A 72,089-nucleotide genomic window follows, 5' to 3' on the forward strand; every position below is an offset into this window, starting at 1 on the left:
CGAAGTGACTGGCCCCGATTAAGGAAGAAGCACTATGGTGCCACGTGGCCGCTGCAGCAGTGATTATGAAGCCGCCAGCACCTTCGCACTCATATATGTACAGCATACAGGGTGTCCCATTTATCTTGACCACTCTAAACAACAGTTTGTCCAGATGCAAATTACAAAGTATTTCAAGCAAATGTTCTTTAGCCGTCACGGAGTCATCCATCAGCATGACTGCCTTCGTAGTAGCTCTGTTTTTTGCAAAGATATAAACAATGGTAGAACTTTTTTAAATCGCACCCCGTATTTTTTATTCAGTAGTTCAAATCCTCTCCTAAAGATCTATTCAAAAATGCACCGCAGTGTACCATTCACTGAAACACAACGTTATTAATTGCATAACTCAATGTTGCCTTTGATCCCGGGATCACAAACTCGTCCACTTGTTGGAGTTGTCAGAAAAGAAATGAAAACCAGGTAAAAATGACTTTCACTCTCCAGTACTATTGCCTAGGAGTAGAACATACAAAGTTGGTCAGAGTGGTGGCCCTGGACACCGATACACTGGTGCACTCGTTGAATGAAAGAATTATTTACTGCTTCCAGTGTTGCCTGCTGAAGAGAATTACAAGCATGCACGATACGTTCCTTCATGTCCTCTGGAGCTGACAGAATATCGCGATAGACAACGTCCGCAGTGCATCCTCACAGAAGAAAGTCCAGAGGATCTAAATCAGGAGACCTAGCAGGCCAAGTAACTGTTCCCCCTCCATCAATCCAACTGGCAGGATACCTTGACGTCAGAAAAGGACGTCCACACAAGGTATTATGTGCTGGACATACATCGGTTGATACTACATCAGAATTCTTGTTCTTAGGGGCCCTTCATCCACAAGAGTTCGTCTGAGGAAGTTGGCATACGCTGTGCCGTTTAGACTACCTTGATTAAGTAAGGGCCAATAATTGTAGTACCAAGCATCCACACCAGACATTAACTCTCCATTGACGCTGATGTATCCACCCGTCTAAGCCATGGGGGGTTGTCGCTGGACCAATAATGCATGTTCCTTGGCCGGCCGGAGTGGCCTGGAACCACGTGACCGCTACGGTCGCAGGTTCGAATCCTGACTCGGACATTGATGTGCGTGATGTCCTGAGGTTGGTTAGGTTTAAGTAGTTCTGAGTTCTAGGGGACTGATGACCACATCAGTTAAGTCCCATAGTGCTCAGAGCCGTTTGAACCATGTTCCTTGTATTTACCTGTAGTGTGTTTGAAAAGGAGCATTCATCGGTAAACAGGACGTTGGAGAATAAGTTCGCGCTGGCAAGGATTTGCTTCTGTGCCCACAGCAGAACTGTACACGATTCTGGAAATGATTCCCATGCAATTCTTAATCTAGGTGTACATAGTAAAAATGACACTGGTGATGTGTAAAAATACGATGTACATTTTTTTAGGAATGCCAATCTCGTGTTCAAGCTGTAGTGTGCTCACATGTGGATTCATAGCAACGGAAGCGAGAAGAGTAACTTCGGCTGATTCGTCTGTTTGAGTGTTTTGTCTTGTGTTGAAACTTCCCGTTTACTGAGGCGTCGCAACATGACTAGAAAAAATTAGTCGCGAAGGTGGGTTCCTGCCAGGATATCGTTCTCTGTACAATTCCACTGCCTGCATAGCATTTCGCCTACCTTCAACAACAACAATAAAAGAAACTTTATCTCGATGCAGTTTGTATGAAGGACAGCCTTTACTTTATGCCTCCTCTGCACAACAGTATTTAAAAGGGCTAAAGTACTGTACCAAATGTACCCGTACATAAGAAAAGAGTATTGCAAATACTGTTCTGCTAACTTACATTCCCCATAGATGAGTACCTGTTCTTCGTTGTTGTACATTCTACTCACGGAACTCTTCAACTGACGATGGTTGACGGAATGACGGGTGTGATTCTACTTATGTTTATATTTGTCTTCTGTCAACGTCACCACTTGGATGTGTTCCATTACCCCGAGTACCTGCACTAAGCACTGGGAGCGTCAATGTCAGTGATGTGTTACGTAATTAATAACGTTGTAGGCCATACGGAGTGGCCGTGCGGTTCTAGGCGCTACAGTCTGGAGCCGCGTGACCGCTACGGTCGCAGGTTCGAATCCTGCCTTGGGCATGGATGTGTGTGATGTCCTTAGGTTAGTCAGGTTTAAGTAGTTCTAAGTTCTAGGGGACTGACGACCACAGCAGTTAAGTCCCATAGTGCTCAGAGCCATTTGAACCAGTCAATAACGTTGTATTTCAGTGAATGGTACACTGTGATAAATTTTTGAATAGGTCTTTAGGAGAGGAAATGAATTACCGAATAAAAAATACAGGGCGCTAATTAAAAAAGTCATAGCGCTGTTCATATATTTGTAAAAAACAAAGCTACAACGAAGGCAATCATGCTGATTCATGTCCCCCTGACGGCTAAAGAACGTTTGCTTGAAAAATGTTGTAATTTGCATCTGGAGAAACAGTTATTTAGGGTGGTTAAGTGGGACACCCTGTATATAAACCTACACTCAGTATTTATAATGGGCCACTGTTGTCTTATAGGCGTGTTACCACTATTACTAACAATCTAAATTTTGTCTGCTATTTATTATAACCAGTATTCCACTGCACGTCCACATGTATCTAATAAGGGAACTGTCCAATCCGACATGTGGAACCCTACTCTGAAATCTTTTGTACCGAAAGAACACATCGAAAAAAAAACCACTGTCATAAATTTAGCTGCTATGGTGCCTGCACGTATTTGAAAAAAAAAAAAAAAAAAAAAAAAACAAGTTTACATTCGCCAAACTGGTAGATCACCAGAGTGCTGGAGAAATGTGTAAACATGTAGAGGAGATGCCATAAATTGGTAATACTACAGAAAAATTCGTAACTGATATGAAGTAGCATCTTCCTGTTTTCCCCTAAAATTCTATTTTTAAAGCCAACCAATCAGGTTTTGTCTGTCCGCACTTTATCATTTCGACTGAAAAAATATACAGTCGCGTGTACAGCCGATGAGTACTGTGACACTTCCGTCAGTTAGTTACAAGTATCAATGAATTGTGCTTTCTGCAGCTTTATTCTGTCTGGATGAACATCAAGGCTAGTTAACACTAAAAACATCAACAACAACAAAATAAAGAATTGTTTACTTGTAAAAGTCTTGTAATAGCTGTAGCTAAATTTTTAAAAAATAGGAGAGGATGATCTTCAGTGTTACATTCAAAGCATCTTCCTACCATCTGCAGAAAATAATTCGTTGCTTTTGCTGGGCACTCTGCCTGGAGGTAATGATACCTATAACTTTAGAAGGACGACGAAAATACTGTTATTATAAATCAGATTCCACCAGTAGATAATAGTGTGATTAAGCTTTTCGATAAAAAACTATTGACAGTGTAAATCACTTTTTCGGGAGACTGTCAGACAATAGAATTTCCAATAGCTCTTTGTCGTTTCGGATTTATCACCCGAACAGTATTCAGTCATTTCTGCATTGTCCATTTGCTTCACCACAGTTTGTGAATATCACCAAGCCTGCATACTAACAGCCACGTTCGTTTCTTAATCCATTCCGGTCCAGTCTAAAAAAGAATTAGTGCTTCAAATTCGCGTGCGTGCGCTTTGGACTTTATTATTTATTTATTCGCCGATTCGCTTGCCAGGCGAAAGGGCTCTACAGGCCAACGTTATAAGCGGTTCTTCGTGCCGCAAAAATGAGTAGCTTGAACCTTTTTTGTTAAATTCTTGCACTGAACCGTAGAAGTTAAATCCTAACAGTTTATGTCTTTCTGGATATTCTACCTGTATGAAACATTTCAGGATAGGTTTCGACATGTCGGACTGAGGCATTCCCTTTTAAGGTCGATCTGGGCCACTCTCTTCCTATGTTTCCTTCTGACCATGGCTGACAAGATTTTGCATCACTCGAAAAGGATCACGTACTCCAAATGGCCGGCACGGTAGCTCAGCGTGTTCGGTCAGAGGGCTGCGTGCGCTCTGTAATAAAAAAAAAACTGAGTCAAGGAACCAACGATGACTTTGAACGGATGTCTTGTGACGTCTGCCCCGACCAAACGAAACGAACTAGACCGAACAAAATGAGTTAAAAAAAGCGGTTCTAGGCGCTTCAGTCTGGAACCGCGCGACCGCTACGGTCGCAGGTTCGAATCCTGCCTCGGGCATGGATGTGTGTGATGTCCTTAGGTTGGTTAGGTTTAAGTAGTTCTAATTTCTAGGGGACTGATGACCATACACGTTAAGTCCCATAGTGATCAGAGCCATTTGAACCATTTTTTTTAACTCCAAAACACAAATATCTTTAACGAGCCACTCAAAAAATAAGTGTTTTTCGTTAAGTTTGCAACACAGATATTAAATCTTTTGTTCCACATTCTCCTAATACACAATCTTCATATTTTCAGTTATAAAACAAAAAGATAAGTATTGCAATTTAATTATTTTGTGAAGTAGAATGACTATTAATTGCACTTGTAACGGTACAATACAGAGCACCAGTACTCTCCCAATACCTCTTTTGTGTATGGGACCAGTCAGGTGTGGAAAATTCCAGACAGAAATCTGTATTTTAAATTCGGTACGGTACTCTCTCTACTACTATAGTAACAAATATTATTGGTCTTCCTGTCCCTGTACAGGGTGTCCCAGGAGGAAATTTAAATATATATGGATATCAAAAGGAAGATCATTCGAAACAAAGAAGTCTATTAAACATGACCTTTAAAATGCATACGTTAATAGCTGGGAGCACTTCTTCTACTTCGATACTGTGAAACACGCTTTTCCTACTGCAAGCTCTTTGATTTCTGTGTTTTGGGAGGAGGGAGTAAAGACCAAGTCATAAAAAGTCCGCTAAACATAGGCAGTAAAAAGCCCACCTGAAGAGGTGTGACTACTTGTTCAGTAGAAGAGATATGTTTCACAGTAGTGAAGATGAAGAGGTGATCATATCTTTTAAGGTATGCCTTTTAGAGGCTATGTTCACTAGACGTTGTTTCTTCCAATGATCGTTCCTGCCATACTGAAATGTCACCATTTGGGAAAACGGATGATTCCGAAGAAAGAGATCCCTCCTCGTCATTCAGAGAGGTGGATAACGTGGAAGGCTCTCAACAAACTACGCTCTGGTACCACGTGATGCATGACGAACCAGCAGAAGTGAGGCCTTCCTGCGATGTCAGCTTTTTACAGGTGTGTTGTTGCGCAGACTGAGAACCATTGCTCTTCATCTCCAGCCATATGCACCATAAAAGACCTCGTCAAGCAATGTGCGATAGAAACTGATGTCAATGTTCGATTGACTTTCGTTGCTTATACATGGTGTTACAAAAAGGTACGGCGAAACTTTCAGGAAACATTCCTCACACACAAATAAAGAAAAGTTGTTATGTGGACATGTGTCCGGAAACGCTTAATTTCCACCTTAGAGCTCATTTTAGTTTCATCAACCGCCAGTTTGCCCAGTTGAAGGAAGGTAATGTTGACTTCGGTGCTTGTGTTGACATGCGACTCATTGCACTACAGTACTATCATCAAGCACATCAGTACGTAGCATCAACAGGTTAGTGTTCATCACGAACGTGGTTTTGCAGTCAGTGCAATGTTTAGAAATGCGTAGTTGGCAGATGCCCATGTGATGTATGGATTAGCACGGGGCAATAGGCGTGGCGCGGTACGTTTGTATCGAGACAGATTTCCAGAACGAAGGTGTCCCGGCAGGAAGACGTTCGAAGCTATTGATCGGCGTCTTAGGGAGCACGGAACATTCCAGCCTATGACTCGCGACTGGGAAAGACCTAGAACGACGAGGACACCTGCAATAGACGAGGCAATTCTTCGAGCAGTTGACGATAACCCTAATGTCAGCGTCAGAGACGTTGCTGCTGTACAAGGTAACGTTGACCACGTCACTGTTTGGATAGTGCTATGGGAGAACCAGTTGCTTCCGTACCATGTACAGCGTGTGCAGGCACTATCAGCAGTCGATTGGCCTCCACGGGTACACTTCTGCGAATGGTTCATCCAACAATGTGTCAATCCTCATTTCAGTGTAAATGTTCTCTTTACGGATGAGGCTTCATTCCAACGTGATCAAATTGTAAATTTTCACAATCAACATGTGTAGGCTGACGAGAATCCGCACGCAATTGTGCCATCACGTCATCAACACAGATTTTCTGTGAACGTTTGGGCAGGCATTGTTGGTGATGTCTTGATTGGGCCCCATGTTCCTCCACCTACGCTCAATGGAGCACGTTATTATGATTTCATAGGGGATACTCTACCTGTGATGCTAGAACATGTGCCTTTACAGGTACGACGCAACATGTGGTTTATGCACGATGGAGCACCTGCACATTTCAGTTGAAGTATTTGTAAGCTTCTATACAACAGATTCGGTGACCGATGGATTGGTAGAGGCGGACCAATTCCATGGCCTCCACGCTCTACTGACCTCAACCATCTTGACTTTCATTTATTAGGGTATTTGAAATCTCTTGTCTACGAAACCCCGATACCAAATATAGAGACTCTTCGTGCTCGTATTATGGACGGCTGTGATACAATACGCCATTCTCCAGGGCTGCATCAGCGCATCAGGGATTCCATGCGACGGAGGGTGGATGCATGTATCCTCGCTAACGTAGGACATTTTGAACATTGTTACAGGAAATGTTCAAAATGTCCTCCTTTAGCGAGGATACATGCTTGAAGTCACGCTGGTACGTTCTGTTGCTGTGTGTTTCCATTCCATGATTAATATGATTTGAATAGAAATAGTAAAATGAGCTCTAACATGGAAAGTAAGCGTTTCCGGACACATGTCCACATAACGTATTTTCTTTCTTTGTGTGTGGGGAATGTTTCCTGAAAGTTTGACCGTACCTTTTTGCAACACTCTGTACACTTTGTACTTCTGATACAGTAATAAACAAGAAAATCCCCGAATATTGAGCAAATCCTCCAGCGACGCCCTATAAGGTACGTAAATTGAATGAAACATTTATCAGAAATTTTATTTTGACGTCATATTTAACTTATAAGGCGTTTTAGTTTTTCATGTCTTTGCACTGGCATAGTCGTGATTTGCCCTCACAGGTTCGACCACATTTTTTTGCAGTATTTATCACACCAGGCCTCCGCTTTACTTCGCAGTGTCTCAGTGACCGGGCCTGAACTAAGCGTTCCGCAGCACTCGCGGGGGCAATTCCTGGCGCAGCACACATTTAGTCACCAGTGGTAGCCAACAGAGCGGCGACCCGGCGAAGCAGCACGCACCCGACCAAAATCTAATTATCCATCAGCAGATCTGTAACTAATTTAGCGTGCAGTGTCACTGCGAATTAGTGGGTTCATCAGCGTAACGCAAGTAAATGTTTAACAAGGTAGTGCCGAACGAGGCTTTGGAAATCACGTAATTTGGGACACGGCGGGTGGCACTATACGGCATGCGCGGATTAAAAAACACGGGCCGTGGAATATGCAGGGCGCCGGAGAACGCAGCGTGCATAGAGAGGGCCGTCATTAGCGGGGGAGCTCGGGATCAGCTGGCAGGCGCCTGCACGCGGAAGTCATAACTGCGGCTTACTGCGCGACGTGATAGCTGCTGAATACGTAACACGGACCGATGGATGCCTACCCTGACATCTGATACTGATATCTTGATATCTAAAGAGAAGCCGATATGGTCGAAGCGCAAGACAAATCTCTACAAGCTTTTATATACTGAAACGTCCCCTTAGAAAACTTCACGAATTATTGTGCCGTTTAACCTCTCACATTATTTGATTTTCAAACAGCTGAGCAGAACTGAACGTACTCAGACATTTGGCTCTTTACCTATTCTGATCAACACTAAACTGACAGCCAATATTTTAAGCGCAACGCAATCTGACTTTCAATAATCCCTACAAGAGAATGGCCCTGACTGACATTAACCTATTTGTTTCACACATCACTTACTTCACAACAATCTTCGTTACTCGAACTACTGCAATACAGCGAGCAACACTACTGCCAGCTAAATAAAAGAGTCAAACTACTGAAGGCACTAACTACTGATAGGCATAGTTAGCAAATGAAAGATTTTGATAGAGAACAAGCAATGCATTTATCTTAATGGTGTTCAAAAGTCATCACAAATCACTTACCTCACAAAAATCTTCCTTACTCGAACTACTGCAATACAGCGGCCGCCACTACTACCAGGTAAATAAAAAATTCTAGCTACTGAAGGCACTAACTACTGATAGAGAAAAAGCAATGTAATTACCTTAATATATATATATATATATATATATATATATATATATATATATATATATATATATATATATATTCATGACATCCAGTCTTATAAATTTACTGTCTCTGTCCAGATCATCCGCTCTCAAAACTCCGCCATCTCACTCCCCACATCCACCACTGCTGGCGGCTCACCTACAACTACGCAACGCTACTTACAATACTCGTACTTGGAGAAAGATAATATTTTGGGAAAAAAACTCTTGGATGAATTGGTAAGAATTTTTTGTCCCATTCTCTCATCATGAGATGCAGGAAATGCTACAGACATAAACGAATGTTTGTAAAATAGTATCGGGATTAGAAATATCACGTGGATCATTATTTTTTGTTATAAAAGATAAGGACAGATCAAGATAAGATAGATAGTTTTTATGATGAACTCAGTGATGTAGTTGTTAGAGTAAAGGACAAGGACAGTGTTCAGCTCATGGGTGATTTTAATGCCAGGGTTGGAAAACGAACAGAAGGTAATGAAAACGTTATGGGTAAATTTGGAGAGGATATGGAGGCCAACAGGAACGGGAAACGACTTTTGAATTTCTGTGCCAGTATGGGCTTAGTAATCACAAACTCCTTTTTTAAACATAAGAACATTCACCGGTATACTTGGGAAGGCAGAGGAACCAGATCTGTAACTGACTATATAATAACAGATCAGGAATTCAGGAAGGCTGTGAGGGACACACGTGTATTCAGGGGATTCTTTGATGACACTGATCATTATTTAATCTGCAGCGAAATTGGTATTGTGAGGCCGAAAGTGCAGGAGGTCAGGTCCATATGTAGGAGGATAAGAGTGGAGAAACTTCAGGATACGGAAATCAGGCACAAGTGCATAACAATGATCTCAGAAAGGTACCAGTTAGTCGAATGCAGTCAATTACAGTTATTGGAAAAGGACTGGACAAGGTACAGGGACACAATACTAGAAGAGGCTAAAGAATGTCTTGGAACAATAGTGTGTAAAGGTAGGATCAAGCAAACAGCTTGATGGAATGACACAGTCAAGGCAGCCTGTAAAAGGAAAAAGAAGACATATCAAAAATGGCTACATACGAGAACTCAGATAGACATAGAAAGTTATGTTGAAGAAACAAAGCCAAACATATAATTATAGCATCCACGAAGAAATCTTGGGAAGAATTTTGAAACAGGTTGAAGACTTAGGCCCAAGCTGCTGGAAAACCATTTTGGAGTGTTATTAGCAGTCTTCGAAAGGGAGGTAAGAGGGAAATGACAAGTATTTTGGACAGGTCAGGAAAAGTGCTTGTGAATCCTGTGGATTCCTAGGGCAGATGGAGGGAATATTTTGAATATTTGCTCAATGTAGGTGAAAATACGATCAGTAATGTTTCAGATTTCGATGTACAATGGGATAGGAATGAGGATGGAAATAGGATCACATCTAAGGAAGTGGTGAAAATGGTCAATAGATTGCAGTGCAATAAAGCAGCTGGGATTGATGAAATTAAGTCGGAACTCATAAAATACAGTGGAATGTCAGGTCTTAAATGGCTACACAGGAGTCGGGACAGGTTCCATCAGACTGGACAAAAGCAGTAATCACACCAATCTTTAAACATGGAAACGGAAAAGATTGTAACAACTACAGAGGTATCTCTTTAATCAACGTTGTGGGTAAAATCTTCTCAGGTATTGTTGAAAGGAAAGTGCGAGTATTAGTTGAGGACCAATTGGGTGAAAATCAGTGTGGGTTTAGGCCTCTTAGAGGTTGTCAGGATCAGATCTTTAGCTTACGGCAAATAATGGAGAAGTGTTATGAATGGAACAGTGAATTGTATCTATGCTTTATAGATCTAGAAAAGGCATATGACCGGGTTCCTAGGAGGAAGTTATTGTCTGTTCTACGAGATTATGGAATAGGAGGCAAACTTTTGCAAGCAATTAAAGGTCTTTACATGGATAGTCAGGCAGCAGTTAGAGTTGACAGTAAATTGAGTTCATGATTCAGAGTAGTTTCAGGGGTAAGACGAGCTGCAACCTGTCTGTTATTCATATTATATGTGTGTCATATGTAGAAAACAATAGACTCGGTGGGTGAGGTTAAGATAGGTGAACACAAAATAAGCAGTCTTGCATATGCGGATGACTTAGTTGTGATGGCAGATTCGATTGAAAGTTTGCAAAGTAATATTTCAGAGCTAGATTAGAAATGTAAGGGTTATGGTATGAAGATTAGCATCTCCAAAACGAAATTAATGTCAGTGGGAAAGAGATATAAAGGGACTGAGTGTCAAATAGGAAGAACAAAGTTAGAACAGGTGGACAGTTTCAAGTACTTAGGATGCATATTCTCACAGGATGGAAACATAGTTAAAGAACTGGAAACGAGGTGTAGCAAAGCTAATGCAGTGAGTACTCAGCTACGATCTACTCTCTTCTGCAAGAAGGAAGTCAGTACCAAGACAAAGCTATCTGTGCACCGTTCAATCTTTCGACCAACTTTGTTGTATGGGAGCGAAACCTGGGTGGATTCAGGGTACCTTATCAATAAGGTTGACGTTACCGATATGAAAGTAACTAGGATGATTGCAGGTACTAGTAAACGGGAACAATGGCAGGAGGGTGTCCACAATGAGGAAATCGAAGAAAAACTGGGAATGAACTCTATAGATGTAGCAGTCAGGGCGAATAGGCTTAGATGGTGGGGTCATGTTACACGCATGGGAGAAGCACGATTACCCAAGACACTCATGGGTTCCGCAGTAGAGGGTAGGAGGAGTCGGGGCAGACCAAGGAGAAGGTACCTGGATTCGGTTAAGAATGATTTTGAAGTAATAGGTTTAACATCAGAAGAGGCACCAATGTTAGCACGGAATAGGGGATCATGGAGGAATTTTATAAGGGGGACTATGCTCCAGACTGAACGAGAAAAGGCATAATCAATCTTAAATGATGATGATGATGATGATGATGATGATGATAAAAGATAAGCCTGAATAGCAGATCATATTCAGAAATATGTGAAAGAGAGAATGAAGTAGGACACTATAAAAATACTTAGTGCTAGTACTATAAATAATACTGATAAAAATGCTGCAGATAACAAAAAGCATTAGTAAGAAATATATACTGTTGAGCCAGAATATTATGATCATCTACCTAACAGGCGCCATGTCCGCTTCTGGCACGGATGACAGAGGCGACGCGTCGTGGCCAGGATGCAATGAGGCCTTCGTGGGTCGTTGGAGGGAGCTGGAACCACATCTGCACACACAAGTCACCTAATTCCCGTAAATTCCGGGAAGGGCGGCAATGTCGGTTGGTCAGTCACTGTGCTCCCTGCCGCCGTTGGATAAGCAGCTGCAGCAGCAAGTCGTATAACCCTAGCTTACTTGTTTGTTAGATAGCTTAATTAATTTCTTTGCGTGTTTTTGGGTACTTGCATTGTTTAATTCATATATTTCGGGCGTATTATAGTATTTGACAGTTGTAGCATCGCGCTTTAGTGTTTACTTCGTAGATTCTTATTTAAATTGCGTGTGAGTTTCGTATAGGAGGTGCAATTTCGAGTTTTAGTTACTGTAATCGTAAATTCAGCAGATTGTAGCGCAGTCGTTAGGCATTTGTACAGGTTAGTTGATACATTCTTTGCGTGTTTCGCTTGCGTTATCTAGGCACGGACTCGTGTTTCGGTAACTGTTGTTCAACATCGATTAGAATGGACAGGGACTGCGATTGCTGTGTTCGGATGAGGGCTGACTTGGCATCCCTTCGCTCACAGCTGCAATCGGCGCTGACGTCGGTCGCGCAGCTTGAGGCTGTTGCCATTGGGCACCACTGTGGGGAGCTGGACTTGGGTATCACGGGGATGTCAACCTCGTCCCGTCTGTCCCCAGATCAGTCTGCCGCTGTGGTTGCCCCGGTTGCTGCCTGCAGTGGGGCTAAGCCCTCGCCTGTGGTTGATTGGGAGGTCGTTCCAAGGCGTGGCAGGCAAGAAAGGCGTCCCCGGAGGCTGATCAGAAAGCCTGCCCGGTGCGTCTGATAAAACCGGTTTCAGGCACTGTCTCTGGCTGAGCCAGATGCAGCTGCCTGCCCTGTTTCAGAGGATCATTCTCAGCCTTCAAGGTCCGGGCAATCGCAGAGAGTCGGCTTAATGGTAGTTGGGAGCTCCAATGTTAGGCGCGTAATGGGGCCCCTTAGGGATACGGCGGCTAAGGAGGGGAAGAAATCCAGTGTGCACTCCGTGTGCATTCCGGGAGGAGTCATTCCTGATGTGGAAAGGGTCCTTCCGGATGCCATGAAGAGCACAGGGTGCAGCCAGCTGCAGGTGGTGGCACATGTCGGCACTAATGACGTGTGTCGCTTTGGATCTGAGGAAATTCTCTCTGGATTCCAGCGGCTATCTGATTTGGTGAAGGCTGCCGGTCTTGCTTACGAGATGAAGGCAGAGCTCACCATCTGCAGCATCGTTGACAGAACCGACTGCGGACCTTTGGTGCAGAACCGGGTGGAGGGTCTGAATCAGAGGCTCAGACGGTTTTGTGATCGTATGGGCTGCAGATTCCTTGACTTGCGCCATAGGGTGGTGGGGTTTCGGGTTCCGCTGAATAGGTCAGGAGTTCACTACACTCAGCTGGCGGCTACACGGGTAGCGGAGGCTGTGTGGCGTGGACTGGGCGGTTTTTTAGGTTAGAAGGCCTCGGGAAAGTGCGGGATGGGCTGCAATGTCAAAGGGTGCTTGGCAATTACAGGACGTGCTTGGATCAAGGAACAGTCGGAATTATAGTTGTAAATTGTTGTAGTTGCGCTGGAAAAGTCCCTGAGCTTCAAGCGCTAATAGAAAGCGCAGAAGCTGATATCGTTATAGGTACAGAAAGCTGGGTAAAGCCTGAAATAAGTTCTGCAGAAATTTTTACGAAGTCTCAGACGGTGTTCAGGAAAGATAGATTAGGCAGAATTGGTGGTGGAGTGTTTGTGTCTGTCAGTAGTGGTTTATCTTGTAGTGAAGTCGAAGTAGATACTCCGTGCGAATTGCTATGGGTGGAGGTTATACTTAACAGCCGAATTAAGATAATAATTGGCTCCTTCTACCGACCCCCAGACTCCGATGATACAGTTGCGGAACAGTTCAGAGAAAGTTTGAGTCTCGTAACAAATAAATACCCCACTCATACGGTTATAGTTGTTGGGGACTTCAACCTACCCTCGGTATGTTGGCAAAAATACTTGTTCAAAACCGGTGGTAGGCAGAAAACGTCTTCCGAGATTGTTCTAAATGCTTTCTCCGAAAATTATTTCGAGCAGTTAGTCCACGAACCCACGCGAATTGTAAATGGTTGCGAAAACACACTTGACCTCTTAGCCACAAACAGTCCAGAGCTGATAGAGAGCATCATGACTGATACAGGGATTAGTGATCACAAGGTCATTGTAGCTAGGCTCAATACCATTTCTTCCAAATCCATCAGAAACAAACGCAAAATAATTTTATTTAAAAAAGTGGATAAAGTGCCACTAGAAGCCTTCCTAAAAGACAACTTCCATTCCTTCCGAACTGACTATGCGAATGTAGACGAGATGTGGCTCAAATTCAAAGATATAGTAGCAACAGCAATTGAGATATTCATACCTCATAAACTGGTAAGAGATGGAACGGATCCCCCGTGGTACACAAAAAAGGTCCGAACGCTGTTGCAGAGGCAACGGAAAAAGCATGCGAAGTTCAGAAGAATGCGAAATCCCGAAGATGGGCTAAAATTTACAGACGCGCGAAATTTATCACGTACTTCGATGCGAGATGCCTTTAATAGGTTCCAAAACGAAACATTGTCTCGAAATTTGGTAGAAAATCCGAAGAAATTCTGGTCGTATGTAAAGTACACAAGCGGCAAGACGCAGTCAATACCTTCGCTGCGCAGTGCCGATGGTACTGTTATCGACGACTGTGCCGCTAAAGCGGAGTTATTGAACACAGTTTTCCGAAATTCGTTCACCGGGGAAGACGAATGGAATATTCCAGAATTTGAAACACGAACATCTGCTAGCATGAGTCTCTTAGAAGTAGATACCTTAGGGGTTGCGAAGCAACTCAAATTGCTTGATACGGGCAAGTTTTCAGGTCCAGATTGTATACCGATTAGGTTCCTTTCAGATTACGCTGATACTATGGCTCCCTACTTAGCACTCATATACAACCGCTCGCTCACCGATAAATCTGTACCTACAGATTGGAAAATTGCGCAGGTCGCACCAGTGTTCATGAAGGGTAGTAGGAGTAATCCATTTAACTACAGACCTATATCATTTACGTCGGTTTGCAGTAGGGTTTTGGAGCATATACTGTATTCAAACATTATGAATCACCTCGAAGGGAACGATCTATTGACACGTAATCAGCATGGCTTCAGAAAACATCGCTCTTGTGCAACGCAGCTAGCTCTTTATTCGCACGAAGTAATGGCCGCTATCGACACGGGATCTCAAGTTGATTCCGTATTTCTAGATTTCCGGAAAGCTTTTGACACCGTTCCTCACAAGCGACTTCTAATCAAGCTGCGGAGCTATGGGGTATCGTCTCAGTTGTGCGACTGGATTCGTGATTTCCTGTCAGGAAGGTCGCAGTTCGTAGTAATAGACGGCAAATCATCGAGTAAAACTGAAGTTATATCAGGTGTTCCCCAGGGAAGCGTCCTGGGACCTCTACTGTTCCTGATCTATATAAATGACCTGGGTGACAATCTGAGCAGTTCTCTTAGACTGTTCGCAGATGATGCTGTAATTTACCGTCTAGTAAGGTCATCCGAAGACCAGTATCAGTTGCAAAGCGATTTAGAAAAGTTTGCTGTATGGTGTATCAGGTGGCAGTTGACGCTAAATAACGAAAAGTGTGAGATGATCCACATGAGTTCCAAAAGAAATCCGTTGGAATTCGATTACTCGATAAATAGTACAATTCTCAAGGCTGTCAATTCAACTAAGTACCTGGGTGTTAAAATTGCGAACAACTTCAGTTGGAAGGACCACATAGATAATATTGTCGGGAAGGCGAGCCGAAGGTTGCGTTTCATTGGCAGGACACTTAGAAGATGCAACAAGTCCACTAAAGAGACAGCTTACACTACACTCGTTCATCCTCTGTTAGAATATTGCTGCGCGGTGTGGGATCCTTACCAGGTGGGATTGACGGAGGACATCGAAAGGGTGCAAAAAAGGGCAGCTCGTTTTGTATTATCACGTTATAGGGGAGAGAGTGTGGCAGATATGATACACGAGTCGGGATGGAAGTCATTACAGCATAGACGTTTTTTGTCGCGGCGAGACCTTTTTACGAAATTTCAGTCACCAACTTTCCCTTCCGAATGCGAAAATATTTTGTTGAGCCCAACCTACATAGGTAGGAATGATCATCAAAATAAAATAAGAGAAATCAGAGCTCGAACAGAAAGGTTTAGGTGTTCGTTTTTCCCGCTCGCTGTTCGGGAGTGGAATAGTAGAGAGATAGTATGATTGTGGTTCGATGAACCCTCTGCCAAGCACTTAAATGTGAATTGCAGAGCAGTCATGTAGATGCAGATGTAGAATGAGCTCTAAAGCCACGTTTAATCACGTCCCAGATGTGTTCAATCGGGTTCAGATCCGGCAAGTTGAGGGAAGCACATGAATTGGAATTCGTCGCTGTCTTCCCCAACCACTCCATCACACTCCTGGTCTTTTATTTGGGCCGGGTTTTTCTTAGAGGTGGGGGGGGGGGGCTAGAAAACATCTGCGATCGGTAAGCGCACACTCCTGGCCTTTTGATATAGCGTATTATTTTGTTGACAAATGCCACTGTCGCCGGTAAATGTCATTGTCGTTAAGGTACCTACGTTGTCTGCAATAAGTGTACATAGTCCATAGCCGGCCTTGCACGAGGTGCAGTGGACGCATCGATGCCCACGTGAAAGTTCATCAGAGCATAATACAAGGTCCGGCAATAAAACCTACCTCATTTTAATAGGTTGTCATAGAAAAATAAATATTACAGAGAAAAATTACTTCTATTTATGAAAAATACATACTTCGCCATTTTGGATTATTTGATTCTAAAAGTTATATCTCCTAAATGACATCCTCCATTGTTGACACATTGACGAAGGTATCCCGAAAGTTGTCCATACATCTTCTTGTCATTTCTCTTCAGTGGCTGCCACTTATTGGGTAAAGGCCTCTTTAAGAGCTTGCAGTGTTGTGGAACGATCGTTGTACATTAGAACCTTTCAGTGTCCCCAAAGAATAAAATCACAAGGTGATAAGTCAGGCTGACTTGAAGGCCACGCGATGTCTCCTCGCAAAGAGACGAGATGACCAGGAAACAACTCGCGCAACATTTCCATTGAACGCCTATAGGTGTGGGATGTTGCCTCATCTTGCTGGAACCAGGCTTTTTCATCTTTGTGCAAGAAACTGGTTTAACCTAGGTTGGAGGAAGTTCTCTAACAGGGGACAATAACGGCATGAATTAACCGTTGCCGTGTACTCACCTTCTTCGAAGAAATACGGTCCCCACACAAAATATTCATCAGCGGCGCACCAGACTGTCACATGAGGGCTGTTTAGTGATTGCTGATGAATTTCAAAAGGATTTTCTGCAGCTCAGTAGCGGGAATTGAGTTTGTTTACAGTTCTCGATAAGTGCGAAAGAGGCCTTATTCGGAGAGATAAACAAAGCGCCCGCCAGGTGGAATGTTTTGAAGAATTTCCTGCACGCAGCTCTGCCAATTTCAAAACCTCTTTCACTCAGTTCCTGGGTAACCATAATTTTGAAGGGGTTTATATGAAGTTCTCTATGAAGAATTCTTCTTACACTCCTATCAGATAATCAGTGCTGAACGCACTGGTAATTGTTGCATAGACACTCTCACACGCGTCGCATTTTCGGGCATTGTTGCAGTCCGAGAACAGCCAGTAAGTTTTCTTTTCAGTGTTGACCCTGTCTTTCAAAAGTTTGACACCTAAAGTTGAATAGTTTTTCTATCCGGGACGCGATCATGACGGCAAAGTTCGAATCGTCTCGGAAGCGCTCGCTCAGTACTAATCACAGAACCGCTGTTACGAATAAATTTCTCCACACCAAACGCACGATGGTCACCTAGCCACGCCATGGCGCACACTGAAAATGGCATGTACGCCGCTTTCAAACAGAACAGACTCCAGAACAGTATCCTCACTACGACTCGCACGCTGGCTTCGTCAAATGCTTCAGGTTTTATTGCCTGACCACGTAGAACTGCCGCTAACTTGTTTGCTTCCCGCAGTAAAGACGTCAAGGGGCTGTTCTTCTGGAAGATGACGGATTCACAACCTTCCATTCGCACGATGAAGAAGGTATCGGAAAGCATTGCCATTGCGCCAACGCCGACTGCAGGTAGTCACGTTCGCGCTTCAGTCGTACTTGCCGATGTTAACGTTGGCATAAGCGTGGGATCGTTAGGAGTGTTCGGTGCACTGTATGTTGAGACACACTGGTACACTACTCCTGGGCAAAGTCTGATGTCAGTTCTGCCACAGTTCTCCGCATGTCCTGTTTTACCGGTCTGCCCAGGCTGTGACGTCCGACATCTGTAATGAGGGATGGGCACCCAACCACACGACGTCTGCACGTGGTTTCACCTTCGTTTCGCCACGTGTCGAAGACACTCACCACAGAACTCCTGGATCACCCGACAAGTCGTGCAGTTCCCGAATTGCACATGACAACCCTCTGGACCATCGCAATGTGACCTCGATCAAACACAGGTAGATCGCGGGCATTTTCCATTCTACACACAGAAATCACGCTCACTGCTACTACATGCACCGTGCGTGTGTCTAGCAGTCATTCCGCTCCAGATAACACTGCTATCGCCTGGACGGATTGATATCGATAGTTGGTCGTTGGTTACAATGTTCTGGCTGATCAGTGTATTTAGGAGTTATTGATGTAACTGAAGTTCAATTAAAATTTGAGTTTTGGATTCTAGTATATTATTATTTACACATTATTAGTATATTATTTAAAGCGCGGTGATAGAACTACTTAATTACGTAATCTGAATTCATCTCACGATATACTAAGATTGCTTCGTGCAGGTCTCCGAAAAATACTGTGTTTTGCTCGGTGCTGACGCGGCAAGTGAACTTTATAGCAGGAAGCTAAAATGAAATATTATTCGATCTCCATAGACCGAAAAGGCAAGGGCCTTGCCGCCATGGCTGCACCGTTTCCCGTGAGATCACCGAAGTTAAGCGCTGTCGGGCGTGGTCGGTACTTGGATGGGTGAGCTTCCAGGCCGCCATGCGCAGTTGCCATTTTTCGGGATGCACTCAGCCTCGCGATGCCAATTGAGGAGCTACTCGACCGAATAGCAGCGACTTTGGTCAACAATACCATCATACCGACCGGTAGAGCGGTGCGCTGACCCCGCGCCCCTCCCATCCACATCCTCCCCTGAGGATGGCACGGTGGTCGGATGGTCCCAGTAGGCCACTCGTGGGCTGAAGACGGAGTGCTTTAATAGAGCGAATGGAACTTGCGAGTGTGGAGGTACAGAATATTTTAGAAAATGTGGATGATATAGGTCCGTTTACGAAGCAGCTAAACCATCAGAGAATTTGATAATATATTTTGAAAGAAGTGATGACTGTGGGTGCATATTCTCACTATAGCAGCACCAACAATGGATCTGGATGTGTCGTAGTAGTTTGTTGTATGAGAATTTGTGATTTTGCCAAATAAAACGAAAACGTACCATTCAAATTGTTCAAGGTACCCCAGAAAATATCATTACACGTTGTCATGTGTAAAGAAATTCGCTGTAGTTGACATAATCGTCTTCAGATATTCAGCAACTGTTTAGATAATTAAGATAATTCTCAATTTTTGTCCGCCTCAGGTGCACATTTTTAATTAGATTTCATGTTACGATCACTATGGATCACCTTCAGATCTAAGTAGTTTTGCCACCGAAATAGCTTGTGTTCTCAGAACCACATATCACAATAGAGTACTATGATTTGTGGTTCTGAGCTGACAAGACGAGTTGCTGAATCAAGTGCTTAGGCTTGAAGACGATCCAGTGATCGGAACATATAATCAAGTTTAAAATGTGCATCTCAGAGTGGCCACAATGAGAAATATCTTAACTGTGTCCGCCTCTGGTAGCAGAGTGGTCAGCGTGGCGGAATGTTATTCCAGGCTGGGTCGGAGTTTTTTTCCGCTCAGTAGCTGGGTGTTATCATCATCGTTTCATCCCCATTGACGCGCAAGTCGCCGAAGTGGTGTCAAATCGAAAGACGTGCACCCGGCGAGCGGTCTACCCGACGGGAGGCCCTAAGCCACAAGGCACTTCCGTCTTAATTATGAAGAAATTGTTGTTACAATATCTTCCTTGTGGACGCCAGTCATTTGAATTGAATTTAATTGAAGAATCAGTAATGACGACTGCCAACAATGCTTTATCACACAAAAGAGACTGATCTTGATACATGTAGATACTATTACCAGCTCTCAGAGAAAAGTGAGGTCACATTGCATTAATATATGTAGTACCTGTATGAATGTGTGGTGTCTGTTCTTCCCGACATGTACGAAAGAACAATCATGCATTCATATAACTGTAATCTCTAAATATAGTGAATTTCTACGAATGCTAACAGCATCTTACCTGATATAAATTCGTATATGTTGATGTACGAGTCCTGGTTATTTCGTAACAAAGTTTATGAAATATTTTGACACTAACAAATACATTAGTCTTGTATGCGTGTGGTGTAGTGTAACAAAACTATTCATTTTGGTTAAAGGAAAGTATTGCCACCTGGAATAACAGTAGCGTTAAATTGGATAAACGATGTGCAACTACACTCCTGGAAATTGAAATAAGAACACCGTGAATTCATTGTCCCAGGAAGGGGAAACTTTATTGACACATTCCTGGGGTCAGATACATCACATCATCACACTGACAGAACCACAGGCACATAGACACAGGCAACAGAGCATGCACAATGTCGGTACTAGTACAGTGTATATCCACCTTTCGCAGCAATGCAGGCTGCTATTCTCCCATGGAGACGATCGTAGAGATGCTGGATGTAGTCCTGTGGAACGGCTTGCCATGCCATTTCCACCTGGCAACTCAGTTGGACCAGCGTTCGTGCTGGACGTGCAGACCGCGTGAGACGACGCTTCATCCAGTCCCAAACATGCTCAATGGGGGACAGATCCGGAGATCTTGCTGGCCAGGGTAGTTGACTTACACCTTCTAGAGCACGTTGAGTGGCACGGGTTACATGCGGACGTGCATTGTCCTGTTGGAACAGCAAGTTCCCTTGCCGGTCTAGGAATGGTAGAACGATGGATTCGATGACGGTTTGGATGTACCGTGCACTATTCAGTGTCCCCTCGACGATCACCAGAGGTGTACGGCCACTGTAGGAGATCGCTCCCCACACCATGATGCCGGGTGTTGGCCCTGTGTGCCTCGGTCGTATGCAGTCCTGATTGTGGCGCTCACCTGCACGGCGCCAAACACGCATACGACCATCATTGGCACCAAGGCAGAAGCGACTCTCATCGCTGAAGACGACACGTCTCCATTCGTCCCTCCATTCACGCCTGTCGCGACACCACTGGAGACGGGCTGCACGATGTTGGGGCGTGAGCGGAAGACGGCCTAACGGTGTGCGGGACGGTAGCCCAGCTTCATTGAGACGGTTGCGAATGGTCCTCGCCGATACGCCAGGAGCAACAGTGTCCCTAATTTGCTGGGAAGTGGTGGTGCGGTCCCATACGGCACTGCGTAGGATCCTACGGTCTTGGCGTGCATCCGTGCGTCGCTGCGGTCCGGTCCCAGGTCGACTGGCACGTGCACCTTCCGCCGACCACTGGCGACAACATCGATGTACTGTGGAGACCTCACGCCCCACGTGTTGAGCAATTCGGCGGTACGTCCACCCGTCCTCCCGCATGCCCACTATACGCCCTCGTTCAAAGTCCGTCAACTGCACATACGGTTCACGTCCACGCTGTCGCGGCATGCTACCAGTGTTAAAGACTAAGATGGAGCTCCGTATGCCACGGCGAACTGGCTGACTCTGACGGCGGCGGTGCACAAATGCTGTGCAGCTAGCGCCATTCGACGGCCAACGCCGCGGTTCCTGGTGTGTCCGCTGTGCCGTGCGTGTGATCATTGCTTGTATAGCCCTGTCGCAGTGTCCGGAGCAAGTATGGTGGGTCTGACACACCGGTGTCAATGTGTTCTTTTTTCCATTTCCAGGAGTGTAGTAAAGAGACTATTATGCAACATCACTGAAAATTAACTAAAAGTCATTCCTCTTATTTAGTTCAGATTATTTATCATACATTTTGCTTGTTTGCTGGTTATATATGAATAATTTTGTGCTTGAACTTAGTGCCATCTACACTGCTTGACAGATAACATTGCTACACGTTCCCAGGTGGACATTTCTTTAAGAAAATAACGATATTTAGCCAAAAAAGCAGCGATTAAATAAAACCTCATGTCACATTAATAATAAGTAACTAGTTTTATTGTAATCTTGCTGATAAGTACAAACGCAATCAAACCACAATAGGGTACCCCACATTGGCGCCCAATGTTGGGCCATAATGCAAAATATTTATTGTACTATTGTATTTATTGTAATTGTTTACAGGTGTAGTATACCATAATAAAATTTTAATACATGCTTTATTCTCTTTTAATCTATGAATCTGACACGAGAAAAAATACTGTATTCATAGATATAACATCCAGCATGTTCCAAGCGGTAGCTGGGAAGAATTGAGCTGTACTATCCGCCGTCAAAGCAGCTTGAAATATCAGTGCTTCAGTATTCAGGCTGCGAGTGTAACGTTTTCAAATATAATTTTTCAGGTAGATATTTTGTGTGCACATTTCACGCATTTCGCTATTGTTATTTGTAGATGTGTTAGCTGTAAAATATTTTGTGGGATTTAGTGTTATTGTCAGTGATATAGTTTTGTGCAGTATTAGTGTAAAACATGGTTAGACTGAAGAAGCATGTAAAGTCGAATGAACATGCTGCACACTTCAGTAATGTAAATATAGATGATAACGAATTATTACCTGATATTCCGAGCGAAAATGAAAATGAGGAGTTGTCAACAGAGACGGACGTTCCTGCAGTTGAACCTCTAGAATGAATGACAATATTTCTACCGGGCAAGGGGCAGAAAATAGCAATTCTCAAACAATGCCAATACCGGATAGTAAAATGCTAGCATTATAATTTGAAAAGTTTAATATCATGGAACAGGAAAAGAGAAAGCGTAGGAGAGAAAAGAACAACAACGCGAGCTCAGGGAGCAGGAGCGTGATAGGAAATTAATGGAACAAATAAACAATATTTTTATAGAACGAGATAGTGTTAGTCGATCGCGGTACAGCAATTACGACTCATTTCAACACAGAAATCAATACAATAAAGAATAGTGTTAAATCGTTGGCAGTTATACCATGCTAAAGTGAATAATCTTCAAACCCAAGTAGATAAATTAGAAACGCAGTTAAAAGTTTGACTACTACTGTGGAGTCAATACAGAATGACATCCTCACAGAAGTACAGAAACAAGTCCGAGCGGAAGTATCCAAGGCATTGAACATTGAAAATCACAATATTTAAACAATGTCAGTACTCAGCAACGACGACGCTGGTACTAACAGCGAAAGAACACCAAAAATATGCCAACATCTATTGCAGTGCATAATAGAACAAGTTTCGGTGATAACTCTGTGTTACCACAGCAATTTGTTTCACCAAGAAATTCGAATTATGAAGCAGAGTGTACTTGTAACAAAGTCAGCACACCGCCTGGTAATGTCAACAACTCCAGGGACTTAAGTACCTTAAAGCATGAAGAGAGATTGATGAAACACCGCCAATTCCAAGTATTCAACGAGGAGAGTGAAAAGAATATTCATCCCGTAGTTTTTATTAGAAACTTTAGAAGTGTTCTTCCGAAGTCTTGGACGGAGGATCAGAAAATCCAGTTTGTGGTTCTACACGTTTCCTGTGAGGCATCGCTATGGGCATTGAACGCACCAGGAACATGCAAAACATTTAACGAATCTGAGAAGGCTTTTCTTGGCCAATTCTGGCCAGCGTCGACCCAAAAACGACTAAGAAAGGTTGTATATACGCAGAAATATATAACCCGAAGACAGCCTCCTTGAGATAACACTCTGAAAAAGATATTAATATGACACATTACTGTGATGAACCGGTAACCACACGTAATCTGTTAGGAGCCGTTAAGGCTAGATTGGCAATAAATATTAGAAAGAACCCGTTTAACGTCACAGTTACTGATCTTACGGAATTTTTATCTGTGGTAGACTCGTTAGAATTAGTCCAAGAAGGCGCCAGAAAGAATTCTGACGCAATAAATATTGCCAACTGTTCTAACGGAAAAGGTTCCTGGAACGGATGCAATGGATGTAGGGGCGAAGGCAGTCCCAAGAAAAACAAATGCAAAACCCGTGGTAATGGGAACTATACTAATAGTAAAAACCATTACAACCAAAATCTGATTACTTCTGTAATAATAATAGTTACCATGAAAACAATGGCTAGCAGCATCCGAATGGTCTTCAAAGGCAATATATGAAAGTTTATGCCCATAAGACCTATTATAGAGCTTCATACCATGCCCCCTGGACAAAGAAGAAGTAAACGAATGGGCTAATCCCATACTAAAGATCCGAGAAGAAAAATAACACATCAGGAGAAAGTGGATATGGCATTACAAAATATGTCTCCAAGCAGAACTCCGTAAGGCGAAATTTGATAAAAAACTTACTGACAAACAGGAATACCGTGTCGACGAATTGATATTGCTAAGAACGCATCTCAAGGCTTCGCTAATAAAGAGGAAGAATAGAAAATGGCAGTTATTGTACGAAGGACCATTTAAAATAATCTCAATACCACATGGCGAATGTTATGTACTGGAAGATGCACTACAGGGAACCTAAAAGGACTGTACTGTCATAGAAACATTAAAAAATATTTACAGCATGAAACCTCTTTTGTGTCTCTGTAAAGAGAATAATATGTCCAGTGAAAATGCACAATACCACAAACGTAAATATGTAAATAGTAGCTATAGTGAAAACGTTATCACAAGTAATTTCAAGAATTTATATGTAATAGCCTGTAAGCTCACATGTCAGCTGTTACACTGTAGTATTCATGAAGTTTAAATCCCAAAGGGGATATAATGTTTTTTTATAAAAATTGTAATTACTCTGAAAAGGTAATTTACTCGATAGAAGTTACCGTAAGTGATATCTCAGTAAACATAATTTCCTTGTCTTTTTTATGTAGGTTATAGACATTTCCAATATATATAACATATATACACTGTGTTTCTTCAGGTACGAGCGTAAATGAGTCATGAATGTTTCTGTGAACCTCATCTATGTCAACTCACACACGTGACGAATGTTAATTGCATGTCAGTATTCGTGTTTGTATGTTTCTGCATTCGCTCTTTAAAGAATATTTTCATGTTGTGTATCGTTTTGGGTACGTTTATCCTTATGCGGTTACATTTGCAGTTTGCTCTCATGAGCTTTTCCCTTTCTAGGCGAACCGAAGATGGACATCCGCCCCATAATCTGGTAATAAATCTAACAAGAACATGAATGAAAGAGCATAAATGAACATAAATAAAACGTATGTGATCAAATATGGGTAAGTACTGGTATCTACACAGTTCAATAATGATCCTGTTGTCAGAACAATGCAGAGGATTCTAACAATCTTTTCATTTTCTTTTACAGGATATGATCCTTGTTATCACGTTATTACAATATGAAAAAAATGTGAACATGAACAAAAACCATCACTCTGTAAAGTATCAGTATGACATAAAGTGTATGTTGTGTGTTTTATGAAACAGTAGGAGCAGTCTGGACAGTGAAGCGTGTCTCACAAAAAACTTTATGATGAACAGTGATTATAGCTGTGACCATTGAACATATGAACGCTCATAGAATGTTAATGTTAGCAGCAACGACATGGACGTTGAAATATTGTTAATGGCTACGCAGCGCCTAGCGGAAATGTTTGCTTACCGCAGAAAATAAACAGAGCACACGATGGACGCCAGGATGAAAAACGGTGCAGTGTCCTACATGTGCATAGATAATTAAAGTTGACAGTGAATCACCACATTCAAATGAACATTGTCAAGATGCGGGGCATCGTTCGAAAACAAACCGCATGAAAACCCGTGTGAATGAAAATGAATTTTAAACTAACACTTTTTCCACAGTGTGAATTCAAAAATTACCTAGTTAGTGATACTCATTTTCGACATTTCATGTACCCACCTTATGCGAGAGGCACGTGGAAAGGCTAGTTAATTCCCTCATAACGAACATCTCCCGCTATCGCGACAGACTTACTCGGTAATATCGTCTAGTGACCTCCACTTTTGTGAAGTGGCTCTGAGCACTATGGGACTCAACATCTATGGTCATCAGTCCCCTAGAACTTAGAACTACTTAAACCTAACTAACCAAAGGACATCACACAACACCCAGCCACCACGAGGCAGAGAAAATCCCTGACCCCACCCCGAATCGAACCCGGGAACCCGAGCGTGGGAAGCGAGAACGCTACCGCACGACCACGAGATGCGGGCCTTTGTGAAGTGAGTCGGATGCTTACGGTTTATTATCCTCATATACTTTGGTATTTCTTCTCCTATTCGAGTTTGCTTATAGTCCATGTCTCACTACCACGCAATATTATGTGCTCGAGACGTACATCCACAGAAAGCTATTCCTCAAATTAAGCACTATGTTCGATAGTAGTAGAATTCCCTTGGTCGGGAATGCCTTTCTGTCATCGCGAGTGTGATTTTATGTGCTACTGGCTGTGCGCATCGCGTGTTACTTTTCAGCCCAGTCAGCAAAAGTCTTTAATAAAGTCTCTACTTCATGATAGGGAGTTCTGATCGTACTGTAAGTTTCTTGTTACACTCATTTCTCTTACTTGTTAGTAGTTTCGTCTTTCTTCGATTTACTCTCAGTTTACATTCTGAACTCATTACACGGTCGATTGCATTCAACAGATCTCGTAACTCTTTACTTTCACTGAGAATATTAATGTCATCAGCGAATCTTATGATTGAAATACTTCCTATTTGAATTTTAATCCCAGTCTTCAACTTTTATTTTATTTCTGTCATGGCTTCGTTGATTAATAGTTCGGACAGTAGTGACGAAAGGCTACATCATTGTCTTAGATCCTTTTTAATCCAAGGGCTTCATTTTTTGTCTTCTAGTTTTGTTGATCCCTTTTGGTTCTTGCATATATTATGATGACAAAGACCACTTCAGCTATATGATAGTTATTTATTTATGATATTAAAAAGGAAAATAGTTCCTAATTATCATCATGTTCAGCCAAGCATCAATGGAAAAATCAGTTAATATTAATTATTGATGAAGAAACCAGTTTTATGGCCATAGTGCAACATCTTACAGGATGAATCTGTATATAAACAAAAACAAAATGTATAAAAATCCTGTTTCTATTGTAATGTATTTGAACTATAGATGAAACTTTATATGAAAATTATGTACTCACGTTTACTTCATGACTTAGTTCACGTGACAAACAGATGACCCAATATTCTCTGTCAGTTACGATAAAAAATGTTGAACCATCAAGAACTCAAAACACTGGATAATGTAGGGGGCTTCATCTCGATACAGGAAATCTAGACCGAGGATAAAACGGTAAACTAGTTGCATGTAAAAGTGTAAATAAGTGATAGGTGTATTGTAAGAATCCACCGTTCACAACCGGGGTAAAACAAAATCTCGTAAAACAGAGCCTATATGCTTGTACGGTAGCTAATCATTGCAGCTATTTCGCCTTAGTTTCTATGCACTTTCTATTCATTTAATTCCTATGTGACTCGTATTCCTGTATTCGTGGATTACCCCGAACATTTTTGTACTGTCTTCCTTCGTCGATCAACTGAAGTATTTCTTCTGTTACACACGGTTTCTTCGCAGTTACCGTCCCTGTACCTGTTTTTTCATGTAAAACTTCTGTGCTTGCGCCGTTTAGAGATGTCTGTCCCTGTCGCGAGGGATTTGCCTAGCGGTCTTGGGCACTGAAGTCATGGACTGTGCGGCTAATCCCGGCATAGATTCGTATCCTCCCTCGGGCATGGGTTTGTGTGTTTGTCCTTAGGATAATTTAAATTAAGTAGTGTGTAAGCTTAGGGACTGATGACCTTAGCAGTTAAGTCACATAAGATTTCACACACATTTGAACATTTTTGATGTCTGTCCCTCTTCAACTGAACTACCTACAGACCTACTCATCATCGTAGTGTCTGTAACCTCACCTCAACCGTATGTCTTCAGTCCTTAACAATTAGTATCCCATTTCTTTTCGCATTGGTTCTTCCTGTCTAGTCTTCCCGTATCTCCCGCCATTTTGTAAGTATACCTCCTTCTCTTGTGATTCTTGAACACCCTTCCTTCTACTTCTTCCCCTATAACGGCACTGCAATCCCCTACGACTATTACATTTTCATCTCCCTTTACTTACGTGTTCAATATTCTCATATGCTATATCTTCTGCCTGCGACGTGGGCATATATAGGTGAACTATTGTTGATGGTGTCGGTTTGTTGTCGATTCTGATGAGAACATCCCCATCACTGAACTGTTCACAGTTACAGACTCTGCCTGTTTTCTATACATAATGAATCCGACTCCGTTGTCCCATTTTCGGCTGTTGTTGGTGACATATTATACTCTTATTCAAACAATAAATATGAACAGTTTGACCCTGACATCCCTGATTGTTAATATCACGAATCCTTTGATCTTGGTGTTATTGAGAAAGGTTTTTGAAAGAGGACGGGAATCTCTATCAGAAAGGCACTAGTGAATTCAAAATCCCTTGTAACGCCTCTTACAACTCTTGTTCCTGGTTAAACACTGGCTCAGTGCACCTGAAATTTGGTTTTTGCTCCCTTTTACATTGCTACCCCAACAAACAGAAGTCTGAAATCCGCAGCGTCCAACGAGATTTCCATCCGGCTTTGCAAGGCTGGGACTGAATCCGACTGAGGTCCTAGATGTATGTGTCTAAACGGTGTTATCTCTGCTCGAGATAGAATTGAAACTTTTCTAAGCCAGAGTGAACAACAAACGCCCCTAGCTCATACGGCAAGTATTTAAGCTCCCCTACAAAAAAATCTCTTGTGCGTGCGCTATCGGCCGATGGTTTCTGGTAATATGGCAACACAAGGGCAGAAACACCTGTATTGGAGGTATCACCCTGCGAAAAGAATTCGGGCTGTAAATTGTGTATAACAAGAACAAATGTATTACTGAGAGGCCCGTTTAATATGTGGAAAACGGCATATTGACTACTGTCTCAAAAATTCATCTTCGTGCTGGAGTTTGCTAAGGGCACAGCCAAATGAACAAAACTTGAAATAAATTTCCTAAAAAAATTACCATGCCAGTGAAACATGCTACTCGTTGCTTATCTGCTGCTGGACGAAATTCATGAACAGCTTTGCTGCATTCATCAATAATCTTTATTTCCTGAGTTGCAACAAGAAGACGCTGAAAGGGTATTTCTGCAAGTGCGAGAGAGACCTTTCTAGGTTTTACAGTCAATCTCATGTCGCTGACGTAGGTTAAAACTTCACGAAGATGTTTTTGGGAAAAGGCTGTTTATAAGTTGGAATATCATCTAACTAGTCACATAATCGATGGCATTTAAGCTCACCAAGCACACTGTCCAGCAAAAGGGATGGTACGGCAGCACCAGTGGATCACCAACCTGTTATAATCGAATAAATTATGATCCCTACAGAAGACCGTCAAAGTTTTAAATTGATTAATATGAAGAACAGTGAAATAATATTCTACAGAAAAACAGGTAAAACAAGTGTAAAGTTTGAGCAAGGGAAGAGACTAGAAAACAATTTTTTGGTTAAGGACATGGTACTCGGCTACCTGCTTATAACTGTCTCCCTTCCCTTTCATTTCTAGAAGCAAGGGAGATGCATATGGGGATACAACTTCCTAATAATCCATTTTTCAAGTAATTTATTAAATATATATGTCAATTCCTTGATATTAGGAAGGTGACAAACGGTGCGGAATTTCATATGCAGTTTTATTAGTAAGCCCCAGACGATCAGGTGAAACGCCAGTTAACCGACAGAATAAATGCATCAATTCAACAGCCTGATCAATAGGTAAATGTCCGACTAGGAATTGAAGTTCAGTGGTGCTAAGACTATTTGCTTGAAGAATGTAAGAATTTCGACACTATGTATAGCTCTTGTCAGAGCAAAATTTAAAGAACAGGCTATTAGTAGAACAATCGAGAAGACATTGAGTTTTAAAAAAGTGATCGCTTCCAGAAAGAATACCAACTCCAAGGTTTTTACCTACTGGGATCTCGATGGGCCTAAAAAATACACGAGTTGTCAACCCGCGTTTTCCATAATAAAGACCAATTTAGTCTGCTAAAGGTATGCAGCTTTTTGGGAACAGGCTCTAATCGACCAAATCTACACGTACTTTTATATTTGACGTACCATTCGCACGGCACCAATGACACACTACGACCCGAGTCCAAAAGACTGCAAATAGGCTTATGGTTACCAGCAAATCAAACCCTAGGCAAGGAATGTTTGGTAACAACCCTTGGCTGCCCGATTCTTTTGGCTACGCCATTTCTGAAACTGCCAGCTATTTCCACCTTTCAGTCGTCTTGTTTTGCTGTCAAGTGCAAAATCGCCCTGGTTACATCTAAAGCAAATTCCTCTTTCCCAATTCAACTTCCCGATTGCCCTTAATGTTTAGAACCCAACCAATACAGGTGACTTACGCTAAGTTCAGATGGCCTTCTTTCTTGAAATCCGCAGCTTTCCTACTGAATATTACCCTGGTGCGATAGTCAGCTCGCATGCTATGAATTGTTTCCCACAACCTCCCTTTCGCTAACGTCAACACAAAAAGCCAGTTGGACCTGCTTGATCAACGAACAGTTCCTGTCGGCCTTGCATTCTAGAAAAATTCTCATTAATAGACTGATTTAACGTCTCAGATAAATATTACTGATCAATTTTCTTTCCTAAAACCCTCCTGCCTGATTTGTGAAGGTTCTTAAATGGCCCTTGGCTAAAGTAAACAGTTAGAATGATGAATACCTGAGGAAAACGAATCAAGGTAACAAGCTATTGCAACTCAATTGATAAATAAAGAAACTAAGTTCTGGACGCTATTACCAACGCACAATTCACAAAACCCGGTGTAAATTGGCCGTAAATGGACTCAATCGATGATTAAAAGTTTGATGCATGTCCTTTTCACCACCACCCGATACTTCACTTCCATCTCGGTGGCCTGGTTGCACATCAGAAATTTTCCGTCAAGGAGCTAAAATGCTGTGGTGTCGTAATTCTCTAACATTTTTCTGTAATTCTTCTAGTAAAGGAATTTGCCAGACATTCGAATTACACTGCTGTACATCACATATTGTAATGCTAATATGATTAAGATGTGCATTTAGTCTAAGGGATGGAGAACTTGATGGGGAACTATACTGTAAAAACTCTGAACGCTGGTGATTCCTAACAAATAAGGAGAGCGTCACTTACCTCGCCAACGCTGGTGGAGCTAAACAGTATCATGCAGTTGAATTTGCCCTCAAGCGCTCCCTCATTTCTGCAACAGTTCCTTCTATACTGCATCCACGAATTTTTAGTTCATAGGTCAGCTGGTCCTTCAGAAGATGCCGTTGTCTTCTAACTGAACCTCCTAGTGGTGGGATTCTACCTGTGAAGCAAACGCAATAAACAGTATACTGCTTTCATACAATTTTAGACGTTTAAATGAACTTTGGGCCATTCCTGGAATGTCTGCTTGCTTAAACTGTGCTACCACTGATAGGGGGTTGGTTGGAAGGAAGCTTAAAAAGTGGTAAGATGCCAGGGATAATTTTAACCAGGATACTAGCACAAAATTTTTATTCGTAGGTTCTTCTACGAAATGACTAACATAAAATCCATTTGCAGAAATATTTACACATTTAGTCATAAGAACATATACTAATTTCAGTAAAAATAAACAGAATGTCCGTGAAATTGAGAATTATAGCCATCAATTGCATTAAATTATTAACAACAATTAAATAATATCATTGATATTATGTAACAATATAAACTTTATCTAGCTGTATAATCAATAAACTTTGTTTAAAAAAACAAATGAAGTGTACCTCTGGTTCACTGGTGTTGGCATAACCAGTCGGTTGGCACCGTGAAATGGTAATAACAAATGAACAGGGTAACAAATGACGGATGACTGTAACAGATAGAGAGCAACAGAATTAAAAACATTAAAAACGTCAATTTAAACAAAAATCAACTCTGGCCACTAAATGCATGGGGCTTGACAACTATATGGTTAAAATTTAAAGATTTGCTATTACAAAAGAATATAAACAAGATCGATACAGTAGTGAGTTTCAAACTATATTCTGCTTTGCCAATCACGAACTCAGCCTAACTTACAAACGACAAGCCATATATTAAAACAGAGCTCCACAGCTGAGGTACTTATGAAAAGGAAAGACAGTATTCAAACTATTATCATGGAACTCAGAGGAATATAAGTATGTGTTATCACTCAAAATATATGATACTGGTGAACATAACCACACAGTTGTCGCCACAGTGGACTGCAATTGTTAAAGTCCAATACCAGCCGCTGATGAGGTCCGAAAGAACGACCTTTAATGCAAGGTTCTCACCAAAATAGCATTCCTCTGCGACTGTCCACGAATAACGATTTTATACCCATTGGTGTCTTGTGCCAGTTTTAATCCATTCAGGCTCACTTCCTTGTTAAGGCGCTTCTCGAAGTTAGGGCTGCAGGAAACCCACAAGAAAACTAGGTCCAAAGTAGATGCCTCCCGCTCAGACAGAATATGGAGCGATATGACCATACAGCACATTTAACCCACGAGCGGACACGTTATCTGCACTTCCTCCAGCACACGACTATTTCGGCGAGCAACTTAAGTTGGCATGCGCCAGTTGCTCCTATGAGAAGGAAAGGTAGGCTTATACTCTCTAATGTAGCAAAGATAGTGACATTATCGGTCCCATGCAATCGCTGGGGTCAACGATGTCGAACACTTCCGCAAAACCTTCAACAAAAGGCGCAGGAACATAAAGTTCACCTGTGGGCAGGATATAGGTATGGCTGTTAACGTGATTGATCTAGCCATCTGGATGAAAAATCGCAAGTACACCTTCGAAAGATACAGGAAACCAATCATAGATCACAGCTGAAACAATCATATATACTTATTCCTGCCCCCCACCCAAACATGCACAGACTAGCAGACTACCACTCAATGATTCATAGAGTCCTAAAAATCTCTGTAATGATAAACTCCAGAATGAAATGAGAATAATAAAACAACTAACTGTAGCTAATAGGTGCCAAACCACAATAATAAGAACAAATAAAATCGAAAATGAAGACTAACCGTCAACAACCTGGAAAGTATAGTGTTGTTGTTATGGTCTTCAGTCCTGAGACTGGTTTCATGCAGCTCTCCATGCTACTCAATCCTGAGCAAGCTTCTTCATCTCTCAGTACCTACTGCAGCCTACATCCTTCTGAATCTGCTAAGTGTTTTCATCTCTTGGTCTCCTTCTTTGATTTTTACCCTTCACGCTACCCTCTAATACTAAATTGGTGATCCCTCGATGTCTCAGAACATATCCCACCAACCGATCCCTTCTTCTAGTCAAGTTGTGCCACAAGCATTTCTCCCCAATTCTATTCAATACTTCCTCATTAGTTATGTGATCTACCCATCTAATCTTCAGCAATCTTCTGTATCACCACATTTCAAAGGTTCTATTCTCTTCTTGTCTAAAATATTAATCGTCCACGTTTAACTTCCATACATGGCTACACTCCATACAAATACTTTCATAAACGACTTCCTGACATTTAAATCTATACTCGATGTTAACACATTTTTCTTCTTCAGAAACGCTTTCCTTGCCATTGCCAGTCTACATTTTATATCCTCTCTACTTCGACCATCATCAGTTATTTTGCTTCCCAAATAGCAAAACTCCTTTGCTACTTTAAGTGACACATTTCCTAATCTAATTCCCTCATCATCACCTGTCTTAATTCGACTACATTCCATTATGATCGTTTTCGTTTTGTTAATGTTCATCTTATACCCTCCTTTCAAGACATTGTCCATTCCGTTTAACTGCTCTTCCAGGTCCTTTGCTGTCTCTGACAGAATTACAATGTCATCGGTCGGTTTTTATTTCTTCTCCATAGATTTTAATACCTACTCCGAACTTTTCTTTTGTTTCCTTTACTGCTTGCTCAATATACAGATTGAATAGCATCGGGCAGAGGCTACAACCTTGTCTCACTACCTTCCCAACTACTGCTTCCCTTTCATGTTCCTCAACTCTTATAACTGCCATCTGATTTCTGTACGAATTGTAAATAGCCTTTCGTTCCCTGTATTTTACCCCTGCCACCTTCAGAATTTGAAAGAGAGTATTCCAGTCAACATTGTCAAATGCTTTCTCTAAATCTGCAAATGCTAGAAACGTAGGTTTGTCTTTCCTTAATCTTTCTTCTAAGGTACGTCGTAGGGTCTGTAATTCCAACATTTCTACGAAATCCAAACTGATCTTTCCCGAGGTCGGCTTCTACCAGTTTTCCCATTCGTCTGTAAAGAATTCGCGTTAGTACTTTGCAGCTGTGACTTATTAAACTGATACCTCGGTTATTTTCACACCTGTGAACACCTACTTTCTTTGGGATTCGAATTATTATATTCTTCTTGAAGTCTGAGGGAATTTCGCCTGTCTCATACATTTTGGTCACCAGATGGTAGAGTTTTGTCAGGACTGGATCTCCCAAGGCTGTCAGAAGTTCTAATGGAATGTTGTCAACTGCCGGGGCCTTGTTTCGACTTAGGTCTTTCAGTGCTCTGTCAAACTCTTCACGCAGTATCACATCTCCCATTTCATGTCCATCTACCTCCTCTTTCATTTCGATAATATTGTCCTCAAGAACATTGCCCCTTTATAGACCCTCTATATACTCCTTCCTCCTTTCTGCTTTCCCCTCTCTGCTTAGAACTGAATTTCCATCTGAGCTCTTGATATTCATAAAAGTGGTTATCTTTTCTCGAAAGGTCTCTTTAATTTTCTTGTAGGCAGTATCTATCTTACTCCTAGTGAGATAAGCCTCTACATCCTTACATTTGTCCTCTAGCCATCCCTGCTTAGCCACTTTGCACTTCCTTTCGATCTCATTTTTGAAACGTTTGTATTCCTTTTTGCCTGCTTCACTTGCTGCATTTTTGTATTTTCTCCTTTCATCAATTAAATTCAGTGTCTCTTCTGTTACACAAGGAGTTCTACTAGCACTCGTCTTTTTACCTACTTGATCCTCTGCTGCCTTCACTACTTCATCCCTCAGAGCTACCCATTCTTTTTCTACTGTACTTCGTTTCCCCATTCCTGTCAATTGTTCCTTTATGCTGTCCCTGAAACTCTGTACAACCTCTGGTTTAGTCAGTTTATCCAGGTCCCATCTCCTTAAATTCCCACCTTTTTTCAGTTTCTTCAGTTTTAATCTACAGTTCATAACCAATAGATTGTTTGTCAGACTCCACATCTGCCCCTGGAAATGTCCTACAATTTAAAACCTGGTTCCTAAATCTCTGTCTTAGCATTATATAATTTATCTGATACCTCTTAGTATCTCCAGGGTTCTTCAATGTATACAACCTTCTTTCATAATTCTCAAACCAATTGTTGGATATTATTAACTTATGCTCTGCGCAGAATCCTACTAGTTGGCTTCCTCTTTCATTACTTAGCCCCAGTCCATATTCACCTACAATGTTTCATTCTCTCCCTTTTCCTACTCTTGAATTCCAGTCACCCATGATTATTAAATTTTCGCCCCCCTTCACTACCTGAATAATTTCTTTTATCTCATCATACATTTTATCAATTTCTTCGTCATCTCCAGAGCTAGTTGGCATATAAATTTATACTACTGTAGTAGGCTTGGCCTTCGTGTCTATCTTGGCTACAATGATGCGTTCACTATGCTGTTTGTAGTAGCTTACCCGTACTGCTATTTTTTTATTCATTATTAAACATACTCCTCCATTACCCCACTTTGATTTTGTATTCAGAACCATGTATTCACCTGACCAAAAGTCTTGTTCCTCCTGCCACCGAATCTCACTAATTCCCTCTAAATGTACCTTTAACCTATGGATTTCTCTTTTCAAATTTTGTAACCTACCTGAACGATTAAAGGATCTGACATTCCACCCTCCGATCCGTAGAACGCCAGTTTTCTTTCTCCTGATAACGACATCCTCTTGAGTAGAGGGCCCGGAGATCCGAATGGGGGACTATTACCCACGAGGACGCCATCATCATTTAATCATACAGTAAAGCTGCATGCCCTCGGGAAAAATTACAGCTGTAGTTTCCCCTTGCTTTCAGCCGTTCGCAGTACCAGAACAGCAAGGCCATTTTGGTTAGTGTTACAAGGCCAGATCAGGCAATCATCCAGACTGTTGCCCCTGCAACTATTGAAATGGCTGCTGCCCCTCCCATCTCCTTCCTCGTTAATATCACCAAAAAAATATTTCCAATAGCTTAAACGACATAAAATAAGAACTGGTTTTCAAACAGGAAATAGAACATGCCAGTCTGGCCAAAAATCTGCCTTCCTCTAGCATATATAGCATCATGTGTAGTAAATGTCAAGCTGAGCATACAGCTCAAGCAAACCGTAAATTTGACACCCGATACAAACAGCACATGACGCCTTCCGATACAACGCACCTCAGAATTCTGCAATAACCTCCCACTAAAGGATACAGATATACATTTGACAGTACACAAAGTAAATTTAAGATACTATACACAAAAAAGAGGAACATAACAGAGTCTGCTTTTAAATTAGTCTTCTGCTGTGGAAAGGTGTCTGTGGCTCCACTAACACCAGGAATCTAAAAAACAATTCCTCTCATAAAGATGATGGTGTGCAGTATCAAAACGGGCAAAGGGAAAATAGATTAAGAAAGAACAAAGGTGTTTCTGTATAAACAACTACAATCTTTTCTCGACAGAAGGAGACTTGAAAAATATCTGCCAACTGACAATAATGAAACAGCCCAACTAATTTTATCAAGACTTTTGACAGTGTTTGAAGCTTTTTCATGATTTACTCTAAAGTTCAGTTAACAGCAATTTATTTAGCATCACTAGTTCACATTTAAATGAGTTCCTCCTACAGTACATAAGCATGATCTGATTTAATATGGGGAGACCGAAAGGCACGCGTTTAGGCTCACGCAGGCTGGCGTGAGGTCTGGAACAGGACAAGGAAATTAGAATTTAGAAAAACGGACGTAGCTGGTGGAATACTTTAGTCCATTAATGACGAACGTCGGTCTTGACGGTACATGATTCAATATCAATAGAAACTGATAATGGCGGCTTGCTAGGTCGTAGCAAATAACGTAGCTGAAGGCTATGCTAACTACCGTCTCGGCAATTGAGAGCGTATTTTGCCAGTGAACCATCGCTAGCAAAGTCGGCTGTACAACTGGGGCGAGTGCTAGGAAGTCTCTCTAGACCTGTCGTGCGGCGGCGCTCGGTCTGCAATCACTGATAGTAGCGACACGCGGGTCAGACGTATACTAACGGACCGCGGCCGATTTAAAGGCTACCACCTAGCAAGTGTGGTATCTGGCAGTGACACCACTATATGTGTTTTCTGTAACAGTGTTCTCGGCAAGGAATAATGGACTACACATCTTTTCCCCTGAAACTTCACAAAAGACATTAAGTTTTGGAGATCCTTCTTATGCTGTACAACTTTATGTGGTCGTTCCGTACACAATATTCTCACGTTATGATGGTTCAACTTTCCATTTATATGGAATGTTGCTTCTTGACTAAACACTATACGTGGAAGAAAACTGTCATCCTCCATTTTGCCAAGAACGAAATTACAAAACGTTGTGGTTTGTCAGCTTCACGATGCGCTTGCAGTAGTTGAATTTTGTATGGTTTCACATTTAAAAAACGACACAACACACGACATACAGACGTTGGGGGCCTGTTGAGCTCTCGAGATGCACGGCGAACGGATTTCTGCGGACTCCCTGAGAAACATGGCGGATGCGTTCGACGTCTGTGTCAGACACTCGGGAACGGCCCCGGTGATTTGCCTTTACACAAACAACCTGTTTGCCCGATTGTTGATGCCATCATCTAATGCTCTGTGAGCTAGGAAAATCCGCACCATACCCAGTACTAAAGTCACATTGAACGGTTATTATTGATCCGCATTGCGCAAGACGTAGAACACAAAACGCTTTCTTTTGTTCCGACACCATTTTTATTAGAAGTGAAGTGGAACACAATGTTGCTACCTAGCAGGATCCATGTACAACTTGAGAGTTTGTTCTTTCCAGCAGTACATTGTTCAAGCACGTATCTCAAATAACATAATAGTTATGATTTTCTTAAATCTTTTTGATGCACCCTATATACCAAATGGTTTAATAACTGAACTGTAATGTACATTAAACTAATAGCCTACTCGAGGAATTGCATCATTCAGTCCTCTCACTTTAACACTGCTCTTCTGCACTACGTATTTCAGCAAAAGACGAACGTAACATAGCCGGCTTTTCACTCGGTCAGGTGCTGTAGAAAATGTCTCCACTAACACAAGGAAAGTAACAGCACAATTGGCTCTGAGCACTATGGGACTTTATTTCTGAGGTCATCAGTCCCCTAGAAATTAGAACTACTTAAACCTAACTAACCTACGGACATCACAAACATCCATGCCCGAGGCAGGATTCGGACCTGCGACCGTAGTGGAAGCTTGGTTCCAGACTGTAGCGCCTAGAACCGCTCGGCCAACATCACAATTTCTCTCCTAAAGATGATGGTGCGCCGTATGGAAACGCGTAATGGGAAAACAGACAAGTGACTGATGTAGAAAACTCTTTTATTTAAATTCGTCAATACTCTCACTCCTCACATAACCATTTTTTATGAACAAAGAATTCGATGAATTTCATATAGAAGCGATTAAGTTTCAAAGACTTTACGCCATAGGTGAGCCAGATGACAAATCGAGGATGCGCACACTGTGATACTGGAAATCAACAATTAAATGTGGATGATATACATGTCAACCTTTTTGGATCACCTGTCTTTGACAGGTTTGACGAGGCCCGCCGCTATTTCCTCTTCTGTGCCAACCTCTTCACCTCCAAGTAACATTTTCAACATACGTTCTCAATTATGTACTGGACGTACTCCGGTCTCCTTAATTCTTCTACAGCTTTTGACCACTACTGCTTCCTCAAGTAACGTAGAAGTTATTCCCTGGTCTGTTGACACATGTACTAAAGTCCTGTCCGTTCTTGTTGTCAGTATTTCTCATAAATCCCTTTCCTCGTACATTCTGTGGAGAACCTTCTCATTCCTTATCTTACTAGTCCACCTAATTTTCAACATTCTTTTGTAACACCACATCTCGAACGCTTCCATTCTCTTTTCTTCTGGTTTACCACAGCCCATGTAAAACTACCGGCAAGGGGTACCATTTTGGCCAGTACTACTCTGCTTGTTATGTCCTCCTTGTTCCGTCCATCATGGATTATTTTGCTGCCTGGCAACTAGAATTCCTTAATTTCGTCTACTACGTGATTCACAATTATGTTAAGTTTCTCACTGTTCTCATTTCTGCTGCTTCTGATTAACTTCGTCTCGCTTCGGTTTACTCTGTATCGATATTCTGGATTCATTACACTGTTCATTCCATTCAACAGATTCTGTAATCTTACTTTACTTTCACTGAGGATAGTAATGTCATCAGAAAATCTTGTTACTGATATCGTTTCACTGTGAAATTTTAATCCCACTCTTGAACCTCATTTTTATTGCATCATTGCTTCTTCGACGTGTGGAATGAACCCGTGATGTCAACAAGGCACTGTGCAAACTGGTGGTAATTCCATAACGGTGTGGGCTGTGTTTACGTGGAATGGACTAAGTACTCTGGTCAAACTTAACTCATCATTGACTGTAAATATGTTGGGGTACTTCAAGACCATTTCCTGCAAATAACGATGGAGGTTTTAGTAATGACAATGCGCCATGTCAGCGGACCTCATTGTTCGCAGTTGGATTGAATTACATTTTGGACAATTCTAGCGAGTCATTTTTGGCCAGCCAGATCGTCCGCCATGAATCCCATCGAACATTAACGGGACATAACCGAGAAGTAAGTTCGTGCACAAAATCCTGCATCAACTCTTTCCCATTTACGGACGGTTATAGAGGCAGCACGGTTCAGCATTTTTGCAGCGGACTTCAAACGTTGAGTCCATGTCACGTCGAGCTGCTTCAATTCGGTGGTCAAGAGGAGGTCCGACAAGATATTAGGAGGTACTCAACGACTTCTGTCGCCTCAGTGTAATGTAACACATACACTACTAAATTCAGTACTGTCAAGATTTTCTCAATTGGCAACTCTTTTAAATTTCAATAAAATATTTATTTCTAGGTACGTGACCATGTCGTACTTTGGAACATTTTTCCACATTTGGTAAAACCTTCCTTTCTCAGAGTAAATTCTGTAATTTCTGAAGGAGACTGCAGCACACGAGAAGTGAACGCTGTAATTTAGAAGTAGTGTAAGAAAATATATTTAACCTATATTACAGAGCTAGTTCGAGGCGACGTCTCCTATATGCCATGACGATTTTCAAGGAGTTTTGGCCATAAACGTGAAAGAATTTGCGAATTTGATAAATGTGCTCAACTTCCGTAGCATCGACATAACCGTGTACTTTGTGAGGCTGTGCTAGTGACCAGAGATGGTAAGAGTAAGTCAGAGAGTGACAGTATCACTGTGCGTTGGACAGTCTGGCAAAGTACTTCTTTTAAAAAGGATGGAAGCTGGCCTTCCGTGTGGTGGAGGCAGCATTATTTAAAACAAAGGATTATGTAATGACGTGTGTCAACGAAAGAAGAATGATAAAAGCGAACTTAGAAGGTAATCCTTTTTTTAATACTTGTAACTATGTAGTTTCGTATTCTGAGGACATTGTGTATGGTTGAAGTTTAACTACAAATTTTATAATGGAACATATGGTCTTATCTTATAGTTGAAACAAGTGTCAAGGAAGACAATTATACACAGGAGAGTGATTTTTTTTTAACTTTAATGAGTCTGTTTGTACACTTTCATTGCACATCGTGACTTGTGAACTGAGAAGCATTTTATCATTTTATGAAAAGTGGTAAGATACAGTCTCACACTGCACTTCGCAAGTACGGCTAATTGAATTTGATTTTTAACAGCTATTCTTAGTAGCGACAATTTGCAGAGCAGACGAGCGTTACGTGCGAATCATGAAAATTTCATATCCACACTAAGGTACAGTGCCTGTCACAGTGTATTTGTGAAAATTATATCGTACCAGTTCAAAGGTACCACACAAGTAGAAGTGAATTTTTAAATATATTTTTCAGGAACTCGAATGCGTTCATTTTTATGTTCATTTACTGTGTAATTACGATGACAGAACTTGTACGGATATTGTTTGGGCGTCCAGAGATGATGATTAACGGTATTCAGGGCCAACATTTTAATCTGAGTCATTTGATTTGCTGTTAGATAGCGTATGCCAATTTTACGGAAAACGGATTGCTTTCTAGCAGGCGAATTCTGTGATGTACCGAATAGTGCATGTACATTTCGTATCATGTAACGTGACTCTGCGTATTTCAGTTCAAAATTAATATTTCACATAGTTCTCCTGCCCTGCACTGAGATTTATATCCTTCGATATCAAAATAAGCTTTAAACATTTCACAGCTACCAACTTGACACTTACGAACACTAGCTTAAAGGATAATAAGGAACTTCCGCTCTCTCCTACGTGTCGGGAAAAAAGTTTGTAAGGCGTTCAATGTCCGAAGTACTATTCAATGACGGTATTAGATAAATAAAGACTAATTCAAAAATTTGTTGCTATGAACTATTAACATAGCTTAATGTGGAATATAAACTGCACACCTTTACAGAGGCTGTCCCGTGACGTAGGCTGGTGCTCTGCTGGAGCCTCCAGCAGCCGTTCTTCGTGTTCTGGAGTCCCGGAGAAAGCTGGCTGGCTACCGGGCCGCGGCTCCGTTCCCACTCAATCTGCATTCCGGGCGGGCTGCAGGCTGATTGCGTTACGCGCACAGCGCACGCAGTTGGCCGGGATTTGCCGCTGGCGGAGTTTTACAACTTGGGCAAACAGAGTGGCCCGCCTTACCCCACTGGCTGCTGTCCTTTCTGGCAGGATTAAGTAAGCTCCTCTCTCTGCGAACTCGGTCGAATGAAGTGTGGCTCTCCAACACGGCACACCGCGAAATCCTAACTTCAGTTGTGCGAACTTCGCTGGCTTATTCCACATTCAAATTCACTCTAAACTTCTAAATGATTAAACACACAGATATACCACTTCTTGAGCTCATTTTTACCATGAGACATGCAAATATCAGATCCAGTTACCAAACATTTGTGATGCGTGTTAACATTAAAACAAATCTTTTCTACTGAAGCTATAATTCATTGCATTAGAGCTGCGGTGTTCAACTTGTAAGCCACGGCGCCCTGGAATGTCATGCTGACACTCTGGGGCGTCGTGGATCTATTTGCTACAAGGTGTTTATAATTAAAAAATTTTATATGCTATTCATAGAGGTAGAGTGTGGGAAGTAAGTATTATATCGCAGCGAAACGTGTCAGATGTGCTGATGCGGTGTTGCGGAACCGATTTACACCGGGAAAAAAATTGTTCCAATTTAGGACTCCAGGTGCAAATCAGGTGCTGCACAAAATTTCCTCGGCGTCTCCAGTGCTCACAGTGAAGAAACTGTGTGAACGCTTGTTAATATTAAATAATCATTATGCCTTTCTCAGTTGTTTGACCTTATCATACCACGAAACTTTCTTAATCCATCGCACATGTAAACATTTCTGTGTGTCTGTCTTGCATTCACTGCGTCAGGTTAACACCTGTTGGCCAAAACTGGAACTAATTTTTTTCCATCGTAAATAAGTCTGCATTAACCGCATTGCAATATCGTCCAAGCTTCGCTGCCATACGGTAACTCCAGTCCATACTGTAACTCTGTGAGTAGCTGCACTCCAATTATTACTACCCAGTAGTTTGTGACAAGGGAGAAATTTCAGTTCTGGTGTCAACTGGTGTTGCCTCGGAGGAAATCCACTTTCGATGTTGGCCAGCCCTTGTAAGCAATCATACCCTCAAAGCCGAACTACCACGCGTTACACTTAACAGCAGTAGTAGTCGTTGAATTTTCAACCACTTTTTATTGTTTTGTGAATTTGTTATAAGTTGGTAAGGAAGATAAACTATGGAAAAGTTTTTAAATATGTGAAGTGTGAGTAAAAAGCGAGAGTGTGCTGAGGACAACAAGGAAAATGACTTTTAAAATAGGAAATGCAAATATAGAAAATACGACGGTAAATACTTAGAAACACGAAGGGCGTCCTTAGAGTGTTTTATGTTGGAAATTACCTGCATTGGAATGTATGCTACATAGCAAAACGTCATTAAGAATGTGTTCATAAGAATGACGTGGTCAAATCAAGAGAACATTTTGACAGAAATTTTAGTCAAATGAAAGAACAAATCTCGAATAAACCACTTATAGCGTTTTATAGTATAACTTACCGACTATCAAGATGTAGGAAGGCCCATAGTCCGCAGCTCGTGTTCGTGCGGTAGCGTTGTCGCTTCCCGCGCCCGGGTTCCCGGGTTCGATTCCCGGCGGGGTCAGGGACTTTCTCTGCGTCGTGATGACTGGGTGTTGTGTGACGTCCTTAGGTTAGTTAGGTTTAAGTAGTTCTAAGTTCTGGGGGACTGATGACCACAGCTGTTAAGACCCATAGTGCTCAGAGCCATTTGAACCATTTGAAGGTCCATACGACAGGAGAAGAACTAATTCGACCATGCGCTATTAACCATGGAGTCAGTTGTTAGTGGAGAATCCGAGGTGAAACAGCTTTTGAGTATTCCTTTGTCCCATACTAGAATTAATCGTCGAATTCATAATTTAGGATAGTATTTTTGTGAACAAGTGATAGGAAAAATTAAAGGGAAAGATTTTGGTTTGCAGCTTGATGAGCCATCCTTGCGCAAGATTGGAAACCATTAAACATTACGTCACGCCTACAGACTGCACTCAGCGTGGCTGAGCCTTGGTTCGAGAAATTGCGTGTTAGAGTAAACGTCGACAAGTGCGAAGCCGTTCTGTTCACTAGAAGACCGAAGCAACTGCGCAGACACCGCTACTGCAGACCAATAACTCTACATACACGTCCAATACGTTTCCGCGAGAAAGTCGCTGTCTGACTGGATCGGAAATTACTGTGGGTGGACCACATACAACACATGACCAACTGAGCTAGCGCGAGGCACAAACAGCTCTATCCAATGCTCAACAGGCGTAGCACACTGAACAGAGGGGTGTCGAGGTCCATGTACACGACACTTGTTCCACCCCTGATGACGTACGCAGCTTATGTCTGGGGATACGTTGCGCCTACACGCCTGCGCCGTCTGCAGCTCATACAAAACAAAGTACTCAAAATCATAAGCAATGCTCCACGATACACACGCATCGCGGATCTTCACCGGGAATACCGACTTGAGACTCTCAAGGAGGTAATCCACAAACTCACCACAAAACTATACAGGAACTCCAGACATTCGCAGAACCCGTTTATTCTGAATCTGGGGAACTACGACCACATAAAAGACCAAAAGACATACTTGTAAGGACATAACATCTACGGCCAAGCATACGCAAACATAACGGTACAGGTGAGCCCCTGCTAATTAGACGCCATTACTGGACATTCAGCTCAAATACACTGCCGAATAACTGGCACCACACAGGGAAGCTGCACCGTACACTGCATGCAGACAAGCTCCACACATCCCCCACACAGTGAGATGGTCTATGGCCGATCTCCCACTACTGTATAACGATCTTGATTGTTCCAGGAATGTAGCAGCTGCAGCAACTGGGACACATCGTCATCTCTTGTCACGGTAATGATGCATGATACCTATACTAACAAATCCAACCTTGCATGAACTACCGCAGCTAGTAAGCCACTACTGCTCCTACTAACCATCCCACTGTCGCAGAGGTTTTTTTCTCACGGCACGAGCCATAGCACTTTTTTCCCTCTGCTCTTCAAATCGCTACCCCCACTCGCGTTTCGTCCACTATCTATCACCTGATGGACGGTGTTAATGCGTAGTCTTACCCAGACGCACGGACAACATTACAGCCCAGCATCCTGTGATCCACTTACTAGATAACTAACATGTTCTGGAGGGGCCCCATCTTCAGCCGATTGATATCAATAGAGATGATCGTTTAATTTGCTACCTTAGATTTGTTGATGAAAAAAGTAACGAAATGATGGAAAATCTTCTGTTTTGTTAGGAAACAGATGCAGGTAGAACACGCAAAATTTGTTTTAAGTAGTGGACAACTTCATGACAGAAAATCAAATTTATTTGGCCTTTCTGTGCTGCTTCGCGTACTGGTGGTGCGCGATCCATGTCTGGGCGTTACAGTGAACTACAAACACTTATTCCTGGCGAAACGAACCTCATATTATGAGAGCCCACTGATTTGTACGTAGGGAAGCATTCGGTTCGCAACATTTGAGCGTTGATCTGAATCAAGTACTGCAAACTGTCATAAATGTGGTGACTGTATTAAATTCGTCTTTTTAGATCAATGTGTTACGATACGAGGGCTGAACTTGGTCCTCCCTTATTTTACCAGCACTCCGAAATATATTGTCACGCATTTTTTAACTTAGGCCAGAGGTCTGGAAGAAGGAAAATCATTTAAGTGATAAGTGCTTTCAAGAAATTAGCTTTTATTAAAGGCCGCGCGCTTATGTGATGTATTTGAGAAGTTAAACTCACTGAATAAGTAAGGTAGTGAAACTCATTTGATGTTTATGTACGAGGTGCATTCAAGTTCTAAGGCGTCCGATTTTTCTTCTCCGGACTTGAAAGAATAGAAACGTGCGCATTGTTTTAAAATGAGGCCGCGTTCATTGTCAATATGTCCCAGAGATGGCAGCACCGTACGCAGATGGAATTTTACCGCCAGTGGCGAGAATGAAAACTGTTTTAAATACTTAAAATGGCGAAGTTTTCCTTACTTAAACAGCGTGCAATCATTCGTTTTCTCAATTTGCGTGGTGTGAAACCAATTTGAATTCACCGACAGTTGAAGGAGACATGTGGTGATGGAATTAAGGACGTGTCGAAAGTGAGTTCGTGGTTGCGACAGTTGAAGGCAGAACATCGTGAGACAACAAACCGAAACAACCTCAGGCTCGCACAAGCCGGTCTGACGACATGATCGAGAAAGTGGAGAGAATTGCTTTGGGGGATCGCCGAATGACTGTTGAGCAGATCGCCTCCAGAGTTGTCATTTCTGTGGGTTCTGTGCACACAATCCTGCATGACGACCTGAAGATGCGAAAAGTGTCATCCAGGTGGATGCTACGAATGCTGACGGATGACCACATGGCTGCCCGTGTGGCATCTTACCAACCAATGTTGACGCGCAACGACAGAATGAATGGGACTTTCTTTTCGTCGTTTGTGACAATGGTTGAGATGTGGATGCCATTTTACAATCCAGAAACAAAGCGCCAGTCAGCTCAATGGAAGCACACAGATTCACCGCCACCAAAAAAAATTAGGGTAACCGCCAGTGCTGAAAAAATGATGGTGTCCATGTTCTGGGACAGCGAGGGCGTAATCCTTACCCATTGCGTTCCAAAGGGCACTACGGTAACAGGTGCATCGTACGAAAATGTTTTGAAGAACAAATTCCTTTCTGCACTGCAACAAAAACGTCGGCGATGTGCTGCACATGTGCTGTTTCACTAAGACAACGCACCCGCATATCGACCTAACGTTATGCAAAAGTTTCTTCGTGATAACAACTTTGAAGTGATTCCTCATGCTCCCTACTCACCTGACCTGGCTCATAGTGACTTTCGGCTCTCTCCAACAATGAAAGACACTCTCCGTGGCCGCACATTCACCAGCCGTGCTGCTATTGCCTCAGCGATTTTCCAGTGGTCAAAATAGACTCCTAAAGAAGCCTTCGTCAGCGTTGTGAATAATGTGTACGGCTGCAGAGCGATTACGTCGAGATGTAGCGCCAGTTTAATCGATTTCGGGTGAGTAGTTAACTAGGGAAAAAAAAAAAAAAATCGGAGGCCTTAGAACTTGAATGCACCTCGTAATTTTGTAACTTTTTTTAAAAAAATACTTTTTCTTTGTTAGAGAAAAATGAATGATGGAGGAGAAGTGGATTACTTTCCAAGTTTACAGCATTTTACAAACGGCAGCGAGGTAGGCCTCCTTGAAGATATTTTTTCTATAAGGTGATTTCTCTCAAATTCATTTACATTTGGAAAAACTGTTTTCTGCAAACTGTGATTGGTTTCAGTGGTTTAAAATCCCTTCGGTAGTGAATCTCCTTCTCGGTTTAGTACTGGAGAAGAGGAAGTGTTGAGAGAACTTGCATCAGATTCATCACCAAAAGTGATGTTTTCATGAATGATATTGCTAACATTTCGGTGTTCAGTGAGATAAGAGTTTCCAAGCTTGAACAAGAAAACACTGAGGGTGTCAATTTCTTTGCCCAGCTCTTGGGGCTTCCTTCGTGTTCTACACAGAAGACTTGTCAGACCATGGCTAATAATTGCAGCCTATTGAGGACATTGTACAGTTGCCGTTCGTGGACAAAGACAACAGTCCAACTTGAATGCTTGGCTAGCACCTGGATTTATGTCCAAGCATGCATTTCTCACAGTGTTTGTATTTTTTTCCACTTATGCATAACACTGTAAACTAAAAATAAACTCATGTAATGAAATGGAAGGCCTACAACTGTCATTATGATGTTATTCATTATATGGCTACCAGATTCGGTGCTTCAGTACAACGTCTTTAGGTCTTAACTATTGCTGAATTGTGATTGGAGTTAACCCCTTCCAAGTAATTGAAGACCTGAAGATGGTATGTTGAAGCACGGAAACCGGTAGCCATATAATACATAACATAGTAAGGACGGCTTTAGATATTCCATTTTATGACGTAAGTGAACGGCAGAAGTACCTGAAATCTCAGATCAGAAGGATGTGCATACAAAAATAAACCCAGTTCTAAAAGGTCTCGGTAGGACGAACGTTACCTACCGACCGGCATGTCATCCTCAGACCATAGGCGTCACTGGAAGAGGATATGGAGATGCTTTGGCCAGAACACTGCTCTCCCGGCTATTGTCACTTACCACGACGAGAAAGGCTACTTCTCAAACGAGCAGCTTCTCATTAGACCTCACAAGAGCCGAGCATACCCCATTTGCCAACAGCACTTAGTAGACTCAGACTCTCGCCCGTCTAGTGCTAACCGAGTTCGATAGTGCTTAACTTCGGTTATCGGACGGGAACTGGTGTTAGCTGTGTATAATACACTGTTGGCTATGAATAGCAATAGCGTATGGGACAGCAAATGAAGTAACTTCACTTAGTAGGTAGCTATAGTGTAGTAGGCAGATACTTGGTTAAATTTATAGGAGCGTTTGGAGTTAGAGGGTGGAAAATTTAGAACAAATATCTGTCACCTCTAGCTGCAACATTGAATTATCTTCCTTAAAAAATAAACTTCATTGCTCCTTTTTTTCATTTTGTACATTGAAGTTTTGTCTTAATTTTGTACGCATGCAAACAGACACACACACACACACACACACACACACACACACACACACACACACACACACACACAGACGCTGATTTCCTCCAAGCTAACTTCCATAGTTTCCGTGTACATGATTGCAATTTGATTGTCCTTAACATCTTCATCTTCCTCTTCTTCTTAAACTGCATCATCTTCACTGTCATCTCCTTAACTCCTTCACAGCTGTAGTGAGTTTGTGTCATGAATTTATCCCTAGCAGTCTCTTCCCCTTTTTCTTCTTAGTACCGGATGTAATGTTGAAGAACATCGTCCTTAGCTCTCTTCCACATTTCAGCAACCAAGCAAATAAAAAACTTCAATATCCGATTGTTTATGTCTGTCTCTCTTTTTTTTCCACCCCATATTTTCACTAGATCCAGTTTGTCTAACTTACCTTGAACAATTCAACAGACAGTGACATTTTATGTAGAAGACGTACTAATTAACTGAGGAGAGAAGAAATCGCACAGTGTTTGGACTCCAACAGTAATAACGCTGATTTAATTTTTAACTCCATGGGTAAAAGGCAGAATCTCTGTTCTTTTTTGTCACTTGATTCATTCTTCTCTTGTTAGATGTTCTTATAATCACTTTCTTGCTTTTACCTGTACGGACACATAGTGCACGTAAGTCTTCCTGAACAATAAGTTACAGTAAATGAGATTCGTTTTATTGTGCTTCTTAATTTTCTTTTCAGCATTACGTTTTAATAGCTCCCTCATGTATAATGTTGTGAAGTACTGTGATCAGAATTAGCTGGCTTGGTCGCTATCCGCTTAGCCGCAATTGTGGCCATCTAAATTACGATTTACGTTTATTAAATACAACCTGCTGATTTTATCTTGACAAAGTTCATTTTTCCAATGCGAACAGAAATTAGTGAACTCATAGTTTTAAATTTCAAGGTCACAGAATTTTAACGAAGCTAGTTAATTCCAAAGGTGACTCTTCGCGTTCTCATTACTTTGATACAACGTAAGAGAAAAATATTTTTATCGTTAAGCATCTGCTATGAGAAACTACTTCATACTCTTAGTTTTCATCTCTCAGCGATGTGACCGACATTCAATGTGATCTGAACCACGATTCGCTAATGATCAGTCAGGAATTATTTAATCCATCTGAAAGATTTTTCGAGTTTCCTTCTCGGCTTAGATCGCATGTAACGGACGTTACAAGAGCTGAGACATAATTTGCATACTTGTGTCTATATTTAGCGTCTTTCGTTAACAGCTATACTTAGTCTACGGTTTGTACTTTGTAGCTGGATTCGATCGCTGTTCGTGCTCACTGGTTAAGTATCGGAGGGTTTATCCTATTGACCATGTTTAGCTGTTTTTCTTGGTTGCGGCATAATAGTTCTCATCTGGCAGTTCAAAAGGCTCTGAGCACTATGGGTCATCAGTCCCCTAGAACTTAGAACTACTTAAACCTAACTAACCTAAGGACATCACACACATCCACGCCCGAGGCAGGATTCGAACCTGCGACCGTAGCGGTCTCGCGGTTCCAGACTGAAGCGCCTAGAACAGCTCGGCCACACCGATTTTTCAACTTCGACTCCAATTCCATATAAAAACAACGGTTCAAAAGTTCCACCAGTCATTAAATTCGGAGTCCGTAGAGCCTTAGTCTTCCTAAAGATGTTTTCCCTCTTGGTTTATACGGTTTCACGGCTTCAGTGATTCTTGCATCTGGCATACGGTCTATATATTCTTTTCACCTCAACTGATATTCTTTTATTATGTCAGTTTTGGTATGTACAGTCAGTTCAGCTCACATGTCATCATTCCTCATTTCGCCCATCAACCTATATCCATCCATGCATCTAAGAAAATTCACTTTCCATGCTTGCATTCTCTTTTCATCTCTTAAGAGTCCTATTTTCGCAGCCGTAGAGCAGTTCTGGTACAGGCGTAACGTTATAGAACGTAAGTGGAGTATCTCTGTGGACTGTCTTTCCGAATGTCCTGTGTAAAATTCCACATAAGTAGTTAAATAGGTCTAACTTAATTTGTATTTCGTTGTTTGCCCTGTATGTAATGCAGCACCCTAAGTATTTAAATGTATTAACTTGCTCTACGATCTTCTTGTCAATTTCAGTCTTTTATGGGCTGGTGTCCTAGAAATTGCACTGACTTTGTCCCTTTTGAAAGGTTCAGACTGCATTTTCTGGTTACACTACTTAAATTAGAGACAATTCCTTGTAAGTCAATGATATTATGACGAACAATTACTTGATCCTAATCATAACCTAAACATCGTTAATTTTAAAATGTTTCATTGCCTGTGCCAAGGTTTTGGGTACATCGCATATATAAATAATAAAAATAGTGGTTTAGAGGGGCACCCTCGGTGGATTACGTCCATTCCTTGGGGTTTTACAAAAATCAATTTTTTGCAGTTACTTGTGGAAAACAACATAACAACCCTTGTCTAACTCGTTGGTTTACTGCAACTATATCATGTGTGCAGCCTACTGTTTTTATTTGTCTTTGTTATTCGTATCCAGGTATACCTCAATTACTGTCTTGATCTTGGTTTGTTGTCAACTCTTAAGAGAACGTTAGTATCACTGAACTGTTGACAGTAACTCACTCTCTGCCCACTTTCGTATTCATAAAGAATCCTCCTTATAATATTTTCTGAAGCTGCATACTCATCGAACTATCCGGAAGGGTACTCTTCCGGAATCTTTTGTCAATGGAGAGATCACCATAACAATTTTTCAGTTATAGACCAGGTGTCATATAGATACACATTATGGGTCTTTAATGCACTTGTTCCATTGGCTTCTGCAACCTCATGCCGTTGATCATTGCTAATTCTTCTGCCTTTGAGGGCCAGTTCCCACCTCTATAGGCAAGATATTTCCCTGAATCTTCGCCATGTCCTCTATCCTCTTTGAAAAGGCATTTGGAAGAATGGGGGTGACTTCTTGTGCCAGAGCCCTTCGGCCGCAATTGCTGATGACTTTTATCCAAAATTTAAGCAGTGGTGGGTTCGAACTTGGAATTGAGGACATTTTTTACCTATTAGAGGTGATACCCCCTTTTCTTTCGTCATTGTTTTAGTCATTTGATCCAGGATGATCTCATATGGTACCTCTTCACTTGGCGGTCCGGTACACATTTTAACTCTGCTGATTTGACTTAATGTCTCGTTACAGCTGACAACAGTGATCCCCTTCAGATTTACATATAATGTTACAAAAAGCCGAACACTAAAACGGGATTCTTTCGGAGCTCATACCTGAGGTTCTATTGATGATAGAAACGTAGGCTCAAGTATTTTGGATAGTCATTGGGCCAAGGGCCATTTGTGTACCCAACTGATATATCGTCCTATAGTACAGGATCAGAGTTCGAAAATTACTTACTCCCGCCTGCTTGGGAAAATGGAGCCATTCGTTTGGTTCTTTCTGCATTTGGTGTGGTCTCCAGTGGCAGTATGTGGCTTATTGAGGCACATTTAGCTCATGGGCGGCATCTTGGAAAACCGCAAATAACGTTGTTTGCAACAATTATTCGTTCCAACACCGAGTCGCGGATTCCGTGATGGATACGTACAGAAAACTGTATGAAATTCTTACGATATATTCCTAAGATCCCGGCCTCGAAAAACCTTGGAAATTTTGTTGATATCTTTTTCCATTTCCGAGGTACATAGGTTCAAAGTTACCTTCACTCATAAGCTACGGTGCGAGGTGAATTCCAAACAATAAATAACCACAGCAGGCTGCTCAAATTTTGTTTTTGTGTTCTCTGTACATTTATCTAGAAGTACCATCCTCCAGTTTTCCAAAATCTTTATCAGCTGTCGAGAGACACCCCAAAAATGTGGTGATTTGGGTACCAAAATAGAACCGCAGATTCCATGATGGCTTTGCTCACCAAACATGTGTTACGTTTCCGACATATACCTAAGGTTCCCGTCTCGAACAACCTCAAACGTTTTCATCAATGTTTTGGTCCATTTTCGAGATACAGAGGTTCGAATTTAACCTACTTGCACATTCAAAATACCTACGTAAAGTCTGGTGTGAGGCGAAAACATGGCTTATAAAGAGATACAACACAATGAAATATGCTGCAAAGTAACCCCGTCATGATCAGAAGGGTTCTGGAAATACTATGTTGTAGCACTGAAGCACATGCAAATTTTTGTCACATAAAATCCAGTCTGAGGTGTAAAACTATTATTTGAGACAAAAGATTTTTTGCATGCTGTGGCTGTCCTTTTTCCCAGGTTTTATTCTCATCCATGGTTTGCCGAACCATTTTACTGATCTCTGACAGGGCATAAAGGAGTAGGGAAGCACCCATTTAACGAGATATAGCGACAGTGAACAAGGATTCATACCTGAGATGGCACATCACCATTTTCTTTTTTTTTTTTTTTTAAGAATGGCGTTTCACTACAGCGTCGGTATATATGCAACATCTACAGTTCAGTAACGCAGAAGAAATGCCACTGATATACAGGGAAAAAGGCAGTGCACTAAGAATTTAACATTGAAGGACAGGTGAGAGAATATGTTCTATGATAGTCCCTGCACTACACAGATGGCTCCTCTATAGTAGTTTTTAGAGTAGCTGTTGGGCCACAGTTTGCAGTACCAAGCGTTTTCGTAGTTTTGACACAAATGTTACCATGGCCCAAAACAAGCCATTTTTTAAACCTCACGGCAAAGGAAACTTAGAAATTACGTTCTGCTATTATTTCAGCAGTACAGTTCGCTTTTACGCGTTAAACAGAAATTTTTGTAAATGTTTAATGAAGTGTAGAGGAGCAATAGGAAGCAATGCACATCTGCCATTCCGAATTTTATTCAGATTCATATATAAGTTTTATGTCCCAGAAGGATAGGTGCGCCCTAGCGTGACGGGCAGGCTTTATAACTCTTTTTCGCAACGTTAGGTGCAGAGAAAGTTTATAAATTTCTGCCTACGTAGCACAAAAGATTATCCACTCGGATGCTCCTGTTCAGAGAAAAACGGCGACTGCGGGAGATGGGATGATCCCGTGGGCGCAGAAACGTTCCCGAGACGGCCTGAAGAGTGGAAAATTACTGGCGGGCTTTTCTGAATAGCAACGAGCCTACGTCGGCCCCAAGGAGCTGTGCATTCTCCGGTGGGAAATTCTCACAGTGAGAGCCGTGGCGGAGTCTTTGGAAATTACTCAGTGGGCACTTTCTTTTCTTTTCTTATCCCGAGTTCGAGTCTCGGTCCGGCACACAGTTATAATCTGCCAGTAAGTTTCATATCAGCTCACACTCCGCTACAGAGTGAAAATTTCGTTCTGAAGAAATCTTTATTGTGAAATCTAACATTAGAATTAAGTTTGCTCAGAATTTTTCTTAAAAGTGAAGAAAACTTTTGCTTCATTACGATGAGAGAGAGCGAGAGAGAGAAGAAGCTAAGGATAGACGATAGCCCACCTTAAAAGAGACATCGACAGGATGGACGTTGGGAAAGAAGAAGGCTGAAGGAACCCGTTCTAACTTGGTTAGAACATTGTATGCAGTGCCTAGGTGATGGAAGAATAAATATATTCAAACTATAGTCTTCATTATTTGTACTTTCAATGAAGCACAATAATGTTAAAGACTCTGCAGGCCTACAGCCAAACAACCTGTACTATTTAAACGAAACACGGTTATTTTCTACTGTATTACGATACATCACAGTCACTACGTTCATATGCGACACATCATGCAAAAGACGAAAACCGAATATCTGAAATCGTTTTTCGGTGTCGTGTTTGCATGATAAGGTCTGAAGCAGAGTTGCTCGCCCAGTTAAATATGGCGCCTGGAAAAAAGCAGTTACAATTTCTTATTTAGTCAGCACAATAGCTATTTCACTTCAGTTCAACGAGGTGTAAAGGGCTTCAGTCTAATATTTCTACTTATCCTTCACTGTATAAAAAGCCACTCCGTCCATATTAGCCTAAACTTTTGAAAAACAAGACAAGACCCGACGGTCCAAGCACGTTTCAAAACCGATTGGTTTCACACGAAAACCTATTGCGGAATTGGAAAACCGACAATTAGAAGCGGATTTATAGAATCGATTTTTAAGGTTTCATGACCAGTCAAAAGCGGTATTGGGAAATCGATTTACGAAATCCTATTTTGGAAGCCCCATGTTAACGGGACGGGTGAGGGAGTGAAATGGCGCGGCAGCTGCAAACGCACTACAAAGTTGAAGTACGCAGGAGAGTATGATTCTTGATGAAAACAGTTCTAAATTGCACAAAGACTCACCGTGGAATTCTGGCAGTGTATGGACGAATGCAATGTCGCTTACAACGGTTGTGAAGATCAGTCGACGATGAGGACATTCACACAATGGTTCTCGAATGGCTCCGTGATCAAGCAGTCGACGTCAATCGTCGAGGAACTGAATGACTGGTACAACATTCCGAGTGCTGTTTGCAAAGATTTCGTGACTATGTTTATCTTTGCCACTTTGACGTGTAATACAACATTCAGTTGAAGTTACTTGGCATGTGATAATTATGTGTAACTTAGTTTTTGAAGTTTCTCGTAAACGTTAACCTGCGGAGTTCAAACTATTGCTGTGCTTAATATTACCTGAAGCGTAATAGCAACGCATTTTTATCTCAGTGATGCAGTCACCGCCGGTTTGGTGGTTTAGTAGAAGCAGAGATAACGTAAATCAAAATGGTATAAACGGGAGGGCCTTCAGTAATTTAACGGCTGTTGCACCTTGTTCGTCAGGGGTGATAATACAAAAATAGATACTTAAGTAGATGACAGTGGTTTTGAAACATTCACCACTTCTCGTTGTCCTTATGTTGCAAGACCTTAAGTAAGTGTTGGTGATGACTGTAGAAAGCAACCATGTTCAATCCAAATGTCCAGTCAAAACGCACAAACACAGTATCAGTAAGTACCCACCTTCAATCATAATATACTAAATTTCTGTAGGATGAGGCAATAAATTGGAAACTAGTAATAAGCTGTGAGAGATATTCAACTAAGAATGGCTGGAAAGACCTTATATAAGTATTGGTGATAACGGTAGAAAGCAACCATGTTCAATCCCAATGTCCAGTCAAAACACACAAGCCCAGTATCAGTAAGTACCCATCTTCAATCATGTTGCAACACTTTAAAGGGATATCTGCGCACTCAAGTCCTTTCGGCGATAAGGAGATGGAATGTAGAACACAACAGGATCACAAAAAATGGTTCAAATGGCTCTGAGCACCATGGGACTCAACTGCTGTGGTCATCAGTCCCCTAGAACTTAGAACTACTTAAACCTAACTAACCTAAGGACATTACACACATCCATGCCCGAGGCAGGATTCGAACCTGCGACCGTAGAAGTCGCACGGTTCCGGACTGCGCGCCTAGAACCGCGAGACAACTGCGGCCGGCAACAGGATCACAGATTTCATATAAGGTAGGTCAAGAAATTTAAAAATTTAAAGTTTTCTTGGACGTTACCATTATCGTGGATCTGTGGGCCATTGCATAGTTAAATATTTTGTCGTATATCAAACACGGCAACTCATGTCCGATACATAGTTTGATTGTCATACCTGCCTAGTAGAGGTAGCACGAACTCTGGTCCAAATGTCGACGATGAAGGGTCGTGGAATGGACTCAGCAGACACAACCCTCCTCCTCCGCTCCCCCCTGTCCAACCCCCCCCCCCCCTCCTCCCCCAAACAAATGGTTCCCACCGACAACAACAGCACGCTCTAAGAGCTTACGTGCAGGAGAAGGGGTTAAAGCGTGTCAATATTTCATCAGATGTGCTCGATTGAATTGATTCCAATTCATCGTAGCGTCACACAAGCGCTATAGTATCAAAGGAGAGGACAATTCTGACTAAATTAAGGAGTGAGAGGGTGGTGCAGAAGGCACATAGTGCTTGCGCGGTGCTCTGGTTGTACAATATCGGATAGTATGTTACTCTTTCGTTCACTGTTAAGAGACGACATTGCAGGTGTCAGAGACATCATTTTATCCTGAGTAACCGTATTCTACACTCGTATATCTCCAGCAACTGCCAGATGGTGCTCTGTTTGCGAAAGCGAATTGTAGTCTCTTGGGGGTTTCGATACTGGGGCGAGCTCTTGTGCTTTGTGTGTGTTGTAGTGGTTAGCTTCATGAGCTGACGTGGTGTGGGTCGCCACTTAAATCTCGACCACTAGCAATTATTTAATATTCACAATATTTCTGAATTGTTTTGAAATATTTTCTATTTGTAATGCGTGTAAATTTTGGAATATTCGATGTCTTCATAAATAACAGCGTTCTCGAATATCCGATGTTTGTGTAAATAGCGGCACCCTCTGTCCAGGACGTCAGTTCTTTCCTGGCTGCTCGATGGTGTCAGTAGCAAACATGCATTCATATGTCAATGCAGCAGGGAAAAGAATAACACGCAGGGTGTCCCATTTATGTTGACCAACCTAAAAAACTTTTTGTTCAGATGCAAATTACAAAATCTTTCAAGCAAATGTTCTTTAGCCGTCAGGGGGACATCAATCAGCATGATTGCCTCCGTTGTAGCTTTTTTTTTTTTTTTTACAAAGATATGAGCAGCGGTATGATTTTTTTTAAATGGCAACCCGTATTTTTTTGGTAATTAATTTTCTCTCCTAAAGACCTATTCAAAAATGTATCACAGTGCACCATTCACTGAAAGACAAGGTTATTAATTACGTAACACAATACTGACGTCGACGCTCCTTAGTGCAGGTACTCGGGGTAATGGAACACATCGACGTGCTGACGTTGGCAGAGGACCAAAGTAAACATAAGTAGGATGCACACCCGTCATTCCGTCAACCCTAATCAGTTGAAGAGTTGTATGAATAGAATGTACACCCACGAAAAGAAGGTAGAAATGCTACTCAGCTATGGGGAATGTAAGTTAGCAGAACAGTAACTGCAATACTGTTTTCTTATGTATGGGTACATTTAGTACAGTAGTTTAGTTCTTTTAAATATTGTTGTGTAGAGTAGGCATACAATAAACGCTGTCCTTCCTATAAACTGCATCGCCATAACTTTTCATTTATTGTTGATGTTGAAGATAGGCGAAATGCTACGCAGGCAGCGGAACTGTACAGAGATCGATATCCTGACAAGAACCCACCTACCCGACGGATGTTTTCTCATGTTGTTGCGACGCTTCAGGAAACGGGAAGTGCCAACCCAGGACAACGCAATCGTCGTAGCGCTCGCAGAGACGAAGCTGCCGAAGTTACTGTTCTCGCTTACGTTGTTTTGAATCCACATGTGAGCACACGGCAGCTTGAACACGAGACTGGCATTCCTAAAACCAGTGTACCAGTGTACATCGTATTCTTACACGCCACCGGTTCCATCCTTAGCATGTACACCTACATCAGGAACTGCATTGGAATGATTTCCAGAATCGTGTACAGTAATGCAAGTGAGCACAGCAGCAAATCCTCGCCATCCCGAACCTCTTCTCCAGTGTTCTATTTACCGGACAGGTAAATACAAGGAACACGCATTGTTAGTCCAGCGACAACCTAAGATTGCTAACATAAGTGGGACATCAGCGTCAATGGAGAGTTAACGTCTGGTGTGGGATGCTAGGTACTACAATTATTGGCACTTATTTCATCAGCGGTAGTCTAAACGGCACAGCGCATGCCAACTTCATCAGGCCAGTTCTTCCTCCTCTTCTGGATGAAGCGTCGCTAAGAACCAGAATGCTTATGTGGTATCAACCGATGGATGCCCAGCACATGTTACCGTCCACGTCGTGTTCTGAACCGAAGGTATCCTGCCAGGTGGATTGGTCGAGCAGAAGCAGTTACTTGGCCTGCTAGGTCTCCTGATTTAAATCCTCTGGACTTTTTCCTTTGGGGATGCATTAAAGACGTTGTCTATCGCGATATTCCAACAACTCCAAAGGACATGCAGTAACGTATCGTGCTTACTTGTAATTCTCTTCAGCAGGCAACACTGGCAGCAGTAAATAATTCTTTCATTCAACGAGTGCATCAATGTATCGGTGTCCAGGGCCACCGCTTTGAGCACCTTTGAATGTTCTGCTCCTGGGCAACGGTGAGGGTCAAAGTAAATTTTGTGTTATGTTTTTACTTGTTTTAATTTTTTCTGACCACTTGAGCATGTGGGATAGTACGGACCAAAACAAGAAAAAAATATCCAGTAAACATGTGCTTTGAAGAGCTATATTCCAAAGTACCGAAGATGAACAGATCCTCATAGCTATTAAGGTATCCCTTTTAGAATACTTGTTTACTGGACATTTTTTTCTTGTTTTGGTCCAACTACCACTTCCCAAAATTTGGAAAGCAAAGTGCTTGCAGTAGGAGAGATTTGTTTCACAATATTTAAAATCAAGACTGTCTCATAGCTCTTCAAGTATGCGTTTGAGAGGCAATGTTCACTTTGCTTTTGTGCTTCTATTACCGTGTACTTTCAGCGTTGTAAGTTTTCGCCGTCCTTTTTGATACCCCCTATATATTGCTGCCCTATATCAGGTAATGGGTAGCGTAAGAGACTAAGTAAAGCGGAAGGTGCCAGAGATTGGGAATTCGAAGCAGAAACACGCAAAGAGACTGTAGGGTTGGTTGGTTGGTTGTTTTGGGGAAGGAGACCAGACAGCGAGGTCATCGGTCTCATCGGATTAGGGAAGGACGGGGAAGGAAGTCGGCCGTGCCCTTTGAAAGGAACCATCCCGGCATTTGCCTGGAGTGATTTAGGAAAATCACGGAAAACCTAAATCTGGATGGCCGGACGCGGGACTGAACCGTCGTCCTCCCGAATGCGAGTCCAGTGTCTAACCACTCCGCCACCTCGTTGGTAGACTGTAGGGAAAAACAGTAATGTAGGAGGAAGCCTCACCCACATGGAAACATATGAACTGGCCTCGTACAGGAAGTGAAAATTAAGCTTTGGCTACTGTCAGTTTTACGAAAAAGATAGAGAGCAGAAAAAGTTTAAGAGAGGAATAGCTGTCTTTCGAAAAGTGGCAGTATATGTGAGCGATAGAATTTATGTTACTTCATGCATAAACTGGATTAACAGACGTAACACAAGAAAAGATACACTGCTAAACTTTACTGTATTATCGACAAAAAGTAGTTCAGAAGCCAATTACGAAAGCTCAACAATATAGTATGCCCGCAGATCGCTAAATACCTGGAACAACATAAGGGTAGTTGATTAAATCTAAAACAACGTGAACTGGAATTCACTTGCTTTGATTCCTATAATTCGTTTAGCGTCCTAAGGTGATGGAGAATGCCAGATATAAAAGAGATCCCCCATGCAGTAATGTCCCATAAGAGTATCACCTTTAGTACGCCTGAAAGCAATAACTTGCGTCTTTTTCCAATGAATCACATTGGTGCTGCCTTCAGTGCTAAATGGGACAGACGAGACAACCGCAGCATCGCCCGGCCTACTGGACACAATTAACATTAATCTGTGCTCCACATATATTTTGCATCCGCTGCAGCTCGTTCCACGCCATTATAAACGACTGAAACTTTTAGAAGCTACAACATGACAGTTGTGGCAGCACTCTATATAAAACTCTGTGGTGACCGCTAATACAAGTTTGTAAGAAACATCTCCACTTTTATTAGTAGGGTCGGAGGATGGCCGGAACGGGTAAAATCTTTCAGGTAATTAGAACTTGTTGCCATATTGGTGTGTCATTTAGTAACCATAGTTTTTATTACACTGCAGCAATGATATTGGCCAGATATATGAATTCGAACAGTAACAACATACGTAACAGCTTCTCCAAAAATATCATCCATGTCTATTACCATTTTTCCTGTTTTTAAGTTCTCCACACGGCCAACGAAATTCTTTACACTAATCTGCTGCCGGTAGTAAGTGGAAAATAGATAATCTCAGACAGGGGTTCGGAGTCCTCATCTCATAAACTGTGAATTTATTCTTCTTTTATTATTTATGATTAATCTGTAGTGTTTTAGGGGAATACTGACTAGATGACGTTGTAAAGCCTACGAATCAGACATTTTCATAAAATCTGTCGTGATACACTCTCCAGGGCTTTAGTCGTAAATTACTATCGCCTTATCAGTATTAGGGTAATTTAAATATCATCAACCTCCTGAAGTTATCAGTGATATACATTTATTTCACCTATCATTTGATTCGCGATTTTACCGTATATGTGTTACCGGGACGAACGAGAGCCACTAAATAGTCATTAATGACCGAGTATGGAGGCGTTGCGCATAATTATTGTTTGTCATAATTAATTCCAAAGTTATCAATACTTCCCAAGACAGCCTAATCCATTGTAAGGGAGCTCTTTTCGCATGAATATAACAGACAGGCCCCAGAGAGGCGGTCCTGACCCGTATAAGAAGTCAGTGTCTGGCAACCTGTCGCAATTAAGCGATTTGCCCAAAACTGTGCAAATGAGCACAGTTGTCTGCGAAAGAACAACCTGGAGCGCAGTCTGCTCTTTTCTTCGAAACACGAGGTGTTTCATAAATCCCACAACGAGAGTTCTGTTTCGCTGGGACTCGGGTTCTTCTGCCGTCAAAGACGAGTTTCCGTGGCTGGTATGGCCAGGTTCCAGACCTCAATGTGTTTTTGTTTAGGCGCCACATTGATACAGCTTAACCGAGAGCTACAGGAACCAAGAGGCTCTATAAAAGCTTGATGGTTGTTTGGAGGAACAGTTTATGATTTTGTTGCTCGCTAGTTGCAATAGTAATAACATCCAGAATTACGATGGAAGCTCATACTAACTACGATCCCATCACTATTATCATGGCCGCTATGCAGCCGCTAAGGCTGTTTGCCATCCGCCGTTGATATATCTATTGACCATGCACAACTAGGTGCTTCGTTTCTCTATATTTTGTGACTTACTACTTACGCGTGTTGTTTTTATTAATTGATTCAGTGTTGTATACAGGTCCAGTAATAACTTAGTGCTATTCAGGCACTTAAGCCACCTACTTAAGCATCCTGTTACCTTTCGAGATTCGCTCTTAATATATTTGTAGCTCTTTATGGAAACATACGTCTCAAACAGTGTCCGTCGGTGACTCTTATTTAAGTGGAGTATTGATATCCCATTCATTCTTAATCCACCCACCATAATTGTGGAGTCAATGTTGACTGACGCCTATGGTAAGTCTCGAATTCGAACGGTAGCCCTTTCGGACCCCCACCCTAACTTGAAATGAAAATTTTTGAAATAAATGCATTTTTGTAACTAAAAACATATATAGAATAGTGGACCAATTGCTTAGAAAATTTTATTTTTTAATTCTGATACAAATTTTGAACATACACCATTGTGCGGTTCGGTATTATCTTACATATATATATTTCAATTCTTGCAGTGATATTCACGAAAGCAATTACTGTCTTTTGACAAACACAAATAAATATTAAACTTCAGACGTCTTGTTCTCGTCCCTTTTTTTTTTTTTTTTTTTTTTTTTTTTTTTTTTTTTTTTTTTTTTTACCAGCAGCAACGAGCTGAAGGCAAATCATCAACAGTTGGCCGGTGATGATATCCGTCTAGCCGCTTCTCATCACATGGTGTGTTTGCTGGTTTGTACATTTTATTATTTTATTTGGTTGCTCTTCATTGGATTCACTTTCATGTTCCTGTCCTGAAGAACACGAAATTAGTGCTCCCCCAATCACTTGTCGGAATCCAAGAAGATCTAAAATGTTTTTCTTTTGTACTTTATTGGCTTTTCTCATCAATGGAATAATCATTTCCAGAGGGGCGTGGAAATCTCAAACGAGCACTGTGTACAACATTAATTGCAGGTTGTACTTTCCACAATCTATTAGTTTCTGATTCATGTGGAATGTTGTTAGTGTCCACAACATGCAGTGCTGTTCTGAGAGTGAAGAACCTGTCTCTAGGCATACAATCTGCAATAGTTGGCATACGCAATGACTTCTGCCAGAACATACGTGTACGAGGATATCTAATGCATCCCAAAAAATCTTCTGGGTAGTACTCACTGTAATACCTCATTGGAGTTTTAACTTCCTGTCCTGCCTCATTCTCTGAGTGCGCAAAAATTTTGGAGTTGCATGGTCTTTTTCTCCAAGTGGACAAACGACGATGTGTTTCCACTGTTTTTTTTATAATTCTTTCTACTGTGTTGACTGGGAAAATTTGCCCTGAACCTCTGGAGCAACTGATAGTATTGTTGCAGAAGCATTGTTACAATTTTCCTCCTCATCAGAAGATTCAGAACTTTCTCCAAGTCTAGGTTTGAGTGTTGGAAGAGTCCAAGTTGTATCTAACAATTCGTCATCGTTACTGAAGAGTTCCACATCATAGTCACCTAATATGGCCAGAATTTCCTCATCAGTAAGCCCTAAAACGAAACAAACAAACGAACTGTGAAAATAATGCGTAAATACAATAGCAAAATGACATTTTTATTCCGTAACCTGTTCCGAATCGTAACCACAAACAACGACCTGAAACGACCTTATGCCGGTAAAATAGTCCCAATACGCACAATTGTGCGTGTGGATGTTACAGTCATTGTAGCTGCGAAAGTATTCAAATAATTGTGGCGAACATATTTTTATTTACTTCTGTACACCTTTCGGAATCTCAAACACATTTTTACAAATGTAAAAACGTAATAAATAAAGCACAATAAACATTTACCTCGACAGCCATGCTTCCGACCCACCATCTTGAAAATTACCAAAGTTTAAGACACAATATCTCGCGTCTGTAACGAGATATCGATATAAATTGACTTGTATGCAAAATAGCGATTCCTGCTCACTCGTGTGACTGGGGACTCAACTGCATTGCGGAATAATATGACGCTGCAACGCGAATTAACCGCACCCACACAATTGTGGGTAGAGGTGCTCGTTTCAAAGCCACGCAGCTGGGATCACGGTTTAATCTTTTCTAAAAACAACTAGAAGCAGAAATACTTTATTTTAATGAATTATTTTTTATTATTCTATTACTAATTTAGAAAGAGCAGGACGTAATATATGATGAGAGCATGCAGTTTTATTAAAAAAAGAGGCACAATTTTAAATAATCATCAGTTATATCAATATGCATTTATACGATTTTTATGGTGCACACTACTTTTTCATAAGTTTTAAATGTATTACATAATTTTCAACATCTTGAATGTACGAACTCCTGCAAATACAAGTATAACATGCAGGTTAACCATGGCGTTACAAATCAACAACAACTACATTTCACTTTCTCTCACAGCATACCAGGAGAATGGTACGACATCCACATGTTCAAAACACACCAGAATAAGTGTAGTTCCAACGCTCAGTTTATTTATAGGTCAAAAAGGATATATCGAATTGTCAACGTATGTGACGAGTAGTACTGAAATCTATTTACTCTGCACAGGCGTTTTTTTAAATATTATACTCGATTTTGATGCAAACTCTATCAGCAAGGAAACTAGATTATTATAAGGTTGCCAACTAATTATCACGTAAAAAAGTGTGTTGTATAAATTGTATGGAAAACTAAAAACAACAGACTTCAAACGCTGTTTCTTATAAAAGAAGTATTCAGAGTAATATGTAGCGGATTTAAATAAATGTGTTGTATACGTTACAGTACATTACTTTAAAAACATGGTATCTAGGACGTGGCCAACGCTTCAGTACATGTCACATAAGTTATCAAATGTCTCAGGTACAAAGTGATTCAATGTGAAATGTAGTTGTTCCTTATGAATAGCACCATGAGTCAACTATATATCATACTTGCAAATAGTTGGTCACCTCGGTGAAGATGCTGAACGGAATTAGTCGCGCAATGAAGAGAGAAATTTTATAGTTTTACAAAAGCAGTGTGGCATTACTTAACCAAAATTACTAGAAATCACTTTGTGGGAGTAAGAATAATTTTTTTGTTAACAACCAGTAGCGATTTAATCATAGCTGTTGGCAGTCAATTCTCTTCAGACACGGCTCTACCTTGGTTACTAACAGTAGCTAAATTATTGTCTAACTGAATGCAGATATAACTTATTTTCTTTGTCTGTTTACTTCTAATTTCATATTCTGCATGATTTTGTTGTTGTTGTGGTCTCTGGGTAGATGATTGGTTTGATTTACTTTTCCACGCTAGTCTGTCTAGCGAAAATCTCTTCATTTCCACATAACTGTTGTAACCTACATCCGTTTTAAACTGGGTACTTTACTCAAATGTTACCTCCCTCTAAAACTGTCCCACCCTCCCACCTTTACACACACACTTCTCTCCATTACCTAATTGCTGATTCTTAGTGGCCTCAGGATGTTTCCTATCAACCAATCTTCCTTTTAATCAAGCGATAAATTTCCTTTTTCCTCAATTCGTTTCAGTATTTCTGTTTCAGTTACCCGGATCAACCCATCCACTTTTCTGGATTTTTCTGTAACAACACATTTCAAAAGCTCTTATTCTCTTATTGTGTGTCATCGTTCACGTTTTACTTTCTTAGGAGTTTACTGTACAGACAAGCACCTCTGAAAAATGCTTCCTAACATTTTAATTTACGAATTTATATTCTACGTCAACAAATTCCTCTTCGTCAAGAACACTTCCCTTGCTAGTGCCAGTCTCCATTTTATATCCTTTCTTCTTCAGCAGTTATCAGTTATTTTCGTGTCCAGTAATGAAATGTCGCCAGTAGTTAACTAATCGATAAATTACCACTGATATTGAGGTCACTCAGAGTATGGTACGTATTGAAATTACACATACGTTTCTGAGGCAAGAAACATAAGAGTGTTGATCTCTTAGCGCTCATGAGGTACTGTATCTGAACAAAATTTTAAAAAATCACTGATAAAATAAAATTGTCTTATGACAGCATAAGAATGCAGGGTTACACAGAGCGGACTGGTAGTCAGGGACTCGTACTGTTTGCCAATCAAAAGACTGTAACAATATTTAGAATGTATATTTCTTGTGCAAACACACACTTTTTAAATGCAACAACGCCTATTCATATTAACTGTAAGAGAGGGGTAAATCAGAAAGCCAGTGGTGTTTGTTGCAGGGTTCCAGTACGAGCCGTTTACGAGGTATCACCTTTCGAGAAGTTCGTGCACCGACACTTTCACAATAACTGTAGTGGCACACACTACTGAACAGCTCTTGTGCATGCAAAACTTCTGTGGTTTCTGGCCAGTAACGAGATCGTTCACCATCACAGGTTGTGTTCAAAATGACCACCGGCAGCGGCAACACAAGCTTGCAGTCGGTACCAAACGGTTGCTCGACACATGCTACCATTCCAGAGAAGATGTCAGAGACGGCTGCAATAATACGCCGTAGCATATCATCGTGTGTAACTGGTATGTCCTTGTACGCAGTGTCTTTAACCTTTCCCCACGGCAAAAGTCTGCTGGCGTCTATTCAGGAGAACGAGCCGGCCAAGGCACGGGACTTCTGCGTTCAATCCAACGATTTAGAAACAGTTCGTCAAGATAGGCTGTAGCGCTTTGTGCACTGTGTGCTGGACAGCCATCATGTTCGTACCACAGGTTCCTCCTACTCTGCAGAGGAACGTCTTCTAGTATCCGTGGAAAATGATGTGTCAGGTTGTTGCGACATTTGTGCGCGTTCTGTTTTCCGTCCATGAAAAACAGGCCAATGAGCTGATAGTTCACTACCCCATCCCACACGTTCACACCCCATGGACGCTAACGTTCCACTTGACGGAGCCAACGGTGACTGTCAAAAGACCAATAGTATGCACTATTTCGGCGGTTACCTGGCCACGATTAGTAAATGTGACATCACTAAGCAAGATGAATGACACATCTGGAGTATCATGTCTTAATGGCCATGCATGTAAGTTATCTCGATTCTCATAATCGATTACATGCAGCTCTTGATGGAGAGAGGTGTAGTAGGGCTGCTACCTATGTCGGTGGAGAATGCGTAGGACACTTGCCTGACTTATTCCACTTCCTCGCGCGATTGCCGGCCGTTGTGGCCCAGCGGTTCTAGGCGCTACAGCCTGCAACCGCACGACCGCTACGGTCGCAGGTTCGAATACTGCCTCAGGCATGGATGTGTGTGATGTCCTTAGGTTGGTTAGGTTTAAGTAGTTCTAAGTTATAGGGGACTGATGACCTCAGAAGTTAAGTCCCATAGTGCTCATAGCCATTTGAACCATTTGAACCTCGTGCGATTGCAAATGAGGCTAATGTACGGATCGACTGCAACAGCACCAAGAACATTAATTTTCTCCTTCTCTGTCATCACTTGTTTTATTCTGTTTCGTTGTCAAGGTGTTACACAACCCACTTTTTAGGCAACAGGCTGAATAATTTGATAAATTATTGCCTAGAAGATTAACGTCTGTTTTGGGATATCTGGCCGCATACACTTCATCGTCCCCTGACGACATACTGCTTGGACGCAAACCAACTAACAACTCACGGTGCGCTCCACGAACACACAAACACATTGTAATCAGACATAACAACACCGTACCTAGCAGCGTCGAAGGTTGAATGGCACGAACAAGTTTCTACATCTTCAGCTACAACTACACGGTTTCTCTGCAATTCACACTTAAGTGCCTGCAGACGGTTCATCGAACCATTTTCATACTACTTCTCTACCATTCCACTCTCTCGCGAAGAGACCATGAGGATAAAATCAGATTAGAGTCCACACAGAGGCATACCGACAATCCTTCTTTCCACGAACAAGACGAGACTGGTATAGAAGGGAGAACCGATAGAGGTACTCAAGGTACCCTCCGCCACACACCGTCAGGTAACTTAAGGAGTATGGATGTAGATGAAGATGTAGAGCGGGAAAAAGGAATGCCTAAATCTTTCAGTTCGAGCTGTGATTTTTCTTAGTTTATTATGGTGATCATTTCTCTCTACGTATGTGGGTGTCAACAAAATACACTCCTGGAAATGGAAAAAAGAACACATTGACACCGGTGTGTCAGACCCACCATACTTGCTCCGGACACTGCGAGAGGGCTGTACAAGCAATGATCACACGCACGGCACAGCAGACACACCAGGAACCACGGTGTTGGCCGTCGACTGGCGCTAGCTGCGCAGCATTTGTGCACCGCCGCCGTCAGTGTGGGCCATTTTGCCGTGGCATATGGAGCTCCACCGCAGTCTTTAACACTGGTAGCATGCCGCGACAGCGTGGACGTGAACCGTATGTGCAGTTGACGGACTTTGAGCGATGGCGTATAGTGGGCATGCGGGAGGACGGGTGGACGTACCGCCGAATTGCTCAACACGTGGGGCGTGAGGTCTCCACAGTACATCGATGTTGTCGCCAGTGGTCGGCGGAAGGTGCACGTGCCCGTCGACCTGGGACCGGACCGTAGCGACGCACGGATGCACGCCAAGACCGTAGGATCCTACGCAGTGCCGTAAGGGGACCGCACCGCCACTTCCCAGCAAATTAGGGACACTGTTGCTCCTGGGGTATCGGCGAGGACCATTCGCAACCGTCTCCATGAAGCTGGGCTACAGTCCCGCACACCGTTAGGCCGTCTTCCGCTCACGCCCCAACATCGTGCAGCCCGCCTACAATGGTGTCGCGACAGGCGTGAATGGAGGGACGAATGGAGACGTGTCGTCTTCAGCGATGAGAGTCGCTTCTGCCTTGGTGCCAATGATGGTCATATGCGTGTTTGGCGCCGTGCAGGTGAGCGCCACAATCAGGACTGCATACGACCGAGGCACACAGGGCCAACACCCGTCATCATGGTGTGGGGAGCGATCTCCTACACTGGCCGTACACCTCTGGTGATCGTCTAGGGGACACTGAATAGTGCACAGTACATCCAAACCGTCATCGAACCCATCGTTCTACCATTCCTAGACCGGCAAGGGTACTTGCTGTTCCAACAGGACAATGCACGTCCGCATGTAACCCGTGCCACTCAACGTGCTCTAGAAGGTGTAAGTCAACTACCCTGGCCAGCAAGATCTCCGGATCTGTCCCCCATTGAGCATGTTTGGGACTGGATGAAGCGTCGTCTCACGCGGTCTGCACGTCCAGCACGAACGCTGGTCCAACTGAGGCACTAGGTGGAAATGGCATGACAAGCCGTTCCACAGGACTACATCCAGCATCTCTACAATCGTCTCCATGGGAGAATAGCAGCCTGCATTGCTGCGAAAGGTGGATATACACTGTACTAGTGACAACATTGAGCATGCTCTGTTGCCTGTGTCTATGTGCCTGTGGTTCTGTCAGTGTGATCATGTGATGTATCTGATCCCAGGAATGTGTCAATTGGTTCAGTGAGAAAGCTTTACACTAAATCCTCTAAACGGTGCACACCTGAGGGCTTATGAACTCAAGTAGATGAAATTCAAAATACAATAACTGAAAGTCATTACACACTATTCAAAACCATTCGTCTACATATACATCTACATGACTACTCTGCAATTCACATTTAAGTGCTTGCCAGAGGGTTCATCGAACCACAATCATACTATCTCTCTACTATTCCACTCCCGAACAGCGAGCGGGAAAAACGAACCCCTAAACCTTTCTGTTCGAGCTCTGATTTATCTTATTTTATTTTGATGATCATTCCTACCTATGTAGGTTGGGCTCAACAAAATATTTTCGCATTCGGAAGAGAAAGTTGGTGACTGAAATTTCGTAAAAAGGTCTCGCCGCGAAGAAAAACGTCTATGCTGTAATGACTTCCATCCCAACTCGTGTATCATATCTGCCACACTCTCTCCCCTATAACGCGATAATACAAAACGAGCTGCCCTTTTTTGCACCCTTTCGATATCCTCCGTCAATCCCACCTGGTAAGGATCCCACACTGCGCAGCAATATTCTAACAGAGGACTAACGAGTGTAGTGTAAGCTGTCTCTTTAGTGGACTTGTTGCATCTTCTAAGTGTCCTGCCAATGAAACGCAACCTTTGGCTCGCCTTCCCGACAATATTATCTATGTGGTCCTTCCAACTGAAGTTGTTCGTAATTAACACCCAGGTACTTAGTTGAACTGACAGCCTTGAGAATTGTACTGTTTATCGAGTAATCGAATTCCAACGGATTTCTTTTGGAACTCATGTGGATCATCTCACACTTTTCGTTATTTAGCGTCAACTGCCACCTGACACACCATACAGCAATCTTTTCTAAATCGCTTTGCAACTGATACTGGTCTTCGGATGACCTTACTAGACGGTAAATTACAGCATCATCTGCGAACAATCTAAGAGAACTGCTCAGATTGTCACCGAGGTCATTTATATAGATCAGGAACAGTAGAGATCCCAGGACGCTTCCCTGGGGAACACCTGATATCAATTCAGTTTTACTCGATGATTTGCCGTCTATTACTACGAACTGCGACCTTCCTGACAGGAAATCACGAATCCAGTCGCACAACTGAGACGATACCCCATAGCTCCGCAGCTTGATTAGAAGTCGCTTGTGAGGAACGGTGTCAAAAGCTTTCCGGAAATCTAGAAATACGGAATCAACTTGAGATCCCCTGTCGATAGCGGCCATTACTTCGTGCGAATAAAGAGCTAGCTGCGTTGCACAAGAGCGATGTTTTCTGAAGCCATGCTGATTACGTGTCAATAGATCGTTCCCTTCGAGGTGATTCATAATGTTTGAATACAGTATATGCTCCAAAACCCTACTGCAAACCGACGTCAATGATATAGGTCTGTAGTTAAAAGTATTACTCCTACTACCCTTCTTGAACACTGGTGCGACCTGCGCAATTTTCCAATCTGTAGGTACAGATCTATCGGTGAGCGTGCGGTTATATATGAGTGCTAGGTAGGGAGCTATAGTATCAGCGTAATCTGAATGGAACCTAATCGGTATACAATCTGGACCTGAAGACTTGCCCGTATCAAGCGATTTGAGTTGCTTCGCAACCCCTAAGGTATCTACTTCTAAGAAACTCATGCTAGCAGAAGTTCGTGTTTCAAATTCTGGAATATTCAATTCGTCTTCCCTGGTGAAGGAATTTCGGAAAACTGCGTTCAATAACTCCGCCTTAGCGGTACAGTCGTCGGTAACAGTACCATCGGCACTGCGCAGCGAAGGTATTGACTGCGTCTTGGCGCTTGTGTACTTTACATACGACCAGAATTTCTTCGGATTTTCTACCAAATTTCGAGACAATGTTTCGTTGTGGAACCTGTTAAAGGCATCTCGCATCGAAGTACGTGCCAAATTTCGCGCGTCTGTAAATTTTAGCCCATCTTCGGGATTTCGCGTTCTTCTGAACTTCGCATGCTTTTTCCGTTGCCTCTGCAACAGCGTTCGGACCTTTTTTGTGTACCACGGGGGATCCGTTCCATTTCTTACCAATTTATGAGGTATGAATATCTCAATTGCTGTTGCTACTATATCTTTGAATTTGAGCCACATCTCGTCTACATTCGCATAGTCAGTTCGGAAGGAATGGAAATTGTCTTTTAGGAAGGCTTCTAGTGGCACTTTATCCGCTTTTTTAAATAAAATTATTTTGCGTTTGTTTCTGATGGATTTGGAGGAAATGGTATTGAGCGTAGCTACAATGACCTTGTGATCACTAATCCCTGTATCAGTCATGATGCTCTCTATCAGCTCTGGATTGTTTGTGGCTAAGAGGTCAAGTGTGTTTTCGCAACCATTTACAATTCGCGTGGGTTCGTGGACTAACTGCTCGAAATAATTTTAGGAGAATGCATTTAGTACAATCTCGGAAGACGTTTTCTGCCTACCACCGGTTTTGAACAAGTATTTTTGCCAACATACCGAGGGTAGGTTGAAGTCCCCACCAACTATAACCGTATGAGTGGGGTATTTATTTGTTACGAGACTCAAACTTTCTCTGAACTGTTCCGCAACTGTATCATCGGAGTCTGGGGGTCGGTAGAAGGAGCCAATTATTAACTTAATTCGGCTGTTAAGTATAACCTCCACCCACACCAATTCGCACGGAGTATCTACTTCGACTTCACTACAAGATAAACCACTACTGACAGACACAAACACTCCACCACCAATTCTGCCTAATCTATCTTTCCTGAACACCGTCTGAGACTTCGTAAAAATTTCTGCAGAACTTATTTCAGGCTTCAGCCAGCTCTCTGTACCTATAACGATATCAGTTTCTGTGCTTTCTATTAGCGCTTGAAGCTCAGGGACTTTTCCAGCGCAACTACAACAATTTACAACTATAATTCCGACTGTTCCTTGATCCAAGCACGTCCTGTAATTGCCAAGCACCCTTTGACATTGCAGCCCATCCCGCACTTTCCTGAGGCCTTCTAACCTAAAAAACCGCCCAGTCCACGCCACACAGCCTCCGCTACCCGTGTAGCCGCCAGCTGAGTGTAATGAACTCCTGACCTATTCAGCGGAACCCGAAACCCCACCATCCTATGGCGCAAGTCAAGGAATCTGCAGCCAATACGGTCGCAAAACCGTCTGAGCCTCTGATTCAGACCACCCGGCTCTGCACCAAAGGTCCGCAGTCGGTTCTGTCAACGATGCTGCAGATGGTGAGCTCTGCCTTCATCTCGTAAGCAAGACCGGCAGCCTTCACCAAATCAGATAGCCGCTGGAATCCAGAGAGAATTTCCTCAGATCCAAAGCGACACACGTCATTAGTGTCGACATGTGCCACCACCTGCAGCTGGCTGCACCCTGTGCTCTTCATGGCATCCGGAAGGACCCTT

Source organism: Schistocerca gregaria, chromosome 7, assembly GCF_023897955.1.
Source record: "Schistocerca gregaria isolate iqSchGreg1 chromosome 7, iqSchGreg1.2, whole genome shotgun sequence".
Classification (NCBI taxonomy): Eukaryota; Metazoa; Arthropoda; class Insecta; order Orthoptera; family Acrididae; genus Schistocerca; species Schistocerca gregaria.